The sequence below is a fragment of the Durio zibethinus genome, chromosome 3 (assembly GCF_047325235.1).
Source record: "Durio zibethinus cultivar Kanyao isolate XHJ-2024 chromosome 3, ASM4732523v1, whole genome shotgun sequence".
NCBI lineage: Eukaryota > Viridiplantae > Streptophyta > Magnoliopsida > Malvales > Malvaceae > Durio > Durio zibethinus.
Window position 1 is genome coordinate 33,635,356 of NC_143164.1, and position 61,032 is coordinate 33,696,387.

Consider the following 61,032-nt stretch of genomic DNA (forward strand, 5'->3'; position numbering starts at 1 on the left):
AATAAATATCCAACATACTTAAAATTTAAATTTTAACATTTGTAATTTTTTTTTCAAATTGCAACATCTTTTGTAAAAAAAGGTTATATAGGATGCACGAAGGGTATGAGTTGTAAAACTCTAATCTAATTTAAGATTCTATTTGTTTTTAAAAAAAGTTCGAAAAATGATTTCTACATTTTTAGGTATTTGTTTGATAAAAAATTGGTTGATCAACGAAAAATGACTTGTCAAAGGAAAATAAGACCACTTTTCTACAAATTGTCTTACACTTTTGAAATTGAGAAATTTTCCAGGTTGTAATTTTTATCAATTGTATTATCAATCATTGTAAATAAATAATTTTATAAATATCTTGAAAGCTTTAAACTTTTACGAGGTATTTTTTTAAAAATCTATCAAATGTATAATTCAATTCTCAAAATTTTTTCACATCCATCCATCTCAAACAAAGTAAAGCAAAAGTCTAGCACATTTATAAGACATTTCACATTTGGCTGGTTATTACTTTACAAGGAAAAAATATATATAAACCTAATTTTTCTTTTTTTGTAATTTCTTATATGGTAAAACATATACATTGAGAATTCAAAATTTAATTTAATTGATTTATAAAATTACTTTAAAAAAGTGAACATCTAACATACTTAAAATTTAAATCTTAACATTTGTAATTTTTTTTTTCAAATTGCAACATCCTTTGTAAAAAAAAAAAAGTTATATAGGATGCATGAAGGAGTTGAGTTGTAAAACTCTAGTCTAATTTAAGACTATATTTGTTTTTAAAAAATAACTTTTGAAAAATGATTTTTACATTTTCAAGTGTTTGTTTTGCAAAAAACTAACAGGTCAACGAAAAATAAGGTCATTTTTCTAGAAATTGTCTTATGCTTTTGAAAAGGAGAAATTCTCAGGTTATGATTTTTATCCATTGTATTATCAATCATTTTAAATAAATAATTTTACAAATATCTTGAGATCTTTGACTTTTTACTAGGTTTTTTTTTTAAATCTATCAAATGTATAATTCAATTCTCTAACTTTTCCTATATCATCCACCTCAAACAAAGTAAAGCAACAGCTTAGCACATATATAGGACGTTTCACATTTGACTGGTCATTATTTTACAAGGAAAAAAATATATAAAGATAAATTATTTTTTTTTTATAATTCCTTATATGGTAAAAAAGCTATACATGGAGAATTCAAAATTTAATTTAATTGATTTATACAATTATTTTAAAAAAATAAACATCCAACATATTTAAAATTTAAATATTAAAATTTGTATTTTTTTTTTTCCAAATTGTAACATTCTTTTTAAAAAAAAAGTTATATAGGATACATGAAGGAGTTGAGTTTGTAAAACTCTAGTCTAAATTAAGGCTCTGTTTGTTTCAAGAAAAATTATTTCTTAAAAATGATTTCTACATTTTTAGGTGTATTTTTAGCAAAAAACTGGTTGGTCAATAAAAAATGACTTGTCATTGGAAAATAAAGCCACTTTTCTAAAAATTATCTTACTCTTTTGAAAATGAGAAATTTCCTAAGTTGTGATTTTTATCAATTGTATTATCAATCATTTTAAATAAATAATTTTATAAATATTTTTAGAGCTTTGACATTTTACGAGGGATTTTTTTTAAATCTATCAAATATATAATTCAATTCTCTAAATTTTTTCATATCTATCTACCTAAAACAAAGCAAAGCAACAGTCTAGCACATATATAGGACATTTCACATTTGGCTGGTCATTACTTTACAAGGAAAAAATGTGTAAAGCTAAAATATTTTTTTGGTAATTCCTTATATGGCAAAACATATATACGGAGAATTCAAATTTAATTTAATTGATTTATAAAATTATTTTTTAAAAAAGCATCCAACATACTTAAAATTTAAATATTAACTTTTGTAATTTTTTTTTCAAATTGCAACATCCTTTGTAAAAAAAAGGTATATAGGATGCATGAAGGAGTTGAGTTGTAAAACTTTAGTCTAATTTAAAGCTCCATTTGTTGCACGAAAAATGATTTTAGGAAAACGATTTCTACAATTTTAGGTCCTTATTTGGCAAAAAATTGACTTGTCAATAGAAAATGACTTACTAGTCAACAAAAAATAAAGCCATTTTTTAAAAATTATCTTACGCTTTTAAAAAAGGAAAATTGCTTAGGTTGTGATTTTTATCAATTGTATTATCAATCATTTTAAATAAATAATTTTATCAATATCTTGAGAGCTTTGATTTTTTATGAGTTATATATATTTTTTAAATCTATCAAATGTATAATTTAATTCTCTAAATTTTCCCATATCCATCCACCTCAAACAAAGCAAAGCAACAACCTAGCACATATATAAGACATTCTACATTTGATTGGTTATTACTTTATAAGGAAAAAATGCATAAAAGCTTTTTTTTTTGTTTTTGTAATTCCTTATATGGTAAAACGTTATACATGAAGAATTGAAAATTTAATTTAATTGATTTATGCAGTTATTTAAAAAAGAAACATTGAACATACTTAAAATTTAAATCTTAACATTTTTAATTTTTTTTTCAAATTGCAACATCCTTTGTAAAAAAACATTATATAGGATGCATGAATGAGTTGAGTTATAAAACTCTAGTCTAATTTAAAGCTCCATTTGTTTTAAAAAAATAATTTTCAAAAATTGATTTCTAAATTTTCAAATTTTTGTTGGCAGAAAATTGATTGATCAACAAAACATAACTTGTCAACAGAAAATCAAACCGATTTTCTAGAAATTGTCTTACATTTTTTAAAATGAGAAATTTTCGAGGTTTTGATTTTTATCAATTGTATTATCAGTCATTTTAAATAAATAATTTTATAAATATCTTTAGAGTTTTGACTTTTTACGAGGAATTTTTTTTAAACTATCAAATGTATAATTTAATTCTCTAAAATTTTTCATATCCAACCACCTTAAATAAAGCAAAGCAACAATCTAGCACATATATAGAACATTTCATATTTGGCTAGTCATAACTTTACAAGGAAAAAATGTATAAAGCTATTTTTTTTTTTTTTTGGTAATTCCTTATATGGTGAAACGTATACATGGAGAATTCAAATTTTAATTTAATTAATTTATACAATCATTTTTTTTAAAATCCAACATACTTAAAATTTAAATCTTAACTTTTAAAATTTTTTTTTTAATTATAGCAGCTTTTGCAAAAAAAAAGTTATATAGGATGCATAAAGGAATTAAGTTGTAAAACTTCAGTTTAATTTAAGGCTCTGTTTGTTTCATGAAAAATTATTTCAGAAAAATTATTTCTATATTTTCAAGTATTTGTTTCGCAAAAAACTAGCTAGTCAACAAAAAATAACTTACTGATCAACAAAAAATAAGGCCATTTTTTTAAAATTGTTGTACGCTTTTAAAAAGGGAAAATTTCTTAAACTGTGATTTTTATCAATTGTATTATCAATTATTTTAAATAAATAATTATGTCAATATCTTGAGAGCTTTGACTTTTACGAGGTATTTTTTAAAAAATTTATCAAAGGTATAATTCAATTCTTTAATTTTTCTTATATCCATCCACCTCAAATAAAGCAAAGCAACATCCTAGCACATATATAGGACATTTCACATTTGACTAGTCATTACTTTACAAGGAAAAAATGTACAAAGTTAAATTATTTTTTTAGGTAATTCCTTGCATGGTAAAATGTTATACATGGAGAATTAGAAATTTAATTTAATTGATTTATATAATTATTTTTTAAAAATAAAAATCTAATATACTTAAAATTTAAATATTAACATTCATATTTTTTTTTTCAAATTGCAACATCCTTTGCAAAAAATAGTTATCTAGGTTAAGTTGTAAAACTCTAGTCTAATTTAATGCTTTTTTTATTTCAAGGAAAATGGTTTTGGAAATTGATTTCTATATTTTCATGTGTTTGTTTTGTAGAAAACTGGTTAGTTAATGAAAAATGATTTGTCAAAAAAAAAATTAAGACCATTTCTCTAGATTTGTCTTATGCTTTTGAAAATGTGAAATTTATCAGGTTGTGATTTTTATTAATTGCGCTATCAATCATTTCAAATAAATAATTTTATAAATATCTTTAGAGTTTTGACTTTTTACAAGGTATTTTTTTTAAAAAAATTATCAAATTTATAATTCAATTATCTAAATTTTCTCATTTCCATCCATCTCAAACAAAACAAAGCAACAATCTAGCACATATATAAGACATTTCACATTTGGTAGGTCATTACTTTACAAGGAAAAAATATATAAACATTTTTTTTTTGTAATTCCTTATATGGCAAAACATATACATGAAGAATTCAAAATTTAATTTTATTGATTTATACAATTATTTAAAAAAAAAAACCAATAGACTTAAAATTTAAATCTTAACTTTTGTACTTTTTTTTTTTTTTCAAATTGCAACATCCTTTGTAAACAAAGGTTATATAGGATGAATGAACATGAAAGAGTTGAGTTGTAAAACTTTAGTCTAATTTAAGGCTCCATTTGTTTCGCAAAAAATAATTTCAAGAAAATGATATTTGCATTTTTAGGTGTTTGTTTGATAGAAAATTAGCTGGTCAACGAAAAATAACTTATTGATTAACGAAAAATAAGGTCATGTTTCTAGAAATTATCTTACACTTTTAAAAAAGGAACATTTTTCAAGTGTCAATTTTTATCAATTATGTTATCATTCATTTTAAATAAATAATTTTAGTAATATCTTGAAAGCTTTGACTTTTTACAAGATAATTTATTTTAAATTTATCAAATGTATAATTCAATTCTCTAAATTTTCCCATATCCATCCACCTTAAACAAAGCAAAGCAATAGCCTAGTGTCACGAGTCGAGACTTAAGCTTCGAACCCACGCGGCTTCGGGACCCGGGCATTCACCCTTTCGACGTCCCAAATCAGCCTTCCTGTCATGGTTCACACCCTTGTGAGGTATTGTCCGCTCTGGCCCCCTTGGCCTCACGGTTTTGTCTTACAAAAAGCGCCTCACAAGACGGAGATGGTGTGAACCCTTTTATACTCCAGTGACCTTTCTATTATGTTCGATGTAGGATTCAGGACTTCCCCTTAGGTCTGTGACATTCTCCCGCACCCAACCTCGTGACGCCCTCGTCATGAGGCTGGCCACCCTGCCTACTTCCCTTGAGGTGCTTGGCGTGGATCGAACGGTTTAGGGCTGACTCTGATACCACTTGTCACGGGTCGAGACTTAAGCTCCGAACCCGCGCGGCTTCGGGACCCGGGCATTCACCTTTCCGGCGTCCAAGATCAGCCTTCCTGCCACGGTTCACACCCTTGTGAGGTATTGTCCGCTCTGGCCCCCTTAGCCTCACGATTTTATCCTACAAAAAGCCCCTCACAAGGCAGAGATGATGTGAACCCTTTTATATCCCAGTGACTTTCCTATTATGTTCGATGTGAGATTCAGGACTCCTCCTTAGGTCTGTGACACTAGCACATATATAGGACATTTCACATTTAGCTAGTCCTTACTTTACAAGGAAAAAATGTATAACAGTAAATTATTTTTTCGGTAATTTCTTATATCATAAAACATTATACATGGAGAATTTGAAATTCAATTTAATTGATTTATATAATTATTTTAAAAAAATAAAAATCCAACATACTTAAAATTTAAATATTGACATTAGTTTTTTTTTTCTTCAAATTGCAACATCCTTTGTTAAAAAGGTTACATAGGATGCATGAAGGAATTGAGTTATAAAACTCTAGTCTAATTTAAAGCTCCGTCTGTTTCGTGAAAAATGATTTTCAAAAAATGATTTATACATTTCCATGTGTTTGTTTAGCATAAAATTGGTTAATTAATAGAAAATGGCTTACTAATCAACGAAAATAAGGCCATTTTTCTAGAAATTATCTTATGCTTTTAAAAATGAGAGACATTTTTTGAAAAAGAATTGTTTATAAGTAAAATTACTTATCAATGCTTTTAAGCATAATTTTACTAAGTAGGACTTTGAATATAATTTTTAAAAATTAAACTTAATTTGACTCTATCTAAAATATTATTATACTAATAAATAATATATTTTTTAATTTTACTTAAAAAATTAAAATATTAATATTAAAAATCTTTTAATATTATAATGTTAAATATTTTTATAATTGTATTCAAGTAAGATTTTGAATATAATATTTTAAACTCAAATTTAATTTGATTCGACTTAAAATATTATTATATTAATATAAATATTTTATTCAATTTTAATTAAAATATTAAAATATTAACATTAAAAGTCTTTGTATATTTCAATTTAAAATATTTTTATTTTATACATTATTTAAAATTAATATTTTAATATTGTAATAATAAATAGTATTATATTATTATTTTTAGTATTTTTATATTAACATAATATTTTAATATTAATTATTATTATTAAAATATAATTATTTTTTAATATTAATAATTTTAATAATAAATAATTTCAATATACTTTAATAATAATTTTTTAATATTTTAATAATTATATTAATATTATTTTTTTTAAAAAAATTTCAAAAAATTTCAAAAATAAAAAATATTTTTTATTAACTTATCTAAATAATAAAAAATCTCTACCTTTTTAAGAAAATTACCCGCATGGGATTTGATAGTTTTTACTTTGGCCAAGTGGCAAAATTAGGTAGAATACATGGGTTTCTCAATGAAAAGTAATATGTTAACTAAGGTTAAAACTATTCTTTTTATTTTTGAATTCAATTCGTGTTGAATAAATAAAATATTAAACTTTTCAATTTAATGAAAATTTTCAGGTTGTGATTTTTATCAATTATATTATTAATTATTTCAAATAAATAATTTTATAAATATCTTGAGAGTTTTGATTTTTTATGAGTTTTTTTTTTTAAATCTATCAAATGTATAATTCAAATCTCTAAATTTTTTCATATCTATCCACCTATAAAGCAACAGCCTAACACATATATAAGAGATTTTACATTTGGTTAGTCATTACTTTATTAGAAAAAAAAATGTATAAAGCTATGTTTTTTTGGTAATTCATTCTATGGTAAAACATTATACATTGAGAATTTAAAATTTAATTTAATTAATTTATATGATTTTTTTTTTTAAAATCCAACATATTTAAAATTTAATTCTTAACATTTGTAATTTTTTTTACAAATTGTATCATCCTTTGTAAAAAAAAAAAAAGTTATATAGAATTCATGACGGAGTTGAATTATAAAACTCTAGTTTAATTTAAGTGAGATGAGAATATATAATCAGTTGCATATGGTTTAACACTTATTACGAATAAAAATTGTAATTAAAATTGGTTAATAATAGCATTCCTTTAAATTTTGAACCTAAAGTTTTAGAGAGGCATTTATATAAATTTGAAGTGTTGAAATGATGAAAAATATTTGTAGAATTGAGTGTGGGTGAATTCATTTCTAAAATTTGTAACTAATTATATAAATCCACATGTTGTCCTAATATGTTATAAGTGTCAAGGATAACTAGACAACGATGACTAAGGCACAAGGTCCCCCTAGGGCATCTTATTCATCACAATTGCATTCTCCTATGAAATTTGAAAGGCATTTCAATCGTGATAATTTTATTATGATTAATAATATTTTTTATTTATACTATAAAAAATCATATTTAAAAAATGAATTGCTATATTTCTTAATTTCAAAGAGCTACTAGTATTTTTTTCTTTTCATAAGAGGATTTGATGACCGGTTTAAATTCACCCTCACATCAAAACCTCTTAACTTCTAGATCTAGATGTGAAGGCAGAGTTACTAGTTATTTTGTTGATTATTTGAAGATAAAAATAAATGTTAATAAATGTAATTTAATGCTTGATTTTCTTTTAATAGACCTTGTATACTTTTCTAGCCTATAAGTCAAAGGTGAACACGAAGGTTAATAAATGTTATATAAGTCATAGGGAAGAAAATTTAATTTACTTAAAAGTTAATATTATAAATAAATTTTAAATTATAATAAAATATTTAATATGATACTTAAATTTTAAAAAATTTTATTAATAATCATATAATTTATTGATAGAATGTGAAACTATTAATTTTAATGGTCAGAGCTTAAATCTTAATAACTTCAATTATAAAATAAATTTTTAATTTATATATGAATTATAAATTTATTAATTAATGTGCTATTTAACTCTAATATTATTCTATTAACTAATGTATCATTTAACTCTAATATTATTAGTTTTAAATATTATTAGATAAAAAATAATTTTTTAAGTATCATTTTAATTATCAAATTTATAATTTAAATATCTTGTTAAAAATATTTACAATTTAAATAATATATTTAATATTTTATTATAATTTAGAATGATTCGTTATTCATTTACTCCACAAATACATATGTATAAAACAATAGAATCGTGTACCATACTCAAGCGAAACGAGTGAGATTTCTTAAAAAAAAAAAAAAGTTGGATAGAAGAGGAACCAACAAAAGAAGATGCCATGTGCTCTGGGTCCCAAGTACCATCGTTCAGCCAGGCCTTGAGGTTCGTTTTTTGGGCGGTGAGGAAGGATGGAAGCCTCTATTGTTGGCTTATAGACGAAGAAGGGAAGGTGTGTGGGGACCCGTACCGATGGAAAAGGTTCCGGAGGGGCCCAGGTTTTATTGCGTGGTTCGTTGTGGCCACCGAACCGCATTGCGCGTACGGACGACGCCCTCCCCACCATCACGAAAGACATTCTTTACGACCGCTCTCTATCCGGGTTTGACCGTTCTCTTCCTTCACCCGGCTTTGGCTCAGGGTTGTCTCAATTTTCTATTATTTTATTTTTATACAACAAATTACAATGTTTTGCAGTTAATAAAAAGGGTTTTAAAAAAAAATTTGCTGTCTTATTCCCTAATCTAACAGTCCAAACTAGTCCGATTGAAGACTCCCATCGCATGGAAAAAATCCAACCTTGAAGCATATATATATATTTTTTCAATGAAAACAGTTCAATCAAATTTTCTAATAAAATCCGAATAAAAAATTAAATGGTCATATTATTTGGTACGTTACTATATGGGTAGGTATTCAAAATTACAACTACAAGTAGAGCTTTTTCATTGATATATGCTTGAAATTTTCTAGTTTTATTCAACGAGGAACAAAAAAATAAAACAAAGGTGGAAAAGAGAAGCCTCCTAAAAATCTCTCTAGGCTCCCAATATGTCACTTTCTTTACTCTTTTTGCAATAATGAATAGAAGGGTAGCGTTAAAAAATGACAAAGCCATCTCCTTTTTATGCTACGAGGAAACTCCCTTCTTGCCTTTATATAACTTTATTAGATTCTCATTTTGTAAATGAAGAATAAAAAAAAGAAAAAAAGGGATGTGGCTAAATTTTTCAACCAAGAAGCAAAGCCAAGCTGACCCCAAAAAAGTGGGTTTCCACTCCCCACCCTGCGAAGGGTCTGAATTCCCAATGACCCTTTTTTAGCCTATAAGTCAAAGGTGAACACGAGAGGTGCATGTTCAAAGTCCTTTCAAAAGGTATTGCCATGTAAAATTGGATGAACACCATGCCCTTCCTTTCTCTCTCCGTTTCACTGTTGAAAAGTCATTTCGACCTTTTCTTTCTTCAATTTGTTTCCAATTAGATGTCTACTTGTATATTTAACATCACTCCACATCAATTATAGACACAGATATTTTCTTGTTATTATTCTAAAACGTAATTATATAACCACTATGTCACTGATGATCAAAATTATATATTAAAACATGGTCATGAAATTTAAAATTTTGATTGAATGTATACGCAATAATTTTTTTTTTATAAATTATAATTTAAATAAAATTTTTAACATATTTAATTTAGAACCTTTATGTTTGCTTCTGGAGATGATATTCTAGACAGGAAAAAGTTGTACAACAAATATGTGATGGACCCATTCCCCTTCCTTTCTCTCACACACACTTTTGAAGTGCTCTGGGTTTTACTTTTGGAACTATGGAAGGTAGACAATCGTCTGGACCATCCAAAATTAAGCAAATGAGATTTCCTCCCACCATTATGCAAAAGCAAATACGAGATAAATTAAGGCGCCACGTAAGTTTCCAACAATCTTCTAAAACAGAAGGAACATATTCCTTTTCATTATTTTTTTTAAAGGTAGTTACAAACTTAATTAAAGTTTATTTGACAATACAATAGGAGAAACTTTTAATCCTATTGTAATTATATTTTATGATTTTTAGTTTAATTAATTTGGTTGAAATATAAGTGATGATTATTTTTTATTTTTAAAATTAGATTTGATAATTTTAAATATGATATAAAAATAATATAATTTAAAATTTTAACCAAAAATTTATATAAATTTAATAAAAATAAAAATATATATTTTATATTTAACATATCAATATGATAATTTTTATATTTTATATATATTTATCAAAAACCTTTTTCTAAACTACTATAAATGTTTAGTATCCCTAACTAATTGTACTTATGCCTTGGCAAATTTTAAGATTGAATCTAAAAGTAGGAAATTCTTCTGTGAACTTGAAAATATACTTTCTTGTGACTCCATTTAATGAAAAAGAGGTTTGAGATAAGATGTTTTCCTGCAAAAACTTGCAGATATGGTGACTTAAACACTTTTTCCCCCTTTTTGAATCGGCTGATTTTGGTTGTTTTTATACATTTATACCTTTGTTTTTTAGCAGTAAGCGTGCAACTTTGGTTAGGTTGTGTGGATAGAGAAGCAAGTCATGGGCATTTGCTCCAAAACAATGTCACTTTTTGGGTTTTTTTTTCTTACTTTATTTGGTATTTGACATTTTCAAGCATGGGTTTAAGTTTAACTCTAGAACAATGCATTCCATGAAGCACCCTAAAGAAACAAAAATTTTTTTAGAATTATTTTTAGATAAAAGGGTTTTTAATTTTAAACATTTTATATGAACTCAATTTTTTTTTCTTTACAATCAATATTTAATCATAAATTTCAACTTTTTAAGTTATGTTTAAAAACATGTTGCTAGAAATTAACTTGATTTGAATTTTTTTAGTTTAATAATTATAAAAATAAGTCAACATTATTATTAAAAGAATTAATTACAATTTTAGTAATTAAATTTTGAAAAATATAAATTGATATCTACAAAAATAAAATATATAGTTTGTGTCATGAACTTACTAATAATATATCATTTTAATCCAAAATTTTAATATTGTTAACTTAAATTGTTCATATCATTTATATAATTTTAATATGTTTATTATATCAACTTTTTTCCCTAAAAAAGTTTTAAAAATGAATTTGCAGAATCAGGGTCGCCCCTGTAAGATATGGGACCATGAATGTAGTAACATCAATCAATTGATTTGTATTAAATTATTTAAATGAAACAGACAAACAAACCTGTAATTTCGGTGTGGCAAGGCGACATTCGCCCTTAAGTCTTGTGCTGATTATGTCAAGAAAATGATGGATTTCTATAAAAATAATTTTCACTCGAATATTTGACTCATTCATAGTGTATAATCTTTCTGTTTTCATTTAGTAAAATTCAATTTTTTAAAAATAATAACAAAAAAAAAAATAATAATGCTTGACCTCTGCCTACAAAGAAATGCAAATGACATCAACTGCATGTGCACTTTTTACTTTTTTGGGGGTTGAAAAATTGCATTGCTAAGACCGCAGCCACCCTTGGCAGCGCTTTTCTTCTCTTAATTAATTACAACTACCTAGCTAACATCTGACTTTTGTTTTAGGCTTTTAACTAGATGTTTTTAATTTTGATCAGAATTTAAAAAATCCATCTAATTCTTTTCAATTATAATCTGATTCATTTTGAGTTTATCAGAAAAAATAAATAATTCAAACCTATTCAATTCAAATAAAAAAAAAAAAACTCAAATTTAAATCATCTCAAAGTCAAAAACAATGCCAAACTTCAATTGACCCAGCATATAAGTAATAATAGACCAATAATAAGTTACAATTGTATTTTTTTTTTCAATGAACATAAATTATTATCAAAGTGAAATACTTGTATACGTTTATTAGTATATTTTTTTTTTATTAATAGCAAGTTCTCAGAACCCCCAAGAAAAAAATGAAAAAATAATCACAAAATCTTGTTAATAAAGAAAATATATATATATATATATATTTTTTTACAGGTTTCAGGCCATGGAAAGAGAGCACAGATCGTGCATGTCAGATCAGCATCTGCGTCATAGTTTTAGGTCAAAGCTTAATTTAATTACTCTTTTTTCAATTGACATTCTACTTGGTGAAATTCATCATGAAATTGTATTTTTTAACATTGGTTGAAAGCCTATGAACAGTTCAAAGAAAACATCCCCATCTTGTCTTGTCTTTAATTAAAACTCACATGGCACATCGTTTTCTTTCTTCCATTTTTGAACTAACCTTTTTTTTCAAAGGTGTCTTCATGTGAGATGTGTTGGAGGCTGAAATTGATATGATTTTTTATCTAATTTGTATAGTTCCTTGATATATTCTCTTTGTGGTTTTGGGGCAAAAATATTAATCAAGCATGAAGAAGAACATCAAAGGGTTTGCTGAAGTCCAAAATTTATACATCCTCCAAAACATATGGTAGCTATATATTCCAATATGTTATGAGATTAATCATGTGCAAGCGAGACGATTAACATGTTCTAATAAAATCTTTAAGGAAGCTTCTAGTTCAAAAAATGATAAGATAGATTGAATTCGAATCATGAAATTATTTTTAAGATGTGACATTTAATAAATTTAAAAATTAATTATTAATACTTGTAACTTTTTTTTATTTTTAAATTGAGACTTTTTTATAAGAAAAAAAAAACAAGAAAAAAGGCTTAAAACCCAAGCTGTTTTTAAGAGGAAAGTTTGGGTGAAAGCAATTTTAATTACTAACAATTAAGAAAACAGAAATATATAGGAAAAAAATTAAGGAAACATGAAAGTTAAGTTGAAAGGCCTTGTCAAGGAAAACAAATATGGCAGATTATAGTTTATTTGGATTTGTAATAGTTGTAGCAAAAGCAATGCCAGTGCAACAACAACCTGTAATAGGCTCACAACTTTAGTGGAAATCAATAAAAGCTTTGACAATGTTTGTTGCCTGCCATGCAATATTGGCTATGTGATTTACCCAAAGAGTTCCTGGAGAGTGTAACTTTCACAAAAAAAAAAAAAAAAATAGCAGTGCCCATTTGGCCTTCAAATGGGTGGCTTTGGATTGGAAGTTCTATTCTATTACAACATTAGGTATGATTAGCTTACCAAAGTAGGGGGAAAAGGGGAGTTGGCATTAGAACTTGACAAGTGTTATGGCATGTCTAAATAGTTTTAAATTTTTTTTTATACAAAAGGATGGTAACTTGATAATAAAAAAAATTAAAAATATTAAGATTTAAATTACATATTTATTAAATGATATTTTAAAAATAATTGTATGAATTAATTTAAATTTGGGTTCAAATTTTTTTTTCACAGATCAGATAGAAAAGGAAACCAAGAGATGATTGCTTACTTTAGAGCTCTCAAGCCCAATTTTTTGTTTTTTTTAATTCATCATTCACGGGCTTGTAAAATGGGCAAAGCCGAGAATGGTAGAAGATGAAGACTGGGCGGAACTAGGGTTAATGCCATAAATGGGTTATTCCAGACAGATTTTCGGCACTATAGTGGTTTGAGCCCTAACTCATGCAGTCTTGGCCTAAGCTTTAGAGACGGAAAAGATATGACGAGGGCCTGCGGACAAATCGCAGACCACTAATGATCAGTTGAATTAATCAATAATAATTTGATGCCCAATGTTTTTCAACATTACCATATCTCAAAATTAAAAGAACAAAATAGGAGTAAAATTATCAAATCAATAATAATAAATAGAGATGGGATGTTTAGTGAGACAGATAGGGTGGAATATTTCAGTGTATCTGGTTTCAAATCAATCCCAACAGCCATAAGCCCATACCTCAGGTTGAAACCTTTACAAAACAAAGACCGACATTATCGTACATGAACCGCTAAATTAACAACACAAAGCAACAAAATCAATGATTATTCCATCAAACCTTTTTGGCAGAAGTATACAGAATCTCCAGTTTTTTAAGTCACTCAAATATCAATCACTTGAAGGAGTCGCTTCTATCCTTGATGCTCGGGGTAGTTCTGATCTTCCTTTTAGTCTGGTCGGTGTAATCCTAAAACTGGTTATCCTTTCCAATACCACCATGACCATGATTTTGTTCAACCAGTTCCTGGGAATTCTCTCCAGAGTACTGATCACGTGACATGATCTTCTTCTTTGTTTGATAGATAAAAGTGGTAAATGTATCGTCATAATTTTTTTCAATTGGGACTTGGATTTGCCCATTACTCTTTTCTGCATTGGGCTGGGACTTATTTTGTAGCTGCTGACCATTACCTGGGGCAATTGGCTTTCCAGATCGAACCAAATCAGTCGAGGGCTTTGATGTTTTTGCCTGTTCAGCGATCAAGGCATGTGGCACTTGGCCATTGTTCTGGGTGGAACCATTAAGGGCTGTTGGCTTTGGTTTCTCAGTTAGTGGAGTAGGCAAGCTGGTGTCGTAGTCAAACTTGATGGGAACTTCTGATCCTTCTTTACTTGTAGGTTTGGGGCGCTGTGGAGATGTCAGCTTGGTAATTTTGATATTAAGGGGTCTTATAGGAGGATCAGAGTTTGGTAATGAAGGATTTCGAGCATATTTGGTAGGTGCAGGTGTTTGTTGCGGGGTCGAGATACGACGAATTGCACTGAAAGCACGACCGAAAGTTATTGCTCTAAAGATTTTCACACACACAGCCTTGGGGGAACTAGTTTGATTCTTTTCCATTGATACACACGAAAGGGAATTGGATGAGTTTTTGAGTAGGTTTTTGTTGAACGGATTACAAGTAGAAACGAGAGCAGATGCCTACTTAAGATGGCAGATAAACACCGATTTTATACGCAGCACAAGCCTTGCAAAGTGAAAGAAATCCGCTCAGCAAATTGGAAGACAAATAATACCATCTTTGCAGAATTCAGAGGGAAAATGTTAGTTAAGATTCCAAATAATTTCTTAAGTTAAAAGGGAATAATTTTCTCATATTTTCAAACTGATGTGATGGATCAGTAATTCAGGATCATATTCCCTTCCTTTGTTTAAGCTTCCTTTCACATCTCCGTAAACCAGAATCTAACCAAATGTACAGCGCTAGAAAGCGCAAAACAATTTTCATTTTTTGACAATTATTACACTCATAGCTGTTCTACATGATGAAAGAAGTGAGAAAGAAGCAAAAGTTTGATGAGTTTTTAATGGGAAATCGAGGGGGTATTGGATTCAGTATCAGGATTTGAAATATTTAGATTGTAAACTACTAAATCGTTCACGAATATATATATATAGTTTATGATTTCATTTTTATTTATTTATTAAATTTAACAAGATGACAAATAATATTTCATGATTCATTAATTAAATGATTAAATATGAATATAACAAAATTTTTGTTTACATACCCAAAAAAAAAAACAAAACGTTTGACAAAGTAAACAAATTTGAATTTTATTTATTTATATTTATTTATTAAGTTTAACGAATAATTATAAATAATATTTTAAAATAAATTATCTTTAATTATTTGATTTAATGATTAAAATAATTTTAAAGAAAACATTAAGATCGGAGTTCGAATTCTAACCTCTCCTCTTCTCTTAACGTGAGGTTTTACTTTCTGAAAAGTAATAATAATAAATTAATTAAACAAATAAAACATAAACATAATAAAATTTTTTCATATTGAATTGGGATATAATCCTGGAATATGTGAACAAAACCATTGATTGTTGACTTCAGGACGTGAATTCACACGTTGGTGATGCTCAAAGTTTCTTGTGGCTAATCAGAAACGTAATCCGCCCTTTCCCAAGCCAAACTAAAGTTTATAGCGCATAAGTAAAGTGGTGTGTAGCCTAAGTGAATACAACCGAGGGGAAGTTACCTAGATTCGAACGGAACTTTTGTGGAAACCTCCTTTCTATCCGAATCTGTGTTTCAGGTTCTTAACAGAAGTTCTCCTGTTGGATTCCAGGCAGCCTTTGCTTTTGTTATAATTTAGTTCTTAAATATTCGTTTCACAAATAACCCACAGAACCTGCATGTTTCTTGCGTTCTGTTAAAATATCAATTCTTCATACTATATATATAACATAATCACGTGTTGTCTCTTGACTAATATTTAATTAAGCCACTTCCATTAATAAACAAAATGCTTCAGAAGATTCCTCAGCATATAACCCTACATCAAAGATTCCTTTGCATCAATGATGTTTTTAAACAGATCATCACATTACGTATTAAATAAGTTTTCCACTAAAAAAAAAATAATCATTTGATTATAAAACCAGTAGCTCACCAATTTGGTACCTTATAGCCATTAATTCAGTTATACATTTATCATAAACATGAATTGAGCAATGTAAACAGACACGAACACATGTGCAATTGCATTTAAGCATATTATTCATTCATTTATATTATTTTTTAATTAAAAAAAATCGCAATATGAGAATATAAAATGAAATTAAAAATGATAAAATTTAGATTTCAAATTTACTAAATGTTATAAATGATTGTATAAATCTACTAAACTAAAATTTTATTTACATTATATTTAAGCATCCTTAACAACTCTTACCTACTGTCGACAAACACTGCAATTCTCAACTTTCAATGAACTTTTTTTCTTGTATTTTTTATTATTAAATAAACTTTCCCAAAAACCTAAAATCCATTTATCTATTCCCAAACCAAGTCCTCTTTTGCATAAAAAAATAAAATAAAATTTTTAGTACATTTCATGCAAATTTCTCGATTAAAATTTTATTTACACCCCATTTATTATTTTATATATCTCAAATTCAAAACTCAATTTCTTATTTTTACTAAATACATCTCATCCTTTTACTTTTTATTTTCAATTTCTACTTTTTTTCTCTTATTCTCTCCACTTTTTTAAATTAAATTTTTCAAAAATAAATATTCGAAAAACTTTGAAACTTTTTGAAAATGAATATTCAAAAAATTTTAAAGATTATCAAATACTCACTTTTGAGAAATCTAAAAAATTCTTAGATAGTCATTTTCAAAAAGACTTAAAACTTTTTAGATATTTATTTCTTACAAGCTCAATTTCACTTTTAATCACTAAAAACCTTAATTATATGCTTATAATCCCATTTACTTTATCATATATGCGAACTGAATTAAAATCTGTCATTAAATTACAACAATAAATCATTTATCATTTAAAATAACATTTAAAAAATAATCTAAATATTTACAGGATATCAAGCAAATTATGAATTTACAGAAAGACGTGGTTGGTAGTTAATACGATAGTATACCATCAAGATAGTACATCTCTGACCAAAAATAAATATCCTCGTTTCCCAGCTGGTACTCATAAGCAAAACTTCAATGGCGGAAGACTTTTACGACCTGCTCAATACGTCTCCGGCAAAGAGGACAGTTGGTTAAGTGCGAAGAGCATGTTGTACAACAGCACATATGACCACACCTGCATGTCATAAGCAATAGGTCCTTCATTACCAGTCTACAATTCCAAAGGATTACAACTTTAAACAGAACCAAGTTGTCATGTCTCTGTTTTGAGTTTAAAGTTGGATACGAAAAAACAAAACTTCATAAGCCAAATTTGATATCAACAATTTTGATCATCTCACATGCTAGAACAAAATGAAAGAAAGAATCTAGACAAACCTTATGTAAAGGTCAACATAAATATAATACCATCCAGGAACCTAACAATCACCAGTGGCGTAAGGCTTTGGCTTGCAAAAAATGAACAGGGAATTGAAGTGTTACTACATCTAAATATAGAAAATACTATATTTCATTGATGGCACAACGACATTCTAAGACACCTCTTAGTTGATTCCAGCAACAACCCATAAAAAGGGAGGGAAAAAGAAAAAGAAGGGTGCATATGATGGTCTTAGATCAACAGCATCTGCCCATTTTACATGATAAGCAACCATCCTTCATAAATAAAAACTTAGTATTTATGCAAAATATAGTTGTCCTAGTAATATATTGCTTTCTACTGAATACACCTTTAAGAAAATCAAGAAAACCATCAAGTCCCCCCGGCACCAATAAAGTGCACAAGAAGTAAACATCCTATTTGCAAATCAAGATATGAAATAGAGGCAATAGAAATTCTTCTCTTATACAGAAAAAGTGACTGATTCAACATAACTTTATGTTTCAGATTGGATATTGACAGAATTAATTTGGTAGATAATAACTGTTTTATACAGGTGAATTTTCAAATGAGACTGAGAGCACTAAGCACAGTTATGGAAATAGATGCATAAACTAAAGTCATTTATAAAGCCTTTATTCTCACAGCAAGCAGTATCTTGTTGAATTTTAGTAATGAGACACAAACAAGCATAAAGGGCATAGCTAGAAAGGAACTTTAATTGCTTTATATGCATGAATTAAGAAAATGCAACTAGTGGACTTACTGAATGAAAACAGCATTGTACTCTTGCTCAAGGCATATTACACATAGATCTGGCATGTCTCTCTTGGCTTCTGATCCATTTTCAGCTTTCCAAGTTGGATCTACAGAAATTATTGTGAGACCCCAACATCTTACACAGACAAAACCATAATCTTAACCATCCTTTAGACAGCTAGTGAATTACCTTCATTATCTGGCCCTGATCTCTTAGCTGCAGCAGCAAGAACCCTGAATGAACAAAGTTTCACAATTCAGTTTGTTATTACAGAAAATAACAAAAGCGGATACGTGCCTCTTAAAAAGGGGAATACTATTAAATATTAATTGTTCTCTATACCGGTCAATTCATATTCCAGTGTTTCTCAACAAGTACTACAAACACTCATCAACAATACCTTCGCTGCAATTCCCTCCGCCGCCTTCTCTCCTGAACATAATGAATTGCATGCTTGGTGATTAGAAAGACACCAAAGATGGTCAGTCCAAATGATGTGTACTTGTACCACCTAATAAATAGACCTGCGGTTATTTTCTTCATTTTTTGAAATAATCATTGAAACTTATCGATGTGGCAAAACAAAAAAGCAGTCTGGGTCTGAAATATTTACAACCTTGCCCACTTCCCAAGGTTGGAAATGAGTTGATCAATAGATTTGGGAGACACATAAAAAGGCCCTTTATGGGGCTTCTGAATCCGAATTGTTCCAATGTCATCCTTAACAGCCTACCACATATAGGAGAGACAAAATGAGAAATGGTAAATAAATCAACTATATAACCCAAACATAAATGATGAACGCAAAAATTGCAGCTTAACACTTCTAGGCAGAGCCAAAACTGTGGCCTTGACTACATTACTGGGGCTAAAGATCAATCTCAAGTACTAGCTCTCGGCATGTTTCATATCCATTGAAACTATGACCAAACTGCTTCAACACCAAGCTTTTAATGTTTTAAGATAAGACTTTAGGCATCCAAACACATTGAAACATAGCCTTCTACTCATTTAGGACCATATATGCATCGGGATGGACTACTTTAAAATGAAACTTACGTAACCCAAGTTCTTAGGGAACAACCTAGCAAAAAATTGATTTCCTACCATAATTTTATGCATAAGATACTTTAATACACATTATATCCAGGCATTTCAACTTAAAAGCGTGCATAGGGAAAAAGGCAGACTGCACCAAGTATATCAACTAGTAAGCATTGCCATTTCAAAGAACATTTACATTTTTTTTTATTTGAATCTGCATTGGTAATTATGCATCATTGAGCAAAAGGCAATCATTAATCCAAAACATACCTCACCCACAACGGTCAAGGAAGAACCAGTGGGAAGCACCCTCTCAATTCTCTTGACTCCAAGCAGCTAAAAGTAAAATTGACCATCAAATAAGCTTGACCCAATTGAAAGTGTTATCATAAAATGGACAATATAAAGACGAGAAAAATACCTTGAGACCTTGGAGATAGTCTAATGTTCCACGTACAATTGATCGACCTGACTCTTCAAACACTTCACTTCCAACAGTTAGTGCAAAACCTGCTGCACCACGAGCACCAACTACATATGCACGACCAGTCCCATCATCCTATAATTAATCAGTTAAAGATATTGTCAGCAAACCAGCTACGTTAACAACAGTAGCACAACATAATTCCTTCAACTGCGATTTCAAAAGACAACCACCTTAAGAACCCTGGAATCATAAGGAAACAATTTCAGCATACCACTCAAACTAAAAAGATTGTGAGAAATATGTTCTAACCAGGTACCATGGAACCTCTTTACTCATAGAAAGCATCAAAGCAGAATCTTGTATCCAAGAACCGGCATCATTGTGCTTTAGAAAATGCTGTTCAGCCTAAGGACATATGAACAGCAAGTAGAAAAAAGGGATAAATGAATCTACAATTAATGCTCTTCTAATTTTTTTTTTTTAAAAAAAGTTACCGTTTCCTCTACTATAACACCCCTTAATCCGCTGTGTTCACAACTGATTGGTGTCTCAGAACCAACTCTTCCAGAGATTGTAACAATTAACGGAAGCACTTTACTTTCAAGGTCGAGCAATTGAGCTGAAAGGTGAGAAAAAATATGGTAACATTAAGGCACATGTCCTAGCACATGCAAATGACGGCAACTAATCAAACCAGTATCCAATTAAGTGTGTCACCTAACATTAATTTTATGATGAACATTTTTAGAGTCATAACAAGTGAAAATGCCTATGAAACTCACACCACCTATGAAATATACATGTCCGATACCCATTTTTCACGAGTTAATGTTTAAGGTGGTCGGGACCATTTTTTTCCAATGTTATCAGAATTTGTTAACATGAAAGGGAATCTTATCCCCAATATTAATTGGGAACAAACTTGCTAGCAAAATAAAGACCAAGGACAGTGAGCTTATAGCTACACTCACATGTACCTAGAATGTTCCAGGGTAACTAATCAGCACCTTTCTCACATTTCATTCTAAAAGTTGTAAAATAGATATCAATGTCCATAAATTATAAAGAATTCCAATATTACATAAAGGAGGAGGGAAATTGGAGCTACATACCCAATTCCTTAAGCTGATTGACTCGAGTAACTGTCTTGAGAAGCTCTGCATCCCTGTTCCACCATTTAAGTAAGGAATTTGGTCATCACTTGATAAATGATGATGAAATTAGCGTTATTGATATAGCTGATGGAAAGCAAACCTGCCACTGCTCTTTCCAAGAAGATAGAGAGCGGTTGCACTCAAGCAGCAAGTGAGGCCGCCCCATGGAATCATCTCAAAGGAAACTCAAAACGAAACCCTAATTCCTGAATACTTTCCCATGAACTGGCACCAGATTTTAAGGGGGTTAAGAAAAGAAAGTCAATTTGATTCCGGAAACCACAATTCAAACAAAATCCTGTAAAACTAAAAAAGACTTAAAAAAAAAAAAAAGAAAGGAAATCTGAAGGATGGCTGAAGAGTAGGGAAAAGAAAGGTTAAAGGCGCAAGGAATTAGATGCGAGAAGTGAAGGGGAGGGCCAAGGAATGGAAGGGAACGGAAGGGAACGGAAGGAATTTATCCAATGTCCGCAAGATTCAATCCGGGAAAAAAAAAAATAATAAAAGAGAGAGAAATAGAAACAATCAACTTTTTTTTTTTTTTTTGTGTGTGTGTGCCTGCCCGAGGCTGAGGCTGGCGCAGGTTGTCATAACCCAATCTGAATATCTCCAAAAAGTACACCCAAGTAAAATAAATAATTGAATATTTTTATTGGCTACAAAAACAATAATTAAATATTTATATAATATAATATAAAAAATTATTACCTTTAAATATAAAAAAGAAAAAAATTAAAATAATTTCATGTACACTTTTTTAGAACGAAGAAAAAGTAGGGAGAAGTGGGTTAAAAAATATGAACTCTAATTTTTAAAAAAAAATAAATTACCAATGTAACTTTATCATTACATATTTTGTGTATTATTACTTTTAATTATGTGTTATTATTTTTTTATATGTTATTACTTATAAATTACTATTTTTTTTGTGTTATCACCTTTTGTTATATATTACAATTTTTTATGTGTTATCACTTTTCTTGTTAATATTATCATTTCTGTTATATGTCATTACTTTTTCTTATGTGTTATAATTTTTTTTTTTATGTTTTCTATGAATTATATTAAAAAAAAGAAACTTAAAAATATTTTTTTAGTTATGTACTTTATTGAATAGTTTATTGGCAAAAAAATAATAATTGAATATTTATATATTTATAAAAAAAAATTATCATCTTTCAATATAATTTTTTAGAATGAAGAAAAAGTAGGGAGAAGTGGATTAAAAAATATGAACTAATTTTTTTCAAAAAAAAAATTACTATTATAACTTTATCACTACATATTTTATGTATTATTTTTTTTGTTGTGTATTATTACTTTTTATTATGTATTTTTTTTAGTTATATGTTATCACTTATAATTTTTTTTTTTTTGTTTTGGTGTTATCACCTTTTGTTATATATTACTATTTTTTATATGATATTACTTTTCTTGTTATATATTACCATTTTTGTTATATCTCATTATTTTTTCTTATGTGTTATAACTTTTTTGTTACGTGTTCTCTATGAATTACTCTTGATATTTATATGTTACTGCTTTTTGTTATGTATTACTATTTTTCATTTGCCTTATTATTTTTTTTATGAGTTACTGTTTTTTATTATGAATTACTATTTTTTTAATATATTATTATTTTTGTTATAATTTTTATTTTTATTATTTTTATGTGTAATCATTTTGATTAAGCATTACTACTTGTTTTTGTGAATCGCATTTTTTTTCTTACGTGTTACTAATTTTTATGTATTAATGTTTTGTTATGAATTACAAATTTTTTCTTATGTGCTATTACTTTTTGTTTCGTGTTAATAAATTTTTTATGAACTATCATTTTTTTTCTTATGTGACTATGATATTTAGATCATAAAGGTTTCCTAGCCCTTGTAGACATCGGTTTTGTTCGATATATAATAGTAATGATTTTAATAATAATAATAAAATTGGTTTAATTAAAATTAAAAATTAATTATAAAAAAAGAAAAAAAATAGAACATAACAGAAAAAGGAAAAAAATTGAGGATGGCAATGGTGTCTTCCCCGACACCACTGCCATCAGACCTTACACCCTACCCTTCTGATCACTATACCTTACTTTTCACCCCTCTAATTACTCATGGCACCACTACCATCAGACCTTACATCCTACAATTCTAATCACTATACCCTACCTTTCACCCCTCTAATTACTCATCCCGTTGACAAACTGTCAAATAAGACAGAAACGAATAATAGGGCATGAGGCTCGTGCTTACATCTCATGCTGAGCCTTGTGCCCTTCCCTTAAACACACGCACTATCGAAGCTCTATAAATAGAGCTCTTAGTCAAACCAAAAAAAAAAAAAACAAATAGGGGAGCAGGGTGATGCTGCGAAAAAAAATATTGTCAAAAAAAAAAAAAAACAATCCTCCCGTAGGGAGAAACCTCAGCGCCGAAGCTTTCTGCAAGAATAAAAAATCAGATTAGCCTTCGTTTTACAAAAAAAAAAAAGAAGAAACAGAAAATTCAGAAAAGTTTAAACCCCGATCTACGTCGATTGGGGCTTGTTCTCCTTAAAAGAAGGTCGAATCTGTGAACCGAGGGAAACATTTTGGTGTTTTTTGAGAATTTTCCAACCACCGATGACGACGACTAGAGCTCGCTTCCGGTAGGACTACGACGGTCATCATGACGGAAGGCCACCGACCCAAGGTTGGCTGAAACAAAAAAAGGAGAGAAAAAAAGTGTTTTTTTCTAAGGAACGAAGGAAATGAATGAAATTTTTTTTTTTTAACTTTTATATAAGCTACCAATAGCCAAAATGACGTCGTTTCAATAAACGTCCAAAACGACGTCATTTTAAGCACCCAGGATCTGCGCGTCAACCCGTGACCCGACCCCGGGTCTGCGCAACCGACTTGCGACCCACTTCTCCACCAACCTCTGACGGTCTGATTGAACCGAAATCGAACCGCTAAACCAACTAGATCACACCTAGATCGAGTTGAATCGTACCCAAACCGTCGACCTAAACCGCCATTGACCGGACAGTTGACCGGTCCGGTTCAAGTAAAAAAATTTTTTTTTTAAATTTTCTAATTTTTTTGTATATTATTTATTTTTGATATTTTAAGTTTTTTCTTCTTTTTTTATATTTATGCATGATAAGTTTTAAATTTGTTAGAATAAGTTTTTTTTTAATTGTTTTAATAATAATAAAATGAAAATAAAGTAAAGTAATAATTAAAAATATATATTAAAAATGCTTAAATAATAATAATAATAATAGATTTTTTTTCTTGCCTAGATGTTGGAGGGAATAAAACATATTCCTAAAAAATAATTTTGCCTAGATGTTGAAAAATTATTATTAATAAATTTTCAAAAAAATGAAAGATATAAGAAATTTTTGATTAATTTTCAAAAATTATAAAAATTAAACTTGCTCCGAAGTCCACCTAGATGTTAGAGATTTTTAAAGATGTTCGCATTTTAATTAAACCCCAAACTTAAACCCTAAACCTTTACCCTAAATCTATTTCAAAACCTTAAGGATACGTGTAAAAGTCTCACATGAAATGGTTGGTTCCCGAATGCTGCCTAAATGATGGGGTATTTAGGAAACTCCATTTCATTAAGTGTTTCACACGAGTTCTTAATTCACATTAATAATGAAATTAATAAATAAAAAGTATAATAGTAAATTGGGATCTTAAATATAAACAGTCGCACCTAAGCTTTGCCTAGATGTTGGAGAGTCGGAGTGGTCTCATTATACTTAAGAATCCAATTTTTAAATTGCATTTCATTTTATATGACATCCATTAGCATATATACGTTAGCATGTTATCATCGATAATTATCGGTATTATTCTCTCTTTAATTTACTGTTTGATAATAAAATATTTTATAATAAAAAAAAGAATAACGCATTTTAAAAAAAAAGTTATGATACTACAAAATAAAATAAAATAACATTCTGAAAGAAATAATTCTTAGTACTCTGCCTAGATGTTGGAGAGTCACTAACAATTATTTTCTATAAAGATTGTTATTTCATTTTAAGGATTGTTGTATTAAATCTTAAGCGAAAAGAGTTATTTTAAATTTTGCTTAGATGTTGGAGAATTTTAAGATAATTCTTTAACTTAAAGATTTTCTCAATATTTCTAAATAAAAATTTTAGCAAAATTTTATTTTTGCAAATGAAGAGAATTATTGTTAAATTTCAAATTAAAACTAATTTTGTCCAACATCGAAAATAGCGCATAATTAAATGGTATCAATTTATGGGCGTTGTGGGGGTGCTAATCCTTCCCCACACATAATCGACTCCCGGACTCAACCTGATTTTTCGTAAATCGAAATTTATCTTTTTGATAAACTTTAAATCTATTTTTATAGTTTTATTAAAAAGATAAACTTTTGGGTGACCAATCACACCCTAACAAAGATTGGTGACGACTCCCCCATTTACCTTGATTTTAAAATTCTTTTACGTCTGGTGGTCTCAAAACTGGTACGATAGATTGGCGACTTCGCTGAGGACTATATATTTGAGAGTCAAGCCAAAACTTTTAATTACACGCTATTAAGAATCGTTGGTTTTAATTGGTTTTATTTGACATTTCATTTAATCTCCTTTATTTTGATTTTTCAAAAAAATATGCATTAATGAATAAGATAATTTGTATGTTAGTTGTTATTTTATTTTAATTTTGTGTTTATGGTATTTTGATTAATACATTATTTTGCACACACTTTGCATATTCATGCATGAGCTTTAGACCCGGGCTCTATCCCTTTTAGGAGGAAGTGAAGTAGCTACGCTCTCGTGAGGTGATAACCTCCGCATTTGCTAATGAAACACTTTCACTTAGATTAAATTCGTTTCGTTAGTAGCTTGTAATGGGTGAGGATCGGGGAGCCTTACTAGTCTGTAATGGACGATGATGTGAGGAATAGTATGGAAACATTTAGACACGTAAATCTTAACCCGGCATATAGTGAACCGTAAGGTCCAACTTCAGAATAGAGCCATGCTATCCCTTTTACGAGAAAATTACCTAAATTATGACACTATGTATATTTTGTTATGACGCATGTTATACTTGTTCATTCATTTACTCATTTTTATTTATTTGTTTTATTTACATTATTGATTTATTTAATTCTTTTGTTATCTTCAATTTTGTTGCATGCATCATATAGGTATCATATTTCTAGAGGGTATTGTTTTGGATCAATCTTCAGTAAGAAAAACTTTCAGAAAACCTAAAGGATGTCATTCGTATGTAAGAGCTACTTAGAGGTCAAGAGCCATTCAAAAAGTACTTAGGGGAAAGAAAGAGATTGCTTAGTAGATGATCACATATCGATGCTACCACAATCAGTGCATATGGATCTCATTCAGAATAATATATCAAAATTGAAAGCTATTTGGAAGCAATGGAGAACAGAGAAAAAAAATCTTTTTTCAAGAAATACGAAGATGTGGCATTACTTATGTTAGTGAAGGTTGATGAATAACTGATGAGAGCCGTAATACAATTCTGGGATCCATCTTATCAATGCTTTGTATTCAACCAATAAGACTTGGCCCCCACGATCGAAGAATATTTTTCTTTACTTCGGATAGAGTCTACCAATCAAGATAAGATATATTAGAAAGAACATAAGACTATCGGATATAGAAAGAAGTTAGCCAAGATCATACAAGTAGAGGTTAAAGAGATAGACAAGCACAAAAAGGATAAGAATGGGGTTAAGATCATTTCATCGGTTTTTTTGCTCGAGTACATAAAGAAGTATATTGAAACTTATCAGAGATTGGATGTGTTTGCTTTGGCTGTGTATGGATTGATGATATATTTCTAAGGTGTTAGGACATATAAAAGCATCAGTGATTGACTTTTTTGAGCAATTAGATAAAAGAATAAATCTTTACCAACTATTTCGGCAGACACTATTAGATCACTTAATTTTTATCAAAAAAAAGGTGAAGGATAATTTATAGGGTGTGTTTAATTACTTTTTGTCTGGCTCAAAAACCATTTTTGGGGAAAAAAAAGACATCATTTCAGCCATTTTTCGTTCATTTCAGTCCTATCAATGAGTTTATAGCTAAAGAATGGAGAAAAGATTAGACAAAAGGTCAGTGGTTGGCATTCTTTTTGAAGCTCACTAGCGAGGATGTAAGATGAAGGGCACCATGGATGTTTTCGATGGCCATCTTATATAGTTATGAAGATGAGTCATGAGTACCTTTGTTAGGAATATGAAAGACAGTGAGTTACGCGTCCCTTATGGTTGAAAGATAATATGACTCACGATAGTTCATCCGTATGACTCATAGGCTCGGTTCACTCGAATTTGATTATGAAACACCTGGTTATGTGAAAAGGGTTCGTGAAATCATCAAAGCATGAAAACAAGTCAACCGAATGAGCCCAGCTAGATTTGCAGATAATGTTGCGAAAGGTTACCTTACGTGAAGGATGAAAAAGGTTAACGAAATTAAGCCTCTACCAATCGATGTTTCAGAAAGGTTACCAACTCCTATTTCAGTATTGGTATTGTCGACTTTTGAGATCTCCCAATGAGAGTTTGAGATTGAAAAGAAAAAGTTAAAGAAAAAAGAGATGGCTATGATAGATTAGGTTAACTAATTGAGATATGATTTAATAATGAAAGATAATGCAGTATAAAGTTGACCAAGGAACAAAAGATATTGAAAGAAGATTTGTAAAATCTACATCAAAAAAATAAGAAATTAAGGTTGGACAGTAGACCTTTAAAGGAATCTAAAAAGGATATGAAAGAATTAAAAGATATGATGGAGTATTGGAAGAGTAGAGCTCGAGAGAACAAAGAAATGACATTTGCACTCACCAAAAAACAACATGAATGGAAAAAAAAACTTTCAGAAGCTTTTAAAAAGGTAGCATGACATCAAAGAGAAAGTGAGAAGCTAAAAGTTGAACTAATGAGGGAATAAAAACAGGAACTCTGATTTGCAAAGTGAAAAAAAAGCCTTAGAGTATGAATTAATGAGCTTGGAGCTTCAATTCACACGCAATCAGAGTCACATAGATAAGATTTTGAATGAATGGTAAAAGAGAAAGGATTATTGAGCCCATACTTGTAACATAAAAGTGGATGCTCGAGAGATGTGAAAAGCAGAAAGTTTAAGGAGACAACAATACATCAAACATTTGATTGCTCAAATCTACAAGGCTATTCGAAAAGCAAGCAATATGGTTGAAAAGATGAAAGCACTAGAACGAGAGATTGTACCAATTCAAAGCCATGATCAGTGATTACTGAATTTTTTATGTGAAGTTAGGAAGCAATATGCTCAAATCAAATGTTTTTATGGTTTTAACGTAAGAATGATCAGATGATGTATAAAGGCCCTATGGTTAATGAAAGTTTCCTTTTGTTTCGATGATCTAAAATAATACCCACAATTTGTATATCATTTATTCCATACATGCATTTTAATAAAGACAAATAAGCAATGATATTATATCATGCATTCTAATTCATGGTTAATAAACTAAGGTTCAAGGATAGCAAAGTCGAAGAATTTAAGTTAGATAATCCCACATAGATATAATACTTATTTTCAAGCTCGAGTTATGCAAGAAGAGAACGCAATCAGATTTGAGAGAGTCAAAAAGGCATAAGAGAAAATAAAAGAAAGAGTGATAGAGATACAGTAAAGTATCGAAGCCTAGATGGCTAAATTAAGACAATTACTAACTAGTTCAGTGAAAGGTAAAGAAGTTGCTGGGGCATCAAGGACAGGAGAAAAAGTTAATACGAAAGAACCACTCTATCCTCTTGGATTCACTCCACCTTAAGCCCAAGCTCAAGCCCCTAGTGGCATGCACATACGCCCACTAAGTGTGCAGCCATATCCCTATGTCAATCATGCTACTGGGCAACAATCAATCCACTTAAATACTAATTATGGGCCTATCCTAGTTGATCCCACTATAGTACCAAACCTTGATGAACCAATTGAACAGGAAAAGTCCTGTGAAATGTTAGAGCGTATTATAAACTCAAAAATATGAAACAAATATGACCAACTTGAAGATAGGCTCAAACCGATTGAAGGTAATGACATTTATGAGGACGCCAATGAGCTGAGCCTAGTGCCTGACTTGGTTATCCCATCAAAATTTAAGACCCTAGATTTTGAGAAATATGATGGAACAAAGTGTCCTTCCATTCATATTATCATGTTTTATAGAAAGATGATGGGTCATACCCATAATGACAAACTCTTGATACACTATTTTCAAGATAGTTTGACTGATTCAACGGTAAAATGGTACATGCAATTAGATCGAAGTAAAATTCACTCATGAAAAGACTTGGCCAAAGTTTTTCTTGCTCAGTATAAACTTATCCTGGATACAGCCCCTGATAGGTTGTCACTATAAAATATGGAAAAGAAATCAACGAAAACCTTCAAGAAATATGTGTATCGGTGGAGAGATGCGACAACCTAAGTCCAACCATCATTGACTGAAAAAAAGATAACTGTGCTATTTGTCAATACATTGAAAGCTTTGTACTATGATAGAATGGTAAGAAATGCCACAAAAAACTTTTCCGACATGGTAATCTCAGGAGAAATGATAGAAAGCGCTATCAAAAGTGGTAAAATTAAAGGGCCCGAAAAGAAAACAACAAGTTCAAAAAAAAGAGCAGGAGACATATGTTGTTACTCATAGAAATCTCTCGCATCATCCTTCTGTCTCATATAATATAAGCCCTTTATACCCTCCTTACTACCCTATCGCTAACTAAATTTCTCAACAACCATATCATTACCGAGTACCCCGACAACCATCGCCCAGACCAAGCTTTAGCCCTCAGCCATCCAATTACACCTCCACACCTCCAACTAAACCATTTTCCTAACCAATCTATCCAAACAACAATCTATCCAAACAACAATCAAAGAACCCTACAAAATAATAATAATCGGGAAAGACCTCATTTTGATCCAATTTTTATGTCTTATATTGATTTGTACTCTCAGTTGGTGAGAGGTCATCTTATCACTCTTTCATACGTAAAATCATTAAAGTCACCTTACCCGAGTTGGTATGACCCTAACGCTAAGTACGATTATTATTATGGTGTTACAAGATATTCTACTAAAAATTGCACAGCACTTAAACATAAGGTGCAGGGTCTGATAAACGATGGCCTTTTAACTTTTGACACCAAATTCAAGCCAAGTGTTAGTAAAACCCTTTGTCAGATCACACCAGAGGGAAAATTAATATGGTGGATAAGGAAAAAGATATGAAAATCAAAAGATGTGTGAATGAAATAAAGACTTTTTTTGAATGGGTGTATGACTGTTTATGCGAGACGTGTATGATTCAACCATTGTTTTTGGATAATAATGAAAGTCATGAAGACTCCGACCATTCTCACAAGTACCATAAAAGGTCGGTGGGACATTCGATCTAAAGTTGTGAGGACTTTAAATGAATATTGTAAAGCTTGATGGATGAGGCCATCATTAAGTTTTATGATGAATGTGATGAAAATAGTGTGAATACAGTATGTGATGATCGTCCTAGCAAATCTTTTATACCTAAACCCCTCACTATCTACTATGATGAGAAACCAAAGCCTTTAACTAAGAAAACCATCTCCTATTCTAGGACACCATGACCATTTATGTCCCTAGTTCATTCCCTTATCAAACCGACAAAACAGTCCCATGGAGATACGATTATGATATAGTGATGCGAGGGCCTAATATGACCTCGAATAATTCAAGTACAAAAAATACTGCTAACATAGCATGAGTTGGAAGAATGACCCGAAGTGGTCGAATTTACACTCCTGAAATGTCAGAAAGGGCCAAGAAAGGGAAAAGTAAGATAGGAGAAGAAGACACAAGGAAAAACCAAGATTCTCAATCGGTGGTAAGCTTAGAAGTGTAAGTTAACAAATCGATGTCAGAAAAAAAGCTTGTGAGTTTCTAAAGATCATTAAATATAGTGAGTATAGTGTAGTTGACCATCTAAATAAACTGTCAGCTCATATTTCTTTACTGTCACTACTATTAAATTTTGAGTCGTATAGGAATGCTTTATTGAAAGTACTCAATCAAGCTTATGTCGAGCATAACATTTCTGTTGATAAGGTAGATCATATGATTAGGAATATTATAGCCTCAAATTTCATCATTTTCAATGATAATGAAATATCTCTGGAAGGACATGGTAGTGTTAAGGCTTTACATATTACTGTTAAGTGCAAGTCCTAAACTATGGGTAAAGTGCTGATTAATAATGGATCATCTATTAATGTTATACTTCTAATGACATTGTCAAAGCTTTCAGTGGATTCTTCTCATATGCAAAATAGCCATATGATTGTAAGAGCATTTAATGGGGCACGAAGAGAGATAATTGATGATATAAAAATCTTATTACAGATTGATCTTTATACTTTCAATATCATATTTCGAGTAATTGACATAACTCATGCATATAGTTATCTACTTGGAAGATCTTAGATTCATACGATCAGAGTTGTATCTTTATCTTTACATAAAAAGGTAAAATTTATCATGGAAGAAAAATAAGTCTGTATAGATGGTAAGAAAGATTTATTAATAACAAAAACCTTAACAACTCCCTACGTTGAGGTAACAGAAGAAGCGATTCAATGTTCTTTTAGAGCTTTTGAAGTAGCAAATGCTACTTACGTAAGAGAAAAGTCAAGGATACCGATCTCTCAATTGTCAAAAGCTACGAATATGGTGATCAAATAGACTGCTGACAAGGGTTGGTGAGCTAGGCAATGCTTAGAAAAAGTTTTACAAGGAATCGCAAGAGCACCATGCTCAATTAAAAATAAAAAAGATGGGGGTTAGGCTAGAAGCCTACGACTACTGATAAAAAAGATGGGGGTTAGGCTAGAAGCCTACGACTACTGATAAAAAGAATGTAATGTTGGAGAAGAAAGAAAAAAGAATGGCACGCCTCAAAGGTAAAATTTGATTGATGAGAAAATGGTGTTCCCTTATTTGTATGAAACCTTTCGTTCAACCGGACATATCTATCTCGGGTCAACATTGAACAAGAGGGACTAGTAATGAGATTAGAGGAAGCTTTCGCACGATTTCAAGTGGAAACAGATGAAAAAGTCATGCAAGATAAAGAGATCTTTTTTTTTTTTGTAGGAGACTTAAAGAATGGTGTATCGTTTTTGTTGTCCTTGAACCTTTTAACTTAAAAATTCCAATTGCTTTTGCCTAAGAGCATATGGAGGTTAAGTGTATGGGCTTATTTTCATTGTCTTAATAAAATGATGAATACAATGCATTTCACTTATACCATGTTCTCTGTTTTTCATTTTTCTTTCCTTTTTCATTACCATTCTCTTTGCCCTTGCCAAGATCAATATATATTTCTTTGTGATTATACCCATTTTCAAGTTTTCTAATAATGAACATTATGGATGACCAAGGTAATAACACTGGGTTTGATTTTAAAAATTTGACTCACATTAGCGAGCTTGATAATGATGTTGATTTAGAAGACTATGATTTACCTCATGATCTATTGAAATGGATGAAACAAAAAAAAATTATAGAACCCCACCAGGAATCAACTGACCTATTAAATTTGAGAGATAATGACAATAAGAAAGAAGTTAGGATCGATACTTCACTATCACCGATTGAGAAACAAAAGTTAGTGAATCTGCTGCGAGAGCACATGGATGTATATGCATGGTCTTACCAGGATATGCCAGGACTTAGCATAGAGATGGTTGAGCATAGGTTACCTTTAAGACTAGATGCTGACCAGTACAGTAGAAGTTAAGACGCATGAAGCCAAAAATATTACTAAAGATAAAAGAAGAAGTAAAAAAATAATTTGATGCTGGTTTCTTAGAAGTAGCTAAGTACCCTGAATGGGTAGCCAATATAGTCCTAGTTCCCAAAAAAGATAGAAAAGTTAGAATGTGTGTGGACTATCAAGATTTAAATAGGACTAGCCCAAAGGATAATTTTTCATTGCAACATATTGATAACCTTGTGAATAACACTGCTAAGCACTCAACTTTTTCATTCATGGATGGGTTCTCTGGCTACAATCAGATCAAAATGGCTCATGAAGATATAGAGAAAACTATATTTGTGACAATGTGGGACACGTTTTGCTATAAAATTATGCCTTTTGGGTTAAAAAATACCGGTGCCATATATCAAAAGGCGATGGTCACTTTCTTTCATGATATTATGCATAAGGAGATAGAGGTATATGTTGATGATATGATAACTAAGTCTTAGGAAGGGGAAGATCATGTTGTTAATCTCAGACAGTTTTTTGAAATATTACAGAGATACCAGCTCAAGCTGAATCCAACCAAATGCATTTTTGGTGTTAAATCTGAAAAATTATTAGGGTTTATAGTCAGTGAAAGAGGTATAGAAGTATATCCTGATAAAATTCAAGCCATTCAAAAATTATCAGCACCACGCACGTAAAGGGAGGTGAGAGGTTTTTTGGGACGATTGAATTATATTTCTCGCTTCATATCCCAGCTTACCTCAAAATGTGATCCAATCTTCAGGTTGCTTCGTAAAAATAATCTTGGTGAATGGGATGAAGAATGCCAAAATGCATTTGAAAAGATTAAAGAGTATTTGATAAGCCCACCAGTGTTGGTTCCACCAGTTGTAGGAAGATCGTTGATTTTATATCTAACGATTCAAGAAAAATCGATGGAATGTGTATTGGGACAAAGAGATAAAACTGATAAAAAAAGCATACTATATACTATTTGAGTAAAAAATTTACAGAGTATGAGGCCAAGTACCCTCACATAAAAAAAAATATGTTGTGCCATAGTTTGGACTACTCGTAAACTCAGGCAATACATGCTCTACCATACGACGTGGCTAATATCAAAATTGGATCCCCTCAAGTACATTTTTGAAAAATCATCTTTATTAGACAGGCTAACGAGATGACAGGTCATGCTCTTAGAATATGATATTGTGTATGTGACACAAAAATCCATAAAAGAGAGTGCTGTCACACCCCGAGATCAAGATGTAACACGACCATATTACCTTAAAGAATATCTCAAAGTAATACGAGGCTTTTTTTCTTAAACATTTTAAAATTCTTTAATAAAACAATCTACCAAGTAAAATTCATATCTTTAATCCAACTGATAATACATCTTTATATATCCAAATACAAACCATATAAAATACAAAACTATCTCTTAAGATCTCATTGGCCAACATAGCCTCCGACGACTAAGTAATCTTTCCCATTTCATCTTCTAGCTTTACACAAGGCTAACCAAACTTATCACTTAGTCATCTGTAAAGAAAAAGTAAAAAGAGAATGAGCAAACCACAGCTCATTAAGTATAGGTTCACACACCTTATCAGATCAAGCATCGTTTTCTTACACATCATATAGATCATTCAAAACATTCATCAAATCATAATATCAAAACATTTCAAGATCATCGTTTTGTTAAATATTTCAAAAATTCATAAATCAATGTCAAAATATATCACTTCATAAATCATTGCAAAACATACTATCATTCAAATATCATAATCAAACCAAATCATGGATCAATCATTAAAAATCATCGTAAAACATCATCATCATAAATCATCATTATCATTGGTTTATCATTAGCTACGATTACTGCTATAACATGTGACATTGGCCATATCGATAATTTCATTCTCATGATCATTGCTAACTATTATAACCCGTTAGCCAAGGCTTACGCTAACTACTATTACCCGTTAGCAGGGTCGTATGATCATGTCTTTGCTAACTACTATTACCCGTTAGTCAGGATCGTAGAACTAGTTTTGGTGTCGACGATCCCACTTTTCAGGGATGTAAAAACGTAGCCATCACAAAATCATTATTTAATCATAAATCATTTTCTCATTTTATTCATAAGCATGATCCATCATTTATATAGAGAAACACAAAATAATCATTTGCTTGATCATATTTTCATACATAAAAAATAAAGAAATAAAACATTCTTTCATTTAGAAACATATATATATACATAGATTCGAAAACAAACAAAGTGTGTGAGATTCTACTTACCTCCATTCGATTTCACCACTTATTTTTCCCTCAAAATAATTAATGGCCTATCCAAGATCATTTCAACAGATCAGAATTTAATCAACCTTTTTTGAGACCATTTATACAAAAATCAATTAAGTTACACAAAGGGTTAACTTAATTAATTAATACTGGCAGCCTAACCTCTTTTCATTAAAACAGTCATATCTCAATATATCCAAATCGGAATTATGATCTCTTTAATGCGTTAGAAACTATACTTGATAAGCTTTCTAACCATATATGACAAACCTCGTAATTCCTTGTAGATTAATTATAACAATTTGAAATCCACGTCATATACTGCTGCTAAATAGCCTGTATACCTTCTAATGAAAATTATATATTTATTCACAGAAAACTCCAAATTCAATTTTGCTTGTTTCATTGGAAAGTAGACTCAATAAGCTTTCCAAACATATATGGCTTAATCTGTAAATCCTTGTATACAAATTAAGAAGAATTTCGTAATTCAACCCTGATGCTGTTGTCTTACAGCCTGCATATCCTTAAGTTAAAATTAGACAACTCTTCATAAAAAAAACTCGGATTTGACTTTCGTTTGTTTCATTAGAAACTAGATTCAACATGCTTTCCAATGATATATAATAATCACAGCAATAATCTATCCATTAATGCAAAATTCTATTTTAATTCATTATTACAGATCACAACATCTCATCCAAAAATAAAATTTCTCCTTCAATCTTTAAAAACTCAAATCCTTACTTTCAGCCTTCAAACTCCATTCAATAATCATCAATAAATCTTAAGAACGTGAAATAAACAAAGCCTAATAATTTACCCAAATAGATCATCAAGATTAATGAAGGATTTCATGATTTTTCTTAGTTTTTCTCTCAAAATTTCAACTCCAAATAATAGCAATCAACTTGATATTTCTTTTCAAATAAAAAGAGGGCATGTACTCACCTTTAAGGGATTAACTTGATTGTAGCCTCTGATTGTGAATCTCCAACTTGATTTTTCATATTCTCTAACCCTAAGGAAGATGAGGAAGAATAATTTTATTTCCTTTCTATTTCACGATAGTTAGGTTTTCTTCCATCTAATACTTCAGCCATTTTTCTTTTACTAAATAATGTCTTAATAAACTGATGGGCTTTAGTATTAGTCTAGCCAATTATTATTTGGGCTAGGGTATTACAAGTGCAATTGTTGATTTTCTTACCAATCAAACTACATGAGATTATGAACCTATGAAGTTTGAGTTTTCAGATGAAGATTTGATGGCAATCTTGCAAGATGAAGATAAAGAGCCTGTAAGATAAGTATGAAAAATATTTTTTGATGGGGCATCCAATATAATGGGGCATAGTATTGGAGCAGTACTAATATCTCTAGAAGAGAATTACTACCCCTGTACCGTAAGGTTAGATTTCAACTGCACAAATAATGTTGCTGAATATGAAGCATGTGTCATGGGGTTACAGATGGCCATTGAAAAGAAAATTGAAACACTAAAAGTATATGGGGATTCAGCCTTGGTAATTTATCAACTAAAAGGTGAATGAGAGACCAGGGACTCGAAACTAGTGTTATATCAAAAGCACATAACTCGCTTGATGAAATATTTTAAAGAGATCTAATTTCAACATGTTCTCCGAGAAGAAAACCATATTGCTGACACCTTGGCTACTTTGGCAGCAATGTTAAAGTTAAATAATAGTACAAGAATTTAGCCCATTAGAGTACAAATAAAAATTTTACCAGCCCACTGTTCAAACGTGAAAGAAGAGGTAGATTGACAACCATGGTACTATGACATTGTACAATATATCAAGTGTCAAAACTACCCAGAGCAGATTTCAAAAAATGATAAGAGGATCATTCCAAGATTAACAGTAAGATTTATACTTGATGGAGAAATCCTATATAAAAAAAGTTGAGATCAGATTTTACTAAGGTGCTCGATGCTGTGAAATCAAGAATGATCTTGAAGAAGTACATGAAAAAATTTATGAAACACATGCTAATGGGCATATGATGGTCAAACAGATCATGAAAACTGGTTATTACTGGTCTACAATGAAAAATGATTACATCAGTTATGCTAGAAAGTATCACAAATATCAAATTTATGTAGATAAAATTCATTTCCTTCTAATCTCACTACACGTCTTGGCACCACCATGGCCTTTCTCCATGTGGGAAATGGATGTGATCGGACCCATAACCCTAAAAGCTTTAAATGGGTATCGATTTATCTTTGTGGTAATCAATTATTTTATAAAATGGGTGGAAGAAGCTTCATATACTAGTATTACGCGATCAATGGTATGTAGATTTATAAAAAGAGAGATAATATATTGGTATGGTCTCCCAAAAAAGATTATCTCAAATAATGCTAGCAATTTAACTAATAAAATGATGAAAGAATTGTGTGCACAATTCAAGATCAAGCATCATCATTCAGCACTATATCGCTCAAAAATGAATGGTGCAGTGAAAGCTGCAAATAAGAACATCAAGAGAATATTGGAAAAAATGACTGACACATATAAGGATTGACATGAAAAGTTACCTTTTGCTTTGCTTACCTATAGAACATCAATCCGAACCTCCACAGGGGCTACACCGTTTTCACTAATGTATGGGATGAAAGTTATACTGTCAATTGAAGTGAAAATTCTTTCTCTGAAGGTGTTGATGGAGACGAAATTGGATGAGGCAGAATGGGTTCAGGATCATTTTGAGCAACTGAATCTTATTGAAAAGAAAAGGCTCTCAGCACTCAGTTATGGACAAATGTATCAAAAGAGAATCATGCGAGCACATGACAAAAGGATACAACCCCGATGCTTTCGAAAAGATGAATTGGTTTTGAAAAGGATTTTGCCATATCAACATGACAATAGAGGAAAATAGACGCCTAATTGAAAAGGTCCACATGTGGTAAAAAAAATTTTTTCTTGTGGGGCTCTGATCCTTGCAGAAATGGACGAAGGTGAATTACCAAACCCTATAAATTCGAATACTGTCAAGAAATATTTTGCTTAAAAAAATAAATAAAAAAATAATAAAAAAAAGAGAAAGAAAGTGATTCAAATTAAAAACCCGAAAAGGGCGATTTGAATCAAAAGAGGTCATTTGAGCTGAAAACCTAAAAAGGTGGCTTAAATAAAGGTGAAGCTCGGAGAAAGTTTTTCAGAGAATGAAATAGTGGCACCGAATGGATAAATTATCACCAGAATTAAAAAAGATAATTTTTAGGGGACGAGTTCTCATTAGTCACAGATATAAGGCAAGGATTGGTCATATGAAATCACAGGCGACAAGATCGTAAATGTAACGAGTTTTTATAAAAAACTTGGTCTGAGTAGGCCAAGGTCATTCAAATGTTCATTATCTAGAGAATTGATAATTTGGTTCTTGAAATACTTTTAAGTTAACTGTTCTTTATGTCCCAAAAGGCTTATCCTTATCTTCCTAAACCCAAAATACCCCATTACTGACTTTGTTTCACACCCAATTTTGAACCTAAAAACATTGCATTTGTCATTTAAAATTAAGATATTGATTGATAAAGTTCATAATAGACCAATGCATGGCTCAAAAAGAGAATCAATATAAAGATGACAAAAATAGTAATATGGGGGCAGAAAGAATAAAATGAGATTGATTAATCACTGAAAACAAAGAAAGAGAGAAGATAAAGAAAAAATTCAAAGAAGATTTTTAGAACAATTAAAAGCCAAATGGGTCCACTAGAAGACGAAGATTTTTGGAGGAGAATCGAAAGACTTGGAAGGGCATGACTATTGGAAGCGACTTTTAAAGATTGAAAGAATTGAACCAAAAGTTGAATTAACTTAGATGAAAATGCGTGATATAATTCGTTGACGGCATCTTTGTTTTTTCATTCATCATAATCATTACACATTATATATCTCTTAATAAGTTGAATATAAGGTTTCTTTATGAGACATCAGGAAGAATCAATATGTTTGTTTTTGAAAACAAAGATGATGGCCTTGAAGACGGTATGCTAGTACATTCCCTAAAATCAAAACTGTTGATCTATAGGGTACCTAATCCCCTTCAACTCATAACTTAGTCTTATATAGTCCCCTGGCTTATGGTTCAGTCCCAATTATTTTTAATATTTGGCTTGTGGTTTAATCTCAATCATTTTTTTATTTTTTGACTTACAGTTCAATCTCAGTCTCTTTTATCTCTCTAACTTACGGTTCAATCCCAGTTGTCATCAATATTTGGCTCATGATTTAATCCCGATCATTTCATTTTTTGACTCACGATTTAATCTCAGTCTCTTAATTTTGATTCGCAATTCAATCCCGATCTCTTTAATTTAAAATCGTAGTTTAATCTCGATTTTTGTTAACCTCTGACTCGTGATTTATTCCCAGTCTTTTTATTTTCTGACTTGTGATTTAATCCAAGTTAATGTCATTTTTTTATTCGTAATTTAATCTCGGTCTCTTTATTCTTTAATTTACTGTTCAATTCTAATCTCTCTTTAATTTAAAATCACAGTTTAATTTCGATTATTGTTATCCTCTGACTCGCTGTTTAATTTCGGTCTCTTTATCCTCTGATTCACAGTTCAATCTCGATCTCTTTAATTTAAAATTACAGTTTAACCTCGATTGTTGTTAACCTTTAACTCGTGGTTTATTCTCGGTCTCCTTATTCTTTGATTCAATGTTTAATCCCGATCTCTTTATTTTTTATTTACGGTTTAATCCCGATCTCTTTATTCTCTTATTCGCGGTTTAATCCTAATCTTTAGTATTTCTCTTACTCGTGGTTTAATCCCGCTCTCCTCATTTTTGACTGGTGATTCAATCTAAGTTCAATCCTGATCTTGTTATTCCTTTACCCGCGGTGTTGCCTCGATCATTTTCTTTATTATCCGACTTGTGATGTTGCCTTAATTGATTTCTTATTTTTCAACTCGCGATGTCATCTTGGTCATTTTCTTTATCACTCGAACTGTGGTTAAAAATTCATAAAAAAAAAAAAAACAAAAGAAAAACTTTTGAGAAATCCATGATTTACTTCAAGACAAAATCGTCGTCTTTGTCATATTCATGATTTTCAGTAATGTACAAAGAAGGACAGCTATAAACATCGATTTTATTCGGTAAATAAAAGTAATTATTTTAAGAATAAAAAAATTGATTTAATTAAAATTAAAAATCAATTAATTATAAAAAAAGAAAAAAAATAGAACAAAACAGAAAAAAGAAAAAAATTAAAGATGGCAGTGGTGCCTTCTCCGGCACTAGTGCCATCAGACCCTACACCCCACTCTTCTGATCACTATACCATACCTTCCACCCCTCTAATTACTCATCCCGTTGACAAACTGTCAAATAAGATAAAAACGAATAATAGGGCATGGGGCTCGTGCTTACACCCCATGTCGAGCCCTGTGTCCTTCCCTCAAACACACGCAGACCGAAGCTCTATAGAGCTCTTAGCCAAACCAAAAAAAAAAAAAAAACAAATAGGGGAGCAGTGTGATGCTGCGAAAAAAAAATATTGCAAAAAAAAAATAAACAAAAAAACACAGTTCTCTCGTAGGGAGGAACCTCAGCACTGAAGCTCCCTGCAAGAATAAAAAATCATATCAGCCTTCATTTTACAAAAATAAAAAGAGGAAACAGAAAACTCAGAAAAGTTCAAACCCCGATCTATGCCAATCGGGGCTTGTTCTCTCGAAAAGAAGGTCGGATCTGTGAATCGAGGGAAACATTTTGGTGTTTTTTGGGAATTTTTTTACCATCGACTCGACAATCGGAGCTAGCCTCCAGCAGGATTGCTGCAACCGTAGTGACGGACGGCTACCGACCCAAGGTTGGCTGCAACAAAATAAAAGAGAAAAAAAACTTCTTCTTTTTTTAGGAACGAAGGAAATGAATGAAAATTTTTTTTTAACTTTTATATAAGTCGCCAATAGCCAAAACGACGTCGTTTCAATAAACGCCCAAAACGACATCGTTTTAAGCACCCTGGATCCGCGCGTCAACCCACGACCTGATCAGGGGTTCGCGCACTCGACCCGCGACCCATTTTTCCATTAGCCTCTGACCGGTCTGACTGAACTAGTACCAAATCGCTGAACCAACCAGATCGTGCCTAGATCAAGTCGAATCGTACTTGAACCGTCGAATCGAATCGTCAACCCGAACCGTCGTTGACCGATTCGGTTCAGGTAAAAAAAAGTTTTTTTTTGAATTTTTTATTTTTTTGTATATTATTATTTTTGTTATTTTAAGTTTTTTTTTCTTTTTTTATATTTATGCATGATAAGTTTTAAATTTGTTAGAATAAGTTTTTTTTAATTGTTTTAATAATAATAAAATGACAACAAAGTAAAGTAATAATTAAAAATATCTATTAAAAATGCTTAAATAATAACAATAATAGAAATTTTTTTCCTTGCCTAGATGTTGGAGGAAATAAAACATATTCTTAAAAAACAATTTCGCCTAGATGTTGGGGAATTATTATTAATAAATTTTCAAAAAAATGAAAGATATAAGAAATTTTTGATTAATTTTCAAAAATTATAGAAATTGAACTTGCTCCGAAAGTCCGCCTAGATGTTGAAGATTTTTAAAGATGTTCGCGTTTTAATTAAACCCCAAACTTAAACCCTAAACATTTACCCTAAATCTATTTTAAAACCTTAAGGATACGTGTGAAAGTCTCACATGAAATGATTTGTTCCCGAATGCACCCTAAATGATGAGGTATTTAGGAAACTCCATTTCATTAAGTTTTTCACACGAGTTCTTAATTCAAATTAATAATAAGATTAATAAATAAAAAGTATAATAGTAAATTGGGATCTTAAATATAAATAGTCACACTTAAACTCTGCCTAGATGTTGGAGAGTCGGAGTGGTCTCATTATACTTAAGAATCCAACTTTTAAATTGCATTTCATTTTATATGACATCCATTAGCATATATACATTAGCATGTTATCATCGATAATTGTCGGCATTATTCTCTCTTTAATTTACTGTTTGATAATAAAATATTTTACAATTAAAAAAAAGAATAACACATTTTAAAAAAAAAGTTGTGATACTATAAAATAAAATAAAAATAATATTTCGAAAGAAATAATTCTTGATACTCTACCTAGATGTTGGAGAGTCACTAACAATTATTTTCTATAAAGATTGTTATTTCATTTTAAGTATTGTTGTGTTAAATCTTAAGCGAAAAGAGTTATTTTAAATTCTGCCTAGATATTGGAAAATTTTAAGATAATTCTTTAACTTAAAGATTTTCTCAATATTTCTAAATAAAAATTTTAGCAAAATTTTATTTTTTCAAATGAAGGAAATTATTGTTAAATTTCAAATTAAAACCATTTTTATCCAACACCGAAAATAGCGCATAATTAAATGGTACCAATTTATGGGTGTTGTGGGGGTGCTAATCCTTCCCCACATGTAACCGACTCTCGGATTCAACCTGATTTTTTGTAGACCAAAATTTATCTTTTTGATAAACTTTAAATCCGTTTTTATAGTTTTATTAAAAAGATAAACTTTTGAGTGATCAATCACACTCTAACAAAGATTAGTGGCGACTCTCCCATTTATTTCGAATTTAAAACTCTTTTACATACGGTCTCAAAACTGTTACGACAGCCCTGCAGAGCCAAAAAATTTAGTTATAAAATTAGGATGAAAACCGATGGCTTACCTACCTACCTTCACCATGCCCGCCGATTAAAGGTCCTGTCCTATGCATGCATGCATGCACCATGCCCGCCGATTAAAGGTCCTGTCCTATGCATGCATGCATGCATGCACGGTTTTTGAGTTATGGTGGTGGAGTGCTAGGATGATGCTAACTTATTGTTCTTAACCTACAAATCGACATTCAAGCTAATTATTGCACCAGCCATTGTTTGTTCTACCAATCATTACCTTTCAAATTTATGATTTTGGATTCCTAGCAACAATGAAAATGATATTTCTTGATCATTATTATACGATCCTATATTAAAAAAAAAAGGGAAATTAAGAGTGTAGAGCCTGCATTTATCTCACCTTGTTTTCCTTCAATCAAAACTGGATTTACAGCACTTTCCAGCCGATGAAAAGAAAGGGAACTTTTCATTGTACAAAGTTAAATTCATCTGCAGTAAATTTTCATTATACATGATAACGGAAATAGAAGATGAAAGCTTCAAACGCTGAAATTTCACTACTTCGAATTACAACTCTTTTCATGAACCCTTCTGTTTTCACCAGAACAAAAGATTTCACAAATTGTCTTTATTCAACATATTTGGCCATGCTTTTAACATCTATCTGTCATTGCAATATATATCAACTCTCATAAAGTGGTACAAATGAAGTAAAAACTGAATACAACAACATTAGCTTCATTCCCCATCTTTGCTTAGGTAAGAATTAACGGTGCATTCGCCAAGTGAGGTGAATCAGAGTAGTTTCCTGATAGTATTAAGTCCGCAACAAATCTATTTGCAGCTTCTGTATAATGGTTTCCATCCCAATTTATATTCTTAGCAGTGTTGTTGCATGAGTTTGCTGTCACTATGCTCCCATTCAGATTCTTAGTTACACCACAAGTAATCCTAGTGTCAAAATTCAATGGAGGCCCACCATAACCACAGCATGCTGCTAAAGGTTGTTGGAATCCTGAAAACAAATCCAGTTCGAATAACAGATGATGAACAAGAAAAAATTTAATGATGGCAAAAATGCTTGAAATTCGAGAGATGGACATGTAATAACTTGGTTACCATATAGAGAATAGTTTGAAATAAGGTTTAGCTTTATTGAGTAAATGTCAACGAAAGTGCAATTGGCTTCAGGCAATTGTGCCAGGAACTTAAGACAGATATCATAGAGTTTCAAGTTGAAAACATTTGCTGCTCGGTTGTGTGAAATTATGCAACCAAGCTCATCTAGATTCGATGCGTTTTTTCCATATGTAGCAATAATTCTTGGCAAGCATCCAAGGGGACCGGTGTTATGAATCCAGAAATTCCTTGCTCCTGCATCATATAATCTCTGGAAAAGCAAGAAATAGGAATAAGTATAGTAGTAGCACTAGAATTCTGAGTTTAATTCGGTTGGTTCATGTGACTGCCTTAAGAGGTGGCATTGAGTTAAAATCTCAGCACTTAAAACCTCTTGCCTATCTCTAGGTTATGGCCTCCTTTGTACCAAAAAAAATAGTAGTAGTAATATTTGTTTCAGCTGTATTAGAACTAGTACATATAATTTCTGTGATAAAGAGAGCTTGACAGAACCTTAATTCCATACTTGAGTCCTGACAGAATTTTAGGAATCGAAGCAAGTACTTGTTCCTCTGATGTTGAAGAGTAGAATGCAGCATCAAGATCATTCTGGCCAATATCAAACATGTAAAGGCCCTGCTTGAAAGAATCTTCTGGAGGGAGATATCTCTGAAGTTCCTTATCTGAAACAAGAACCATATATGCATTAATTGTCAGGTATGATTATTGTCAAAACTTAAAAAGCTTGTCCAATGATGAATACCTTCCAAGAGTAATGCAATGACTCGATTCTTGAATCTGAAGAATTGAGATAGCTGAAGGTTAAAGGAAAAAGGGCTTGTTGAAACTGCATTGGCTGGAAGTATGGTAGACCCTCCGGTTGCAAAATTGCACCCTGTCGCGAAACTGGGAGAGCCAACAGAATCCAAATATGGGTTCAGGTATGGAAGCTCCATTGCCTCCACTGCGGTACAAAAGCGAAAAAAATGTGTTAAATTTCCAGAATCTCCACCATATGCATGCAGGCAGTGGACTTCCCTATTAAACAAACACGTTAAAAGGAAAAAAAAAAAAAAAAAAGGAGGAAGATAACAATACTTAGAAAATCAATGATTAAGCGACCATCGCAGAATCTCCCAGAGGGTTCAAGGAAGTAGGTTTCTCCATTAGGTGGTATAAGTGGAAAAGCTTTTCCGGCAACTATTCCACCAGTGTCTGAATTTGAGTCCCCAAAGTTGAACACCGCAGGATAATTCAAACTCGAGGGGCTATTAGTAGGCAAAAAAGAACAAATCAGGACTAGTTTTAGAAGAGAATACATATTCAGAGCCATGGAATTAGAAGCTGAAGAAAACTGACAAAATCTTTGGCAAAAACAAACAATAGTTTGATTTCTTTAAAGTGGCTGGACCTCGAAGATAATGGTTGGTTAAGAAGTACATTTGTTGTAGTTGAATCAAAGTGAAAAATTTTTTTTTTTGTTATTTTAGCCTCGAGTTTAAACTAGGACGAAAGGTTTAACCTTAATTTATAATTGCTGGGGAGCGTCAAGTTATAAAAAAAAATTTTACATTTTTTAAATTATTAACTACAATATATTTAAAATTGATATAATCTCATCCTTAAATTTATTAAAATTAATAATTAAAAATAAAAAATAAAAAAATTTTACACTAATATAAATACATTCCTCTCCATAACTTTTTGGATATTAAAAAAATTAACACACTATTACCAAAACAGAAGGGCTGGGGTTCAAAAACCTTTTCTCTGCCCTGCTCGATGATAGATTAATAGTAGTCATTAATTTTTTTTTAAAGATATAATTTCCACAATAAATAAATGAGATAGGATGTAAAATCAACAAATTATATATTTTTTAATTATTTATTTCAATAGATCCAAGGATAAAAAAATAAGTGTAAAAAAAATATTTAATTTAATTTTTTGAATCTATTAAATTTAAAAATTAAAAAAATATAAAATTTTGTGTGTAAATTGATCTCTTCTCAAAATGGAATTAATATCAAATGTCCATTGTTGTAGGGCTTTACCCCTTAGAAAAAAAAAAAAAAGTTAAAGGATTAGGTTGAAAGGATAAAGGCTGTAAAAAAAATATTTCCAAGCTATTGATCAACAAATGTTACATATCTTTACAATCATTGTTTTTGTTTTTGTCTTTTTTAATTAGTAGCATCTAAAAAAAAAACCCATTGTTCTCATCAGACTTGTCATGCAAGCAGTACTGTTTCAACCTTTAAGATTGGAGCAGTAATCACTCCCTTTGGGACAATAATAAGGGAAGAGTAGAAGTTGGGATTACCTCCAAAATCTTAAATCTCAAAGAAAGAACAACTTCTAAATTTTAAGCTAAGTCTTTCTTTTTTCTTCTTTTTATTTTACTTTTTAATTTAAAGAAACTAACTTCTAAGGGACTATAAAGTCTAAACTCATTCAACCAACCCCCCCAAGACTCAATCCCTTGTTTTTTTTTTTAGGTTAATTATGAAAACCATATGAAATTAAGTGTTGAAATTATATTTATTTTTTTAAAGTTGATTTTAGCATGTTTTAAAAGATAGAAATTCACTTCCACCACATTTTCATATATTTTTATATGATTTATCTTTTTTTAATTAGACCATTGAAGTTTATACTCTATTCTTATAAATCATGCATGCCAAATTTTAAGTTAATATTATTTGTTCGATAATAATAAAATTTTAATCTTTAATATATATTTAACAATATATTATTCTTGATCAAAAGATATCGGATTGATTCAAAATTTTATATGTATAATAAATATTAGTATATTGTTAAATTTAGTTATCAATTTATAAAAATATTAATTGTACATAAAATTATAAAATTGTATAAAATAATTTATTTTATATTAGTGAAATTTAATCTTTCTTTATTTTAAAAACATAAACTTAAAAATTTTTGGCATTTATTTGTGAAATATATATGTATTAGTGAAGTAAGCGTGTATTTTCTTTCTCAATATATATATAAGTATTTATGTAATGATATTGCTATAACTGTTAGAATCTCTAAATATGAAAATTAAAAAAAAAAAAAAAGAGATTTTGGTTAACGAAAGGAGTGATTGGTATTGGGCCGGGCAACAAAGGGATCTATGTTTAATAGTGGGGAGAGTATCGGACCAGGCAACAACAGCTTGCAGCCCAGATTGAATGGATTGGTTGTCACTAATGCGGAAACAAAAAAAAACGAGAAGCCCTGTTTTTCTATCACTCTAAAACCCCCGACTCAGACAACAGGGTTGAAAGCTAAAACCCCTTCCCCCAAAAAGCAAGCACCAGCAAAATCCCCATCTACCTGCCTGCCTGTACATAAAACCCCCTTTGATTTTGTAACAACAGATCAAATCCAAAGGAGAGAAGAAAGATGGTTGCGGTTGTCCTTCGAAACCCTAATTCGAGGCGTTTTTTGTCATTCTGTTCCCCAATTTGCTGGTCCTCTCGTGGCTCCATCTCGTCTTCCCATTTCTCAGTCTCCGGTTCTGTCTTTGGAAATGAGGCGGCAGTTCCTGCTAACGCTAACCCTTGGTGGAGATCCATGGCTACTTTCACTCGCACGTCGGTTTCTTTTCCTTTCATTTGCTAATAAATTAGATCTCTTTTTCATTCACACTTTCAACTTTCTACCTTCTTAATTTTTTTTTTTTGGGGGTTTAGGCGGTAAAAATTGTGGCTTTAAGAATAGAACTGGCCGTTCTTCCCCTTTTGGGGTTTTACCAGTTTCAAAAAAGAAGTGATGAGGGTTTTTGTGAGGTTTAATGGGGGGTATCTGTCGAAACATGAGATACAAATAATGAAAGAAAAAAGATAGGTGAAATGGATTTTCACTTTAACGGTTGGAATCCTTTTCTTACCTGTATAATGATTTTCTTTTCCAGAAAACCTCATGTGAATGTAGGAACAATTGGGCATGTTGATCATGGAAAGACCACACTAACTGCGGCAATCACAAAGGTTGGCTTGTTGATATACTTTTTAGTTTCTCTCCACAAATCATATCACTTTCGAATAGTTCTGAATTTGTTATTACAATAGTGATCTGATCATGATTAGTTTTGGTCTTTTGTGAATAGGTTCTGGCAGAAGAAGGGAAGGCGAAGGCTATTGCCTTTGATGAAATTGACAAGGCCCCTGAGGAGAAAAAGAGAGGAATTACAATTGCTACGGTTGGTAAATTTTTGTGCTCTTCATGTCATGCATCCTTGTTCAGTTGTTTGTTATGGCATAGAGAGGTTTAATGCAGTTAGCTCTTGTGATTTTTTTTTCCCCGCAAAGTTATCAGGCATGATTTGATTTTGCAGGCTCATGTGGAGTACGAGACAGCTAAACGTCACTATGCACATGTGGACTGCCCTGGACATGCTGATTATGTTAAAGTAAGTCATTAATTTAATATGGTAAATGAAATATGTTTCCCGATTCTTTTGATGCATAACCTTTCTAGGTATGTTATAATGAGAGGGTGGAGCTAGAAGCACTAATTTATGATAAGATCATAGGAATGCTGAAGCTCTCATGACAAGAAATATGCCATTTTAATTTGTAAATGAAACTATAAACGCTTTGTTTTTTTTTTTTTTGGGGGGGGGGGGGCGGAGGGGAAAGCTTTTATTGGGACTTTCTTTATTCTATTTATTCTCTTATTACAACTTAAGTATAACTTCTACTGCTAGTCTTATCTAATTTAACAAGTTTAGGTAAATTTAAATGATTTTAACCATCTCAAATCATTGATTTATCTTGTTTTTTAACGCACAGCATGACTCTACTCATCAAAGAGCTTATGAACATGGCCTAACTATAACATGTTCTGCAGAATATGATTACTGGCGCTGCACAAATGGATGGTGGTATTCTGGTTGTATCTGCTCCTGATGGGCCCATGCCACAGACTAAGGAACATATTCTGCTTGCCCGCCAGGTGGATGTCGCTGCTAATAGCTGCTTGAAACTTATTTATCATGGATGTTTCGTCTGTGTTTTTAGAGGAAAGTTAATTATTTACTTATAAAAAAGTATCCTTCTGCAGGTTGGTGTGCCCTCACTTGTGTGTTTCCTGAATAAAGTTGATGCTGTTGATGATCCAGAGCTGCTGGAGCTTGTGGAAATGGAGCTTCGTGGTAGGTAACCTTATGAGTTATTTTCTAAACCTGCCATTTCTCGTTTGGTTATTGTTATGGCTTCTTTGAACTAATTCACATCAGTGTATCTTTGTGACAGAACTTCTTAACTTCTACAAGTTTCCTGGGGATGAAATACCTATCATCCGGGGATCAGCATTGTCAGCTTTACAGGGTACAAACGAGGAAATAGGCAAAAATGCAATTTTGAAACTAATGGAGGCTGTAGATCAATACATTCCAGACCCCGTGCGCCAACTTGACAAGCCTTTCCTGATGCCAATTGAAGATGTTTTCTCGATTCAGGTAGGGAGCCATGCACTCTTTTTTCTTGTACTTTCTTTGTTTGACTTGCTCATATCTGGCTTTGCCACATCAATTGCTTTAGCAGCACTTTTTTATGGCTTTGATTATCATCCGTCTTGGTCTTTCTTCCTTTTCTTTGATCATCCAAATTCCTTTAAAGAATTGTTTTAAATGTCAAGTAACTAAGTTGTGGCAATATTATTGTCATTTAGCATTTTTTTTCTGTTTCATGTTAGTATGTGGAGAGCGGGCTGAATATTTGAAAATATGAGCTTTTTTATTTAAAATGCGATCATGTTATTTGGACAAAAGTTTGCATTTTCTTTAGATGGAATGGTACTCATATTCTGGTCCAATTCTTTATTTCAGTAAAATTTCCTTCCTATTGCTATATTGCATGCGTAGGAAAATTGTGTGAGTTAAATGTCATAAGATTTTGTTTCTATTGCATGTCAGAAGCAGAACTTTTGGAGTCAAATTTTAATTTATCTCTGATGATATTATTGGTGTCTTGAAGGGACGTGGAACCGTTACAACTGGCCGTGTTGAACAAGGGACCATTAAAGTTGGTGAAGAAGTTGAAATTTTGGGGTTAATGCAGGTATATTTGTAAATGATTTCTTTAGTTATTTTCTATGAAGTCATGCATTTTCTTGTGATAAATTTGTTGGACTGATGATTTTGTGGAATTTGCATTCTGTTAAGTCAGCCTGATAAGCATTGTTTGATGAAGAGTGCTGTTGATTTATTTTAATGAAATGCCGTTAACTGTTTAGTTCTAAAATTGAACTTTCTTCTGCAGGGTGCCCCTTTAAAAACTACAGTTACTGGCGTTGAGATGTTCAAGAAAATCTTGGATCAAGGACAGGTAAGTGAACTATTATCGAGACTTTACCCTTCAAGGCTCTTCTGCATTTGGTATTGAACTATAGTTATGCGTGTGGATGTTCTAATAGGCTGGTGACAATGTGGGGCTTCTTCTGCGTGGCCTTAAAAGAGATGATGTGCAGCGTGGAATGGTAAGTGGCACCAACCAAGCTACTTTACATCCACTTAATTATGTAGTAATAAATAGAACTTTTTGTAGTAACTCTAATTTATTTATGATTTATGTGAATAATATTTACAATTAGCTTTTGAAAAAAAAATTTTTTAAGGTAAATGAGTTTTGTTGACATGATGTGCAAAAAAAAAAGGATGTAGTAAAACATCCGGTTTCTTCCAACTGCTTAGGTAATTGCCAAACCTGGAAGCTTGAAGACATACACGAGGTTTGAGGCAGAGATATACGTCCTCACAAAAGATGAAGGTGGACGTCATACAGCCTTTGAATCAAATTACATGCCCCAGTTTTATCTGAGGACTGCAGATGTAACTGGAAAAGTGGAATTACCTGAAAGTGTTAAGATGGTTCTGCCAGGGGACAATGTTACTGCAACTTTCCAGTTGATCTCACCTGTGCCTCTTGAAGCAGGTATGCTGTATTATTCCCTTTTCTTTCCCAAAAAAATTGATGAAATTGCTAATTGGAAGTATAGCATATTATCTGTGCTAGGAGGAGTTTTTTCTCTTCCTTCTTAATAAAGACTCAAAGCGTAGAAAATAGGGTAGTCTTAATATGTTGCTTGCCATCAATGTAACAGGACAAAGATTTGCCTTGAGGGAAGGAGGTAGAACTGTTGGTGCTGGTGTAGTATCAAAAGTATTGAGCTAAGAGTAAGAAGTTGCTGTTCCAGGTCATTTATGGTTTTCTCCATATTGTTGGTTGCAGATTGTAGAAATAAACGGATCAATCGTTGGTAACATCTTTTGCTCTAGAATTAGTAAAGAGATTGTTAGTGATATGAATTTGGGGATGTTAATGCAAATAATTTTCATTCAGTTTCCAGCAGTGCACAAGAAGTCAGCATGGTTTTTTTTTTTTTTTTTTTTTTTTTTTTTTTTAATTTGCCATCCGAAAATCACAAATTGATCAGCGTTTTAAGGTTAATTTGAAAATGATAGTCCCGTTGAACACTGCTACAGTGCCATTAAAGCTTGGTATTTGCATTTTTAGGGCGGTGTATTTTTGTAGATATTTGTTGTTTATTTTCCTTTTCTTAACAAATTTGTAAAGAATAAAATTTTTCTTCTTTTTTTTTAAAGGTATTTTCATAGAAGAGAAATTAGCAGATACTCACAAACGAGTTGTGATTAACAGGGTGACAGATGTATTTCGAGAGAATATACTTGGATGTTTCAATAAAGTAAATATAGCATTCAGAAACTTGACCCATTATAATTATCATTTCTAATTTGTTCACTGCACAGCGTTTGATTCAACAAATCAAATACCTATCATAGTTGTTAATAATAGCCTAAATGACAAGATTGTATTTTTATATATGAAAGGTATCTTTTTCTTTACTCGTTAGGCTTGAGGCAGTGACAACCCTCTCCATTTTCAACTAAATGACTATCATATATACACAAAAGCTTTACAGAGGATCAAGTCCTGCTCATATGTGCCCAAGGCCATCACAAGACCATTCGGATAGCATAAAAAGTCAAAGTTCTATTCTTGGAATATCATACGCTTCAACTACCCCTCTCTTCAGATATCCACGTCCAATATCAATATATTATCTTCAACATTTAGCCAAGGTATTTGTGATTAGAATATCCAGCCAGTCAAGATGTTTTCCAAAACGGCTAACACTGTTATGAACATGAATTTTCTTCAGAATTCATGCGAACCTTAGCACTAATACAGCCATCAACGTTGCAGCTCTGAAGTATATCTCATTAACACTTTTCTCCACTTGCTTAAGCATCTCCTCTTCCTTCAGACCCAACTTGCTAGCATTCTTGCTGATATGTACAACTGTGTTCCTCAGTCTGTTAACTGCCCATGAGACCCAAACTAGCCCAAAACCAAGGCCAGTGCTAAAGAGTTTAGATGTAGAAAATGGAACTCTTCCACAAGCTACCTTACAAATAACAGAGAAAAGTACAGCAAGACCAGTTCCAGCAATGCCAGCAGAGAATTGGGTCAAGAGCTCCGGAAGTTCAGGGCCAGATTTCTTCAGGGAAAGAATTGCTGTTCTGCCATGCCGTCTCTTATCAACCATCAAAGAAAGAAGGTTCTCACATGCATGGAAATAATTCTTTCTGTATAAATCTCTCTCCCTTGCTAACTTCTTAGAGGTCTTCTTTGGTGATGGCTTGAGCTTGATTTTCTCATGCCTGTCAAAAATGAGTTGCATAAAAATAGGAGAAATTAAAAACACATTTTGAACAAAAGTTTCAAAAGAAAGAACAACGAACTATAGTTTTTGCAGAAGTTCACATTTTAACTGTGTATATATAAGAACAAACCATTTATTTAGGTCCCATAACCAGTGAACAATAGCCAGGTAGGAAGATACCTAATTAAACATGTAGGTCAGACCCACCATTTTAGCATATTTGGTCAATCATTTTAGTTTTGATGATCTTATTTTGTTTCTCACTCTATTATAAATTCAATTTCTGTTGATACATATTTTCTTATGTCCATCTCATTACTGTCTTAAATGCAATTAATATAAATGAAGAGTGCAACTCACAAGTCATTATCCCTCTGTTACAGAAATTCTAGGCCTAGATTTCAAGATCCCAAAACAAGATAAATTCCTATTATTTCAAGTTGACATTTTCCACTATATTACATAGAAGAATTATGGCAAGGGCAAGGGGATTGATAAATAAGGACACAATGAAATGTTCTTGAAACAGATGATCCGTCACATACCTCTTTGGAGGTACAATACTTGCAACTTCAAACTGAGGAGAAGAGAGGTTGGTACTAGCATGTGCTTCATTGCTCTGAGTCCTGTTTAATCAGAAGACGTTAGGGTCAGATGCCTTTCAGACAACATTGAAATCTATTTTTTATTTTACGTTCTGATAAGATTAAATATTAGCAACAAATTTAGTTCACCGCAAACAAGAAGCACAAGTCAAATGAACTCAACCCTTTAAGATCATCGGGGAATAGCATGAAAAATACAAATGATGACAGAAGTACATTTTGATTCTAAGTTTACTTTTCAATTAGTCAAAATACCACAATATGGTGCATTCATAACAAGACTTGTTTGTTTATATTCATAGTTTTCATTTAATTTAAATCAAACAGGTGTTATTATCCATTCCTGTTGTTGTGTGGGACCAGTGCCAACTGCTTTCTCCACTTAGTTGAGTTGCTTGATAAGTAAAATTCAGCAACAACAGAAAGGATGTCTTTCATCTCAGTCCCGCTACTTGTAAGTACAACTCGACCATCTGGACGAACTGTAATTTTTGAATCATGTACCATCTCTCCTACAAAGTCTGGAAGAGAATTCTGGGCATTCATTTTGCTACTTGGATAAATTAGGGAAGAAGCATAAGGCCGCTGATGCACACCAAACATCAATGGTTGAATCAAATCAGATAGCAAAGATAAATCAAGTTCCCCTTTCTCCACTTCATTTGATCCAGACATAAGAAACTTCAAGATTTTTTCATGTCTTATGCACTTTTCAGCTATCCCAAAGCTAAAGTGTGCTGTGTCTAGGTAAGCATCTGCGAACAAATCAGGGTGACCATTAGCATTCTGCAATGACTACCAGAGAATTGACATTTAAAATGAATATATAAGTTTCTAAAGTCACCAATAAAAATTTTTCTACTTTCTCATGGACCACTAAATTGTTGCAGCATTATATCATTTGGATTCACCTAATCTAGCTCCTAAAACTTTTTTTTCCCTTCGAAAATCATCTATCATAATTATGCTAGAGCTTATTTCATCATTCCGCGTTATTCTTTCAACTCATGTTGTTGGGGATGGTAAAAGAGCATCATGCCAAAGAATTGAGTTTACATCTCAATTTAAATAAAAAAGCTCTCACTGCAGTGAAACAAAAATTTTAATTAGCACGTTAATTAAACTTCATACCATAAACATGCATTCTTTACAATGTTTAAAGAATTATATAAAATTTTTACAGAGACTGTAAGAACAAGAATTGGTTTATATCTCTTTTCCTTAAGTACATGGCAAAAGAAATAACTAGTCCATACAACAAACCAGGAAACAAATCGCAGACCTGGCTTATCAATAATCATAGGCCTTTGTGCTATTGGATCGACATCAACCATCAGTTTAGGATCACAAAGCGTAGTAACTGGTTTTGGCTACTCCTGGAATCGGTTGCACTTCAGATCAAAGGAACTTGTTTGTACTATGTCTTGTTTCACCAGCTGACATGGCAAGTAGGATTGACACTCCTGCTTTAGTCAAAACAATAAACATTCATTAATAAATAACTACCACTACAATTTTAACAAAAATATTTAGTATTACAGAGGGGAGAGAAAGAGTTAAAACACTAGTCTATATAGCAAAAAAAGAAAAAATAGTTGCAAATTACTGATAGAGCAAATCTCAATAATTTCTAAGTCATATCAATCAAATATTCACATATGCAGGCAGAAATTTTAATAAAATTCGATTTGACTTCGATAGACACGGAATGATTTCCAATAACTTTAAAATATCCATGTTGGAATGATTAAGAATTACCCAAACAATTAAACAAAGAAGAATTAAGCAAGATCACATGGCCAACAGTAGCTCATAATTGAAATATTAAACAAGAAAAAACAGAGAAACCCAATCGAAATAACAGCGTATCTCAAAAACCCAAATCATCAAAACCATAGAAAAGAACCCAAAATAGTTACCTTAATCATCCCGCAAACGCCTTGTTCTTGGTGACAAACAAGACCCGGGCTCGGACGGTACCCATGAGAAGCCATCAAGCAAAGCTTCACCATTTTTTTTTATGCAGAGAAACCCAGTTCTCAAACTCCCAAAATTGTATCCTCGCTTTCTTTGAGGCCCTTTAGTCACAGAACCGAACACTTACCCATCTCACCTCAAAATCCTCAAAGTCTTAATTTTTAGTGGGAATTAAAAAAAAAATGTTAAAGATGGGAAATCTGGATTTATGTCATCCAATTGTTGGGATTGGAAAATTTGTCCGGGTTTGGTATATGTGGCAGGCGCTGTCTAGAGAATCCAGATCGGGACCGTGCAAAACAGCCCAAAAAATGTCGCTGTTCTTTTTATCGCAGACTCTTCCCAGAGTCGGATTGCTTTCGTATTTATTCTTGGCTTATTTAAACGTACGGATGTGATGAGACGTATTGCGGCCATGGATTTTTTTAACATACTAGCACGCTACTCGTGCAACGCACGAATTATTTTTATTTTATTTAAATATAAATATAAATATAAATTAATATTAATAAATTATTAACATATTCAAAATATATATAAAATATAAATAAAAAAATAAATTCATCTTAAATGAAAAAACAATAAAAAAATAATACTAAAATCCGTGAGAAGATAAAATATTATTTAAAAAATAAGTTAAATGAAAAGACGGTAAAGAATTAAACTACATAATTTTATTTAATTCATAAATATATTTAAATAATAATTTTATTTATTTAAATTTTTTATATTTAAATTAATTTTTTATTTAAATTTTGATAAATTTTAATTCATAAATATATTTAAATAATAAAATAATTTATAAGTAATATCTAATCAAATAATAATATTTAAATTTTAATATTTTATACCGATAGTTTTTTTATATTTTATATTTTGACTCTATTCATAATAGATATCTTGAAAATTTTTTATTACTAATATTTTTATTGTAAAGATATGACAAAATTTAGAATATAAATGGATTCCTAATAACCAATTTCTCAAACTTATTATAAATTTAAATCATAAAATATTCTTGCAATCGTATAATTAAAAAATGTAAAAATTATATATCAAATCTATTTAACTACACATAAAAGGCTTAAAGAGATGTAAGTGTGGAAATGTCATTAATACACATGACTTTATTTTATTTTTTTAATTTTAAAAATTATGCATGTACCTTTTTAATAAGTTGTATTGGTCCACTAATTGTTAGACGAATAATTTTATTTGTAACATAGAAAATAATCTCTAGTCTTCATTTCTATCAGGGTTTATATGATTGTGTTAAGACATGTATTTGTTTATTTATATATTATTTTATAAAATATATTTAAAAGTTAAAGATAATGTAATCAATATTTATAAAAATATTAAAGATATTAAATAATATTTTTAAAAGTTATGATAAATTTAAATATTCATTTAATTATAGATAAATTTTAAAAAATAAATTATTTTAAAATTAATTTTAAATTAAGATAAAGTGATGTACATAATAAAAAAATTTTATTAGAATTTATATTAATTTTTTATTAAATTTTAAAATTTTAAATAATTTAATAATTTTTTAAAATATATTTTTTATAAATAATTTAAAATTAATAAATATCTTATATTTTATCATAATAAAAAATTTTATGAATTATCTTACGTATAAAAAAATTTATCTATATAAATGTTCATGTCTTCAATTATTATTTAGTAATTATGTATATTATAATATAATATATATATATATATATGTATATATATATATATATGATATGATATGATATATGATTTGGCAGCTTAAAAGGATGTGATTGAAGCGTCTTTGGCCGAAAAAGGAAAATACAGCAGAAGCGTCTGGCCCAAAAAAAAAAAAAAAAAACACTACAGATCCGTGACAAAAATGTTGGTGGGACCACAAAGCCCGTTCACAGGGTTGACTGAAGGGAGGTCATTTGAATGTGCGGTTAAGATTATATCAACATCAACCCAGAATTTCTCCTTTTTTTTTAATTTTTTAAGAGAATTATAATATTAGTATAAATTTTTAATTACGCATTGAAATTAAATTTTGACATATATTTTTTATTTTTAATTAATTTTTATTATTTTAAATATACCTTAAAAAATTTGTATCATCCTCTTAAATTTTCATTAATAATGAATAAAATAATCTATATTTTTAATTTTTAATTTATTTTTAATCCCATCTTTTATCTATTTTTTTATTTTAATTTATTTGAAGAGATTAAGAAAATATTACACATTTAAATATTTTTTAAACTCGTAATCAATCTAATCACCTTGCATTTCATTTAAGTCTTTGAGTTAATACTCAGTTGACAACCTTGCCAGTAATTTGTTTTATTTGCATTTTAATTATCCTTATTTAATGTCATACATATGATAGCCTGCCAACAATTATCTAAATTATCTGATTTTTTAATAAAATATTAAAATTTTAATTTTAATTACGAGAATTTCATTCTTTGATAACCTCAAATAATATAATATATATAATAGCATTATTTTATTGATAATAATAAAATTATAAAGTCACCATAATTTTTCGTACGTCAAATGTTTTCATTATATAATAATATTTGAAATATTTAACTTAAAAATTACAGTAATACATAAGTTTTAATCTTTGTGAAATAAGTTAAGTGTTATAAAATATTTATATAAAATATATAAATTCATAATTTTTTATGTATTAATAAAATAATAGCACGTCAATTTAAAGTTAATTTCTTGATTATTTACTGTTAATTTATTTTCTTCACAGTTGAAAAATAAATCATTGGCATTTTTAAAATTCTCTTCTATAATGCCAATTTTAAAGATCTTCTGATTTTTTTTTTCACAAAACTAATCAAATATTACTCTTTTTTTGCTATTAGTTTTTATTTTTAAAATAATGCTATAAATAAAAAATAAAAAGTAAAAAATAATATTATAATTAATTAAAATTTAAGAGAATTGATATACTTACACTAGTGTAAATCTTATATTTTTTAGACACTTGGATCAAAATAATTAAAATTAATTAATTATAGATTTAATTTTAATCCAATGGTTAAAAAAATATAAGACTTATATTAACAATCTAACATAAAATTTATATTAGTATAAGGGGATCTCTATTCAAAATTTTAATATCAATTATAATTAATTAGTTTATTTAGAAGTAAAACCATGCATTTTTTAAATTTGAAAAGTTTACATATTTTGTGTAAAAGTCAAAAAACAATTTTAGTTGGGTGCGGATCCGACTTCAAAATGACATCATTTTAGTGCGTTTATAAAAGACTTTTTTTTATATTTTTTCTTTCCTTTCTCTTTAAAAACCAAACCCTTTCTCTAAAATTTTCAACGCTCCGTCGCCCGTCGCAACTACCTAGTTTTCGGCCAATTACCTCCATGCCATCACTAGAAAATTCAATTGATGCCTGAAAACTCAAAATTTCTCATATTTCAGTGACAAAAAATTTTAGTTTTTTCATATTCTAGCGACTAAAAAATTTTTCAAAAAATTTCAAAAAATTCCAAGTTAACCTTTTTTATCTTTTAAACAATCTTCACAAACCAATTTCTTCAAAAAAAAACTCCCAAACCCTTAGATTAAAAAATAAATAAATAAATATTTTTTTTTATTCTGGAAATTTTTTTTGTGCTGCTAGTTCCTCAACTAAAAAGGATTGTGTTTTTTTTTTATGCTTATGTGTTTCTTTTTAGAATATCTATCCAAAAAATTGCTCCCTGATTGTGTTTTTTTTTGGCAATATTCTCCCTTGGTTCTCTATGTGTTCATTTTGCAAATTTTTGCTATATAAGTAGACCAATTAGGAGATCAAATCCTATATTTTTGTGGACTTTCTGGATTCTTTTATGAAAAAATGAAGATTTGTCCGGTGACTTTTGGTCATTGGATTTCATACTGCCAAGTTAGGCAATGCAGAGGGTTTTCCATGCATTAAATGCATTGTGATTTTATGTAAAAGATGAAGAAAAAAAAGAAAAATGTCATAAAGAAAAGAAAAATAAAGTGTCGAAAGAAGAAATGAAAAAATATAATAATAATAATAATAATAATTTTATTTAAGTTAAAACGAAATCAATCAAATGGGTGTCTACAGCTATTATATTGCTTGGAAATGACTTAATAAGTCTAAATGTTTAACTAATCAATTAATTGGTTTTATACCAAAATAACTAGTTCTCATTATTCAATCCGATATTACATGAAAAAAACATAATGTAGTGATTATGTTTATTATTTTAGCCATCATATCCGAGATAGTGTGTCTATTTATGTTGAGTAGGTTTATTGTGAGGTTAGTTTTGCTTTTATTAAGATCTACTAGTTACTACATAATGCAATGATTTGCCTTTCTCATATTTTGTTTTTCAAATCTTGCTTTTGCTCTAGTTTTTGCTATAATGGAAAGTAATAATTCATCAACTCCTATTGACTCAACTATTATCAAATCACCTATGGAATTACCATTGAAGTTAAAAATGAATCAAAAACTCTTATGTCAAACAAGGATGAAGAAAATCTAATAATTGGTAATAAAATATTGAAATATGAGGTTTGCCAGCATTTTAAAAAGATCAAAGTTGATGGAATTGATAAAGCATAGTACAATTTTTGCCACAAAAGGCTTGAAGAAAAAAGCTCATATGAAACAAGCCATTTACATCATCATAATAGCATTTGTAAACTTAGGCCTTATAAGAGTGCCATAATGTATAGATCCATGGATCTATTACTAGATATGGATTAAAAGACTCACCATCAATCTTTTTTTATTTAGGTATGATTAACCACCTAATCAAATTCATCATATTTAAAAAAAAAAAAGTCTCAAGATTAACTTAAGGAATTTTTAAATAGTATATTCTAATCCACGAAACTAGATTTTAGGTTCAAAAGTGTGGTTACGCGTGAGAAAGGTTATAGCACCCTCATAGCGCTCATCTAAAGGATGGTATCAATTTGATTTCAAATTATCTAAGCCTTAAACATGTTTTTAATTGACCAAAATATTTAATATTAAAAATTAATCTTAAAATTATCCCAATAGTTGGTAGCAACTTAAGATAATTCTCTTACTTCAAGAGTATTCATGGAGACTAATGTCTCACTCTTAAGAGGTTTCATCGTATGATTTATTAGTGTATTTTATTCAAAAAAATAAGTAAAATTCTTCAATAGTTTGATAAAATTTATTTTGAGGTAAATCTTCCAATAGTCTGGTGAGATTTTATTTGAAAATATGTATAAAAATTTTATTCTTTTGAGAAAATTCTTAAATCTACTAATAGTTTAATAAGACTTAATTTATGAAGCAATTCTCCAATAGTTTAGTAGGATAAAAATTATTTTTTTATTTTTTAAAAAAAATTATTTGTGAAATTTTTCAATAGTTTGGTGAATTTCATAAAATTTAAATATATGAAAATTCTCCAATAGTTTGGTAGGATTCATGAATTTATTTGAAAGGATTTTTTAAAAATTTTTAATTATTTTTCCAAAAAGAAAAATGAATTTTCACAAAATATTTAATAAAAATCAATAAACTAAAATAAAGAACACTGAA

The 61,032-nt window shown here is 30.3% G+C and overlaps 4 protein-coding genes across 7 annotated transcripts; 1 reads left to right on the top strand and 3 right to left on the bottom strand.

Moving 5' to 3' along the window:
* Positions 1-17,314: 17,314 nt before the first annotated feature.
* LOC111283786 (E3 ubiquitin-protein ligase SP1-like) lies at positions 17,315-21,836 on the bottom strand. 3 transcript variants are annotated; one of them, XM_022872401.2, is made up of 11 exons: positions 21,332-21,836; positions 21,190-21,242; positions 20,572-20,696; positions 20,387-20,482; positions 20,072-20,209; positions 19,921-19,986; positions 19,223-19,335; positions 19,007-19,117; positions 18,796-18,839; positions 18,613-18,712; positions 17,315-17,639 (listed from the first exon to the last, which is right to left on the bottom strand). In XM_022872401.2, exons 1-11 carry the CDS (start codon positions 21,403-21,405, stop codon positions 17,537-17,539), a joined length of 1,023 nt encoding a protein of 340 aa, XP_022728136.1. In that variant the 5' UTR covers positions 21,406-21,836; the 3' UTR covers positions 17,315-17,536. The 3 variants fall into 3 exon arrangements, with proteins under 3 accessions (XP_022728136.1, XP_022728138.1, XP_022728137.1); XM_022872403.2 differs by lacking the exon at positions 20,387-20,482; XM_022872402.2 differs by lacking the exon at positions 19,921-19,986.
* A 21,642-nt stretch (positions 21,837-43,478) lies between these two features.
* On the bottom strand, positions 43,479-45,648 carry LOC111283394 (GDSL esterase/lipase At1g54790-like). The gene is made up of 5 exons (XM_022871912.2): positions 45,267-45,648; positions 44,932-45,132; positions 44,682-44,851; positions 44,169-44,439; positions 43,479-44,064 (listed from the first exon to the last, which is right to left on the bottom strand). Exons 1-5 carry the CDS (start codon positions 45,499-45,501, stop codon positions 43,805-43,807), a joined length of 1,137 nt encoding a protein of 378 aa, XP_022727647.2. The 5' UTR covers positions 45,502-45,648; the 3' UTR covers positions 43,479-43,804.
* Positions 45,649-47,406: 1,758 nt separating this feature from the next.
* Positions 47,407-51,529, top strand: LOC111283393 (elongation factor Tu, mitochondrial-like). 2 transcript variants are annotated; one of them, XM_089758554.1, is made up of 12 exons: positions 47,410-47,773; positions 48,094-48,169; positions 48,289-48,381; positions 48,517-48,591; positions 49,032-49,136; positions 49,245-49,335; positions 49,436-49,641; positions 50,159-50,242; positions 50,444-50,509; positions 50,598-50,660; positions 50,875-51,115; positions 51,285-51,529. In XM_089758554.1, exons 1-12 carry the CDS (start codon positions 47,583-47,585, stop codon positions 51,353-51,355), a joined length of 1,362 nt encoding a protein of 453 aa, XP_089614680.1. In that variant the 5' UTR covers positions 47,410-47,582; the 3' UTR covers positions 51,356-51,529. The 2 variants fall into 2 exon arrangements, with proteins under 2 accessions (XP_089614681.1, XP_089614680.1); XM_089758555.1 differs by lacking the exon at positions 51,285-51,529 and having other exon boundaries at positions 47,407-47,773; positions 50,838-51,067.
* Positions 51,530-51,908: 379 nt separating this feature from the next.
* LOC111283395 (uncharacterized) lies at positions 51,909-55,787 on the bottom strand. Its single transcript, XM_089758556.1, has 5 exons — positions 55,393-55,787; positions 54,756-54,936; positions 53,815-54,228; positions 53,414-53,492; positions 51,909-52,866 (listed from the first exon to the last, which is right to left on the bottom strand). The coding sequence occupies exons 2-5, from the start codon at positions 54,805-54,807 to the stop codon at positions 52,368-52,370; spliced, it is 1,044 nt and encodes a 347-aa protein (XP_089614682.1). The 5' UTR covers positions 54,808-54,936; positions 55,393-55,787; the 3' UTR covers positions 51,909-52,367.
* Positions 55,788-61,032: the final 5,245 nt, after the last annotated feature.

Excerpts from the sequence above, each read along its gene's own strand:
- LOC111283393 (XM_089758554.1), top strand. The coding sequence starts at position 47,583 with ATGGTTGCGGTTGTCCTTCGAAACCCTAATTCGAGGCGTTTTTTGTCA. Across the intron at positions 48,170-48,288 it reads TAACTGCGGCAATCACAAAG|GTTCTGGCAGAAGAAGGGAA; the intron begins GTTGGCTTGTTG and ends TTTTGTGAATAG. Across the intron at positions 49,642-50,158 it reads AAGATGTTTTCTCGATTCAG|GGACGTGGAACCGTTACAAC; the intron begins GTAGGGAGCCAT and ends GGTGTCTTGAAG.
- LOC111283786 (XM_022872401.2), bottom strand. The coding sequence starts at position 21,405 with ATGATTCCATGGGGCGGCCTCACTTGCTGCTTGAGTGCAACCGCTCTC. Across the intron at positions 21,243-21,331 it reads CTTGGAAAGAGCAGTGGCAG|GGATGCAGAGCTTCTCAAGA; the intron begins GTTTGCTTTCCA and ends ATGGTGGAACAG. Across the intron at positions 20,483-20,571 it reads GTGTTATAGTAGAGGAAACG|GCTGAACAGCATTTTCTAAA; the intron begins GTAACTTTTTTT and ends ATATGTCCTTAG.
- LOC111283394 (XM_022871912.2), bottom strand. The coding sequence starts at position 45,501 with ATGGCTCTGAATATGTATTCTCTTCTAAAACTAGTCCTGATTTGTTCT. Across the intron at positions 44,440-44,681 it reads GACTCAAGTATGGAATTAAG|AGATTATATGATGCAGGAGC; the intron begins GTTCTGTCAAGC and ends TTGCTTTTCCAG. Across the intron at positions 44,065-44,168 it reads TTCAAACTATTCTCTATATG|GATTCCAACAACCTTTAGCA; the intron begins GTAACCAAGTTA and ends ATTTGTTTTCAG.
- LOC111283395 (XM_089758556.1), bottom strand. The coding sequence starts at position 54,807 with ATGGTTGATGTCGATCCAATAGCACAAAGGCCTATGATTATTGATAAG. Across the intron at positions 54,229-54,755 it reads TATGATTATTGATAAGCCAG|ATGCTTACCTAGACACAGCA; the intron begins GTCTGCGATTTG and ends ATTTGTTCGCAG. Across the intron at positions 52,867-53,413 it reads AGTATTGTACCTCCAAAGAG|GCATGAGAAAATCAAGCTCA; the intron begins GTATGTGACGGA and ends CATTTTTGACAG.